A 72089-nucleotide genomic window follows, 5' to 3' on the forward strand; every position below is an offset into this window, starting at 1 on the left:
TGTCGAGTGCCGAACAGGTCACCTTGAGAGATGGGGCATCAAGAAAGCGTGTCGCTCATCTCCACAGGTGGTGCTCCTGGACCGCCATAGTGGACATTGCCTGCCTGAGAGCCCGCGCCGTGACCTTCATCACCCGCAGGGCGAAGTTACTGCATTAATCCCGGTTCAGGACTACCTCGTGCAGACGGAGGCGGCGTGTCCAGCAGCACTGTAAACCTTGGCCGTCAAGGACGAAGAGAACTTACAGGCCCTGGATGGGAGCCTAGGACGATTCCGCCAGGTGGGGGCGTTTTGCGGGCACTGGAGCACCGCAATCACCAGCTCCACCCAAGGAACCTCCTTGTACCCCATGGCAGCCCCACCATCGAGGGTAGTGAGAGCGGAAGAACCCAAGAAACGGGATCGGGCAGCAAAAAGGAGCCCACCACGACTTTGTGAGCTCCTCATGCACTTCGGGGAAGAAAGAAACTGGGGCGCCTGATCAACCACCTCAACAGCAGGAACACACTAGCAATGCCCTCATCCCACAACGTTAGTGCAAAGGACATGAATGATACCTCAAATTGTGCAACTTTTTGAAGAGAGGTTTGCTACCACTTTTCTAAGTAGTCAGATTGTCCAGCGGATGATAAAACGAGTGGGAAAATCCCATAGACTCATTGAAAATAGATTAGAAAAACACAAACACTTACGGGCTCTTTTGAATTGAGGAACAAAGGCAAAAAATGTACATGAAATTATATACTATATCCTGAAAATCGATTTTTGAGAGAGAGAGACCAGAGTATTTCTAGTAATAGATGGGTTTTGGAGAGAGTGAGTGACAGAGAGTGTATCCTGATTGGTCGCTCTTCATGCTAACTAGTTTTCTCTGTGGGCAGACTTTCAGGGAGGTAGCAAAAAGTTTAAAAATCATTTTAAGATTTTAAAATGTAAAATAATAAGATTAAGTGGCTCTGGATGAAAGAAATGTTATAAAGAAAGAAATAATGATGCTCGGAGTCAAGATTTTCTCTTTTCCAAAACTTTAATTAAATAGCCGTGTGAGTGCTCAACAGAAGTCTCAAATTAAATTCTTTCACACACTAAAGACAACTTATGCCCATGTTTCTGTCTGAAATGTAATCCCAGTTTAGAATAAAATCTATAAAATCAGCAAATTATGATTTTAACACCACAGACTTTGATATAGGCCACTGACAAATGAAACTGTCAGAAATTTTTACAATATTAAAGGTGCACTCAGTAATGTTTTCCTCATTAAAGAGTTTAACTCCTAAAGACATGAATTGTAATTTTGTAACATATATAGGATGACTCCAGTTACATCAGTAACCTTATAAAAGCTGTTTTATTCTACATGGAGAGGGTCCGCACATGGGGGCGGCCATGTTAGAATCACATGACCAGCCGAATACTACTCAAATACTCTCAGTAACCGTCCTGTTATTTGACATTTTCACACATTGATTAAAGTAATCATGGCTGACTCTGAATACTACATTTCTATAATGACATCTGAAAGTGAAAACTACTGATTTTAGAATATGCTGCATCCAAACCGCTAGGTGTCAGTGTAAATCCAAGATAACACAAAGACAAACGTTACCTAGTTAAAGAGCGCTCCTTTAAATTTGATAAGAAAGATTTAACTCACCATGTACTCCTCAGATCAACAATCCCATACAATGAACTTTACACACAGAAAGTAGTCAAAATAGAATTACCGTAATTTCCGGACTATAAGCCGCAACTTTTTTCCCACGCTTTGAACCTCGCGGCTTATATATGGATTTTTCCCGCTTTCAAATTTTATAAAAAAAAAAAAACATTCTGTGACATGCTCAGTTTTTTGGCGGCGTGAAGCTTTCATTAGACCAATGAAATTGCCGAACGGGTTAAGGTCAAAACAACTTTTTTTGTTTACTGTTTAGATTAAATCGAGCGCGCTCAAACTTCCCATCATTCTGATTACAGTAGTAATTTTGTCACCCTCACCATGGCAAAGGCATATGATGCTGCTTTCAAGTTGAAGGCGATTGATCTGGCTGTTGGAAAAGGAAATAGAGCTGCTGCACGGGAGCTTGGTCTTAATGAGTCGATGATAAGACGTTAGAAACAGCAGCGTGAGGAATTGACTCAGTGCAAAAAGACAACTAATCTGAGGCTATTCAACTCCGACACCGAAGGAGATGACTTCAGTGGTTTCAGTGCACAGGACGAGGAAGATAGTGACCTTTTACTTTCTTGGTAGGCTACTGTTTACTGCAAATGTTTTATTACAAGCCGTGTGTGGCAGCGGGGGCGTGGTCAAGCGCCCGTCCGGGAGAGAAAAGCTGTAAGGGCACTTACACCTGCGCTAAATTATGTCTAACACCGGTGTCTAATTTCAAGTACCCTGCTTCACGTGTCCTTCTTGGGAAAACTGTCACACGGGCACCAGTGTGACAGTTTTCAGCAGGGCATTTGACGTTCCAGGTAAGGCTTTTAATGGCCACAGCAAGTTTTACAATCAATTTTATAAAGTTTCTCAATTCTTCTATGCGCCAACACAAGACTGACGTGTGTCACTCTCTCAGCTCTGTGGCTGCTGCCTTTTTATGCCGCTCTCCCCATGCTTACTGAAATTAGACACCGGTGTTAGACATAATTTAGCTCAGGTGTAAGCGCCCTTACCGCTTTCTCTCCGGACGGGCGCTTGACCACGCCCCGCTGCCACACCGTGTTTCATTAAAGCCTATTTATTTTTGTTACAAGCCGTGTTTCGTTAAAGCCTGAGTAAAGTTAATTTGTTTCAATGTACCGGTAGGCACCTGCGGCTTATAGACAGGTGCGGCTTATTTATGTTCAAAATAATATTTTATTTAAAAATCAGTGGGTGCGGCTTATATTCAGGTGCGCTCAATAGTCCGGAAATTACGGTACCTCATTTCTTAAAGGGCCGATTTCCATTGTTGTAACTCCACAAACATTATAGGTGCTGTAAACGATTTTAGCCATTCATGAAAGTAATCCACGTGACTCCAGTTGATCAGTTAATGTGTTCTGTAGCAAATCGATAGGTTTGTGTAAAAAATAAATCGATAATTAAAACTTTATTAACGTAAAAAGAAAACTCTTTTTTGCCCTAAGTTTGCTCCTTCTTTTGCACCGAGTTGGCTCCTTCGTTAATTTCTGCATAACCCATTTATTTTGCAGGATCTCATCCAGCATTGCTCTGTTTGCTGGATCTCGAATCAGGCATCGGCTTATTAAGTCACACAGCATGCTGTACAAGTACAGAAGACAGCTTGTTAGTCATGTATGTTCTTTATAACCACACTAACATTGTCATGTATGAAAAATGGCTTCAAAGTTGCAATCTCACCTCTGGATAATCTGCTGTCAAACCTCAGCTCATCTTCCGTCTTTACAGTCATAAACGGATGGTGTCCGTTCACCATTTTGTACAACAGAATACAAAGAGTCCAGACTGTAGCTGGGCCCGCACAATCTTTGTGCTCCATGTAGAATTCGGTGGGGCGTACTCGTCCTGTTCATGTAAACAAGAGATTGTCCTCAGCCATCATATTAAGATATATTGCTCAGTTAACACAAACCCCAACATACCTCTGTATTCACCTTCATAGCCCCACAACTTCCCACAGCCAAAGTCTATCAATTTGAGCTACAGCATGTCAGTTTTGATAAGGATGTTCTCCATCTTCATGTTGCGATGGAAAATCCCCCGGTCTAAACAGTGTGTGACTGCGAGCACTGCTTGCACCATCACGTCTCGTGCCTGTGTTTCATCCAGCCATCCTCCGTTGCGGCACAGGTATTTCAGCAGCGTTATGCAGGGATGTGGATGCTCTAATATGAGGATAAGCTGTTTGGGCTCATCAAACCACTCATACATCTGGAGAATCTGGGGGCATTGAAGAGCTTTCTGAAGCAGTAAGTTGAGCCCCACTTCTGCAATCAGAGGCTTGGAACAGCCAGGCTAGAGAAAAGTGTTCAACAAAAGGTTAACTGACTAAAATCTTTTTTCACATATTATTTGTATTGAGATTTAGTGGCGTCAAATGTATGAGACCACTATGAAACTACAATATTTTGTATTTTTTACAATTTAATTAAAAAATCATTTAAAAATGATATTATCAGCATAAGAATGAGTGTAAAGTTGAATCGAAAAAAATCATGGGGCTCCGCCCATTTATTTACTCCAAGTAAAGAGTATCCATTACTCTGAAAACTTGGCCCTGATATAACCATCTCCACAGCATCTCAATCACAAATGCTCAATACAGTCACTGTAGCTTAAAAACACACACACACACACACACACGCACACACAAAAAACACAAAAGTACAGGAATATTAGTGAGAGAGGAAAATCCACAGTTTATTAAAAGAGATCCTCTAATTACTGAAACACCACTTTAGTATGTCCCATCCTATTATGCTTTATGAGCAGACTTGTTCTCATTTTTGCCAGTTAACATTACTGTATCATTTCAACTCAGATTCATCAGTGGACCTACTAGAAATATTTCATTAAATTGAATTCGATTCTAGAAGGAAAGTCAAAAAATCCTGCTAGTCTGTGCGCGTGCTCTGGAAACAGCCAGCAAGTCACCACGGTCACGTGAATGAAATGGCAAAAAAAAAAAAAAAAAAAAGAAATAGGAAAAAGCATGTAACATTATTGAATTTAAATGATATTTTGGCAATTCAGTGGCTATTAACCTTCATTAGTGAAAATGTCCTTACTATGCTGCTGAAGTGTACAGGCGACGTTGTCATGCCGTTCATGTTACTTTTCTCAGCACTGGGACAGATGGAACAATAACAGTAGTTTGTGGTTACTGAATGGGGCATTTTATGTAATAATTTTACAGGGATTGCAGGGGCATATTTGTATCTCAGGGACCAATCCTTATAGTAAAAAGATACAAGCACAGTATTTAATGTACAAATATTACAGATTTGAATGCTGAGCAACAAAGAATTCAGCTTACAGGATTCAAGCCGAGAGGCGCCCCCTTCAGGAAGACACATTTGTCTTTCAAATAAAACCATTTTTAGCCAAATCACCACTTTGATTTGATGAGTTTCATTGAGCTAAATTAGATATGCAACACATCAACAACTTTTATTACTTCAAAAAAAAAGTTTGCAAGGCATAAAAAAATGGGACCAGATGAAATATTTTTCCCACATAACTGTGCTTTATTTTCCCAAATTCTGTTTTCCATTAGCTTTTTTTTCTGAATTCCATGTGTAAAAAATTATTATATTTACACTGTATAAATTTAAATCGTACATTCACGTCAACAGCACACTTGTATAATTTGCTAAAATATAATTATTCCTGATATAAAATTATAATAATATTTATAAAAAATAATAATACTATTAAAATGTATATTTTTAATAGTATTATTTAAATTTTTACTGTGCACTAGTAATATATTTTTTTTGTCATAATTTCTTCAATTTCACGTGTCCATTTTAAACCAATCTTTTATTTGGATGAATCACTGTGTCCGTTTCTAAGTCTTCTGAATAAGCAGTTCGCTATGTGGTCGTTTGACTCATAGACATATAAATATATATATATATATATATATATATATATATATATATATATTAGTAAACTCTACAAATATATGTATTTATATGTCTATGGTTTGACTGTTATATCGTAAAGCCGCCTTTTTACTGCATCCGACAAACGACGGACGAGAGACCGGAAGTCATTCATTTCCAATGGAACGTCAAATGGGGGCTGCGGAAGGTTCCGACCGTCTAAAGATGTGACATTTTCGGTTCAGATTTGAAATTTTCCAAACGCCAGCTTCTGTCTTTTGGACAATTAATTATGTAGAAAACAGAAATTATTGTTTACACTGCAAGTATCACAAAAAGCTTTTGGAATTACAGTAAACGTTTGATTAAACGTGTATATATGCTTTCTGTAATGTAACGCAGATTACAGAAGTCATAATGTGATGTTTTTAGAAGGTAAACGCCTTCTCACATCACATTGAAGAGTGCAACACAAGATAACTGGATATTTCTTAAATTAAATCGCAGGCTGCTGTGGTTTAATAATCAGACTAGGACACATCACATGTAGGCCTACATGGCTCAGCTGGCCATATTACTGTTGAACCATGTTAATAAATGTTTAATTAAGCATTAATTGATTTAATAGTAAGTGTTCCTAAAACAATATACACACATTAAGCAAAAATGTGTATCCAATTAATTACATATTTAATATCTTTACTAACTATGAACGTATGCTTTCTTAATGTACTTATAAACACTTTACCACTGGTTTGCATCAAATAAAATACACCAGTTAGGTATGATTAACAAGATGTTAATATAAATATATAATAAATAATTTGCTTAAGTGAATAGAAACAAATAACATACTATTTATATGTAGCTTATTAATGTATTAATAATATATAAACAATAATTTATAAATGATCAATTAACTATTAACTAATGCTTTATAAATTCTTTATACCATGTAGTTATTATAAAGTGTTACCAATTTGGTTTTATACTGTGGACAACTAAAACCTCAACATCCTTCCAAAAATGCTGGGTATATCGGCAAGTCCAAAAGAAATAATCTTATTAGAGGAACTTTCACAAAAAGTGCACTTTACATTTATATCACTCCTAAATTTTTACGCTCCGGCGGTGAAATATTTGTGCTCAATGTACATTTCAGCTTGGTGAATTGTCCTGTTTATGTAAACAAGAGATTGTCAGATTTTAGCAAACATTTCATTGGCAAAAGTCATTGGTGAGCCAGTAGTCTATTTTTAGGTAACACCCGAGAAAATGTATTAAACAAAACACAACTCACACTATATATGAAGGGTTGTGGGGGTTGCTGGAGCCAAAGGCAGGGAAACACTCTGCATGGGTGGCCAGTCTATCATAGGGCTCATCAACAATTAGACTAACACACCCACACTCTTATTAACATCTAAACAAGCAACCTTTTTCCTGTATACATGTACCCAGTACATATTTTTGTAAAATTTGAATGTGTTGAACAATATGTCAAATGAAATAAATTTTGCTTCAATGTTGTATACACCGATCAGCCACAACATTAAAACCACCTGCCTAATATTGTGGAGGTCCCCCTCATGCCGTCAAAACAGCACCAACCCACATCTCAGAAAAGCATTCTGACACAATACTCTTCTCACCACAATTGTACAGAGAGGTTATCTGAGTTACCGTAGACTTTGTCAGTTCAAACCAGTCTGGCCAAGACAGGTTTGTCTGACAAGACATTTCCATCAGCAGAACTGTCGCTCACTGGATGTTTTTTGTGTTTGGCACCATTCTGAGTAAACTCTAGAGACTGTTGTGTGTGAAAATCCCAGGAGATCATCAGTTACAGAAATACTCAAACCAGCCCATCAGACACCAACAATCATCCATGTGATTATCTAATCAGCCAATCATGTAGCAGCAGTGAAGTGCATAAAATCATGCAGATACGGGTCAGGAGCTTCAGTTAATGTTCACATCAACCATCAGAATGAGGAAAAAATTTGATCCAGTGATTTGGAACGTGGCATGACTGTTGGTGCCAGACGGGATGGAAACGCCTTGTTGATGAGAGAGGTCAACAGAGAATGAACAGACAAATGAACAAAGTCTACAGATAACCGCTCTGTACAATTATGTTGAGAAGAATATCATTTCTGAATGTTATTCTGAGATGCGGGTTGGTGCTGTTTTGGCGGCACAAGGGGGACCTACACAGTAGGCAGGTGGTTTTAATGTTGTGGCTGATCAGTGTACATTAAAACTTCAATTACACACAACCCTGCTCAACTAAATAATCAATGTTACAAATGTCAACAAATCACACCTTTAAGCATTTTCTCATTTAATCATACAGGGTCAAGTTGGGTCAAGGGCATAAGTACTGTATCTGCAGAATGACCTGGATTCAATTCACATCTTGGAAAGAATGACTATGTGTCCTTTTTTTAATAAATCAGGAACAATTTTTTAACTGTAAGTGTATGTTTCAACAGGTGTGGGATCTCATTTGCTTCTATTTCAGTTAGTATATTCTGACTCGATTAAATTGACCTCAAAGCAGTGATGACCTCAGCATTTTCTATGGCAGCTTCACTTAACCATGCACCAACTACTACTGGTAATGTTATCTAAAAATACTTACTAGTCACATGAGTCATTTACTGTGGGCCGGGTGGTACCAGTTTTTGATAATTTTTTATAAAATGTGACTTCTTCTGTTTCATTCTGTTCTGTCAGAATAAGGGCAGAAGCACATGTCCTTCTTCACCATTTGTATATGAACTTGAAAAGTTTTCTTGTGCACTAAATTTTAAGCAGTCACTACAAATACATTAGTCACATTGAGGTGTTTAATAATCTTATAATGAAACCACTAACTTTGTCTCCTCTTCATCACACATCTTGAAAAGAGTTGTTATAGATATGATTTTAGTGAAAGAGTTTCAACTTCATAGACATTTCAGCCGAATGCTCATGAAGACACATATCAAACACAACACTCAAATATTAAAGCAGTAGTTTTTTTGGTATCATTTTATTCTTGAAATTATTTTATAAAACCATCGCTTTTAATTCATTTATATAATTATAGGATTATACTTTCACTGACATTTTGGCTAGCTCCTCCCCCCAACAGCCTCCCCCACGCCCAACACCTTAAATGAAGGTAAAACTTGTTTGCTGGAGAGAGTTGTGGCCTCTTCAGCTATGTAAATAATACTTTATGGACAGGGAGAATGTGAGGAGCAAGAAGACTGTCTATGGGGGATATGCCAGAGTTAATTCAATCACTAGTTCATCTCCAGTGAAATTACCATACACACGTACACACACACACACAGTCCCAAAACAATACGACTTTCTTATTATACAGAACACAAAAGAAGGAATTTCCAAGAACCACCAGTTGTGGATAGTTGTTGGGTTTCCATCCTCATAATTTACCATGCTATTTGTTAGATTTAGGTTAACGTTTTAGAATAGGGAGGTATGTTTTACTCATTTAAACCTCCATCTAACATTCACCTTACTTCTGATTAAAACATAATTTCACTCCCTTTTGGCGCCCCCCCCCACTGGACATTTCACTGGGAAACTGCAGCCAAACGTGTAATGAAGCACATCATTTTGTTTGCAAAACGTTTTTTGAAATAATGGCTGAAATAATGACTTTAACTTCTATTGGTTTTTCACCTAAATGTATCACATGCCTTTAAAATACTTTGAATATGAGTCCCATGGACTACATTCATGATACTTTTGTTTTTTGCATCTTTTTTGAAGCTTGAAATTCAAGTCACTATCTATTCGTAACATTTTGTAAATGTATATTTAATATTTTTAAATAAAACTCCACATTCGAATGCAAAAACTGTCGGTCTAATGCAATAAAACGGCGCTATTTTCCCATTGTGTTTACATGTAAACGTGCTAGATGGACGTCTGTATCCATTAGGTCACGCCCAGCTGTATTTTCAGCATCTCGTGCTGGAGTGCCTGGTTTTTAGATGGTGTGAAAGGTAAAAGAACGTCATATCATTCATAAAACTGTAATTCAAGAAAAACACTGTGATACCACCTCTATTTTGAAGCTTGAGTTGACCAGGACAGTTCTTTAAAATGTCTTCTTTTGTGTTCGCCAGTAGAAAGTCATACGGATTTGTAACAACATAAGGGTAAATAAACGATGAAAGAATTCACATTTTTGGAGTGAACTATTTCTTTAAAACAAGAATTGTTATGGGGGAGGTGTTAGGGAAAGTGGCTTAGTCACACATAAGTTAACGATCACCCAGGGTGAAATCACTTTCAAATGGCTCAGTTACTGCCTCCGTATGTAGTAGGGTATAATGCTATATTTACAGACTGGGGGTGTTTGGCACATAACATATTTGATTGGTTAATCATGCTGTCACTTGAGTGTGAAGTCCAATCACGATATGTTTAGCTGCTGTTTTGTAATGGAAACAACAGCAGAATGAAAGGATACAGAAGAGTTTCATTCAATGGAGTGATAAAGGCAATGATGGAAAGCTGTCGCATCCACGAACACTCTTGAAAACACATAGTGATGTTACTTCATCACAGCACACCATCTTCATTTCTTGTGCTAGTTTCGGTTTCCCTGACAGATTTTTTTGGCGCTTGGTTGATGCTGCGTACAGACATTAAGCATTGAGTCCTGCTGAGACATGAGTGCACCTTCAGGTTATTGGAGAGGTTACCTAAAGCAGCAGAGATAGCAGGTTGAAAAGTTTCTGAAATTAAAGATATGTAACACAGGAGATTGCACATGATACACTGACTTAATGTTGGTACAGGCATAGGAAAAAAAACCCCGAAATCTTAGCTACAATTAGTGTATTCTACACCAGTACATATGACTAGCAGTCACTAGTGTCAGTCGCATTTCTATGGAGCCTCTTAGAGGACAGGGAGGAAATTTATTTTTGGAATATTTTGCATTCCCTCACAATACCTTTACAAAGTTCACCAAAAATGGAAATTCCGTCATTGTGCATCCATGTTGTTATATCCTTATATGACATTCTTAACACAAAGGGAGAAAATGTGAAAAAATTCTGTTCTAAGTGATGTCATTCCATGGCAGTTTATGGTGACTACTAGGGGTGTAACGGTTCACTCATCTCATGATTTGGTTCATTTCACGATTCTTTAAACTAAGCCTGAATCAAGAAAATGTAAGATTGAAAGTTTTATTTGATTATTATTACCTTATAGACATATACAGTTTGTTTCCTTAAAAATTTAGCTAAAAGTACTGTTCTTAAAAGTGCTAAATGATTGATCAGAGATGTACTGGAAGTGCATGCTTATCCAGTTAAATAATAATAATTTACTGAGGAAATCAAATCAGACATGACATTTGACATTAGGATTATATTCCCCCATAGCATTATTATATATAATATTCAGCATCATATATTGTAGATTAATATGGCACTCTCATTAAACCTCTGTTAACTTGAAATTTCTCACTCACTGTCATAGCAGACCAGTCTCTCATCTCTCTCCCACTACTTCACTTTCAGCCGAACTCATCGTACAACACCTGTGGCTGCTAGTGTGCAATCTTATTTTAGAGCTTCTTGTGTTAATGAAGCGATTTCCATTTGTATGCCCACATTACGTTGGCATAGGATGTTGCGTAAATTAGATAGAACAGACGCTAAAATAATTTGAAAAAACATCCCATCTCCACGATGCGCAGTAACATTTTTGAACTGTGATGCATCATGGCACGATAAACCGTTACACCCATAGTGACTACAATTCAGAAGTCTATTAAAATAATTCCATGAGACTCATGATTGTTATGAAAGCATACGGCAAGGTTTGATGAGAAACAAACTGAAATCGAATGTAAAATTAACTGAAAATGTTCTACAGTGCGTGTTCACGATAGGCTACGAGAGCAACAGTTCACGCAGCCTCCTTGCGACATTGGGGCATTTTGTTTTTTATCTAAAACACATTTTGTTTTTTAAACAGGTCCGTCACAACAATAGCGACAAAATTACACAACACAGCTGCACCAAAACAAAAAACAAAACTCACTAAACATATCTAAAGAGTGTGTAGTTGAAGAATTTATTCATTTCTATGCCCAGCCTTATTTTTTTGAACGTTGTACCTGGAAATCAAACAGAAACAAAGAGGAGGCTACAGGCAGCCACAGTCATACTCTGTACTAACCTGATGCCAAACGACATGATAAAATGTATATTTTCTCTGGTCATTTTTGTCCTAACTAGCAGTGACTACCGTGGGAACATTCCATCGATCGCTTGTTTTCTATTTTCGGAATCGCGCAGATAACTCAGTCAACTGTGAACTTGCACTGGTCCAAAAACATAAAAAAAATAGAAATAACACTGGGCATAGAAATGCATAAATTCTTTCACTACAATCTCTTCAGACATGTTTGTAAGTTCTCTGGTTTGTATGCAGCTATGTTGTGTTTTCTGTAGTTAATATCGCTGATTGTCCTGTTGAAGCGAAACAAAATGAGTTTTTGCTTGAACGCCTCACCTTGCGAGCTGCAGCGTAACTAATGTTGCTCTCATGCAAGAAGCTCTAAAGCTCAGGTGCAGGAGCCCAACGGCCGGTGAAGAATTTAGCTTAATAATACATTCGATTTCGTTTTGTTCGTCAAACCTTATAATATTCCTTCTGAACAAGACATGAGTCACATACAATCATTTATTAGACTTCTGAATTATACTATTGTGTCCTTTTGAAGCTTAAAGAGGTAGTTAGCTTAAACTGCCATTCTATGACATCACTAAGCACAATTTCTTTTTTTCAATTTCTCCCTTTGGGTTAAGAAAAAGAAAAACATATGAGGTTATAACAACACGGGTGAGTATAAAGACTGAATTTGTATTTTTGGGTGAACTATTCCTTACGCATCCCTTATAAAAATGTACCATGGCTTTACTACAATAACTATAGCTCAACTATAGTATTTGTATTAAAACAATAATTGCAAAATGTACATGGTTTTACTACAGCACCCGAATGTTAACCATGATTTTTGTGGGGAATCCATAGTAATACAGGAAAAAAATATTGTAAAAATATCATCATTATTTTGCCCAGAAAACATGGTTAATTTTACTATAGCCACACCGTGGTTAATTTGTGGTATACAGTATGTGGTTTTTAAAACCATGGTTCTTAAAACAACCATTAAATATCAAGGTTAAAATATGGTAATTATAGTAAAAACATGATAATTGTTGTGGTTATAGTTTTCATACAAATACCATATTTCAATTATGTTTACTGTAGTAAAACCAAGGTTAATTTTCAAAAGGGATGAATAAACGTAAAACTAATAAAAATTATAAATATGTTGAGAAAAAAACCCCATAACTTTCTTTATTCCTTTTAAGTATAATTGAAATAAAAAAAAAAATGCAAAAAATAAAAAATCTCATTAATGTAATGTGAAAATACATTACAGTAAAACACAATTAAAAGTATCATGGCATTGTTTGTTGTACTGAATTTACATGTATTACACATGCTTATAAAAAAAATATAATAATAATAATTATGGTCCTGAAAACAGGTTTAATTTCCTTCACGCAAAATATAATTTCTTTTATTTTTTTATTATTTATTATGGGGTTAAACATAACCCAGAAATTACTTTGTGAGATTTGCCCAGTAGTAATACTTTAGTTAATGATTGCTCTGTGAACAAACAATCATAAATTTACTGTATAATGTATTAATAATAAAATTAACCCACGAAATAGAACACATTAATTTTGAAACTGTTTCTAAAGAAAGCCAGCGTAGTAGCATAATAAATGATGCTCATTTTCAATTAATTACACCCTTGTCTTAACAGATTGTGATAATGTAAAGAAAAATGGAACTCAGGATGAAAAACTTCTGTTGACACTCATACATGCATTAACTTTGCATTTAATGAGCACGGGCAGCTTCATGGCGGTTGCACAATATGTTAGTGGCCAGAAACGCCCCATCCTGGTTTTACTTTCAGCAGCATTTTGAACAGCACCCACAAGGCATTTCATGTCAGGACTCAATGTAGTGACAACTACAGACTCACAACTGAAACCCCATCCACCTAGGAAAACTAGTCCGCCTCTAGACAAACAGTCTTGCGTAGATGTATAGCGCCACAATTCAAAATATATACTATTTACTTCCAGTGTAATGTAATTTTTTTCTGTTGTTCAAGTTTTAAAAGTTGTTCGATTTAATTACAGGGAATAGTCTCTGATAAACATTCACAGTTCCAATGAAATACATGTTTTCAAACATTGATACTGGATAGATTTTTGCCCATTTTCTGCTTGCTTCATGATAAAGTAGATCTACCGAGGGACAGAAAATGCACTGCAAGATCACATGACCAAAACCAAACAATCGCCAACTGAGAAAGGAAGCAGAAAAAGGTAAACAAATAAAAACGGAGGGTGGAAATGCAGAGATAGAAGGTGTAGTGCACAACTGTAGCATTGTTCCTGATCTATCGATATACGAGGTGAGATATGGTGCTGGATTTGAAATTAAGTTGGTGATTGGGCACAAAGTTGTGGTTTTTGCGGGTGCACAAATCACTGGCGTAAAGGTTCATGCACGTGTCGCATGACACCTTGGAGCAGTTCACGCAAGTGTGAGAGGCCACTGGCTTGTTGCAAAAGCCGCACCGGGAGCCGCTCGCACCCAACCGTTCACCTGCGACATTGTTGCTGGAGCTGACCACCGGACTGGCACTGGGACCCACAGATTTACTGGGAAACAGCTTGGTGCTCATCACAGCTTTGTCCAGCAAAAGCGAGTGGGATTGGGCATGGGGAAGTGGGTGGGGATGAGGGTGAGTGTGGGAGTGGGCATTGGAGTAGACAGACAGCTTCTCCTTCATGTGCATGTAGACGTCCAGAGGGCGGGAAGTTTTCGAGTAATCCTGGAAGCCACAACAAGGCGCAGGTTCCACAGCGTGGCAGGATGGACACAGGATCATGTCGCACCTCTGGCAAGATGAAAGCGAAGGGCAGCCCATGCCACAGCCTTGGCACTTCATCACGTGCCCCTTCAGAACCCAACTGTCCCGGGCTTCTCGCGGCTCCCGGATAGGAGGCCTAGAGGGTGTCTGATGCCCACCAAAGCCCCGCTCAGTGTACAAGTCCACTTCATCCAGGGAGGGCAAGTGGTAGGAGTATGGCTCGGACGGGGGTGACTGGATAGGGAAGAAGTCGGCGACAGGGCTGTATGATGGTGGGGCCGCCACGGGGTAAAGCGAGAGGTTAGGTCGGATGATTTCATCCTTCATTTCCTCTTCTGTGTCGACAAACAATGGCTCTTTGCGCAGGCTGAGCGTTGTCTTTAGCACTGGCTTGCTGGCTTGGTGCCAGTGTCCTGCACTGTCAGTAACGTCCACCGACTTGTACGGCCGACTGCTCCGCCTGAGTTGGCCGCGTTCGATATCTACCGGCCGCACTGACAGGTGGGACAAGTCACCTGTAAGGCTATCCCGTCGGCGCAAGGCATCCGCACACCCAACAGCATCTTTCCTGGTGCTCCTTCTCACCTCAACGGCCTCCAGCTCCGAGGCTGAACCCCGAGACATAGAAACCACCTCTGCAAGTAAACGGCATTCAGCCTGGGTGAGGAGCAGTTCGAAGGCCAGCTGTTGAAGTTGGGTAGATCCACCTGGATGGTCCCTAACATGATACTGAAGTTCCTGGTCTCTTGAATAGCCCATGGAACGCAGCAGTGAATGCAGGTCTGTGTCACATATCACCGATTGCAACTGGTACACATACGGCCCTGTGAATGTCTGTAAAAGCAAAATAAAATTCAGTAAATTCTCAAAGCAAGAGAATTCTAACATGTTTAATTCACGCTGTCTCATATCATATCACACACGAAACCAAGAAAATGTATGATAGAAGATACGCTCACTGAGCTCTTTATTAGGAACACCTGTACACCTATTTATTTATGCGTTTATCCAATAATGTGGCAGCTGTGCAGTGCATAAAATCATGCAGATACGGGTCAGGAGCATAAGTTAATGTTCACATCAACCATCAGAATGGGGGAAAAATTTGATCTCAGTGATTTGGACAATAGCATGATTATTGGTGCCATATGGGCTGGTTTGAGTATTTCTGATCTCCTGGGATTTTCACGCACAACATTCTCTAGAATTTACTCTGCCAAATGGTGCCAAAAAACAAAAACAGAGTGAGCAACAGTTCTGTGGACGGAAATGCCTTGTTGATGAGAGTTCAACGGAAAATGGCCAGACCGGTTCAAGCTGAGAGAAAGGCTAAGGTAACGCAGATAACCACTCTGTACAATTGTAGTGAGCAGAATAGCATCTCAGAATGCACAACATGCCAAATCTTGAGGCAGATGGGCTACATCAGCAGAAGACCATGTCGGGCACTTTATTATGACCATAGTGCTTTATATACTGGCGGCCAAAAGTTTGGAATAATGTACAGATTTTGCCATTTCAGAAGGAAATTGGTACTTTAATTCACCAAAGTGGCATTCAACTGATCACAAAGTATAGTCAGGACATTACTGATGTAATAAACAGCACCATCACTATTTGAAAAAAGTCATTTTTGATCAAATCTCGTCAGGCCCTATTTTCAGCAGCCATCACTCCAACATCTTATCCTTAAGTAATCATGCTAATTTGGTACTAGAAAATCACTTGCCATTATATTAAACACAGCTGAAAGATATTTGATTTTGTCTCTGTGTTTGTTTTTGAGTTGCCACCAAGACTGATATGTCTTAAGGTCAATATTAGGTCAAAAATGGCAAAAACTGAAGACTTCATACAAAAGGTGTACACTACAGTCTTCAAAGGACAACTGGCTCTAACAAGGAAAGAAAGAGATGTGGAAGGTCAGATGTACAACTAAACAAGAGGATAAGTACATCAGAGTCTCTAGTTTGATAAATAGACGCCTCACATGTCCTCAGCTGACAGCTTCATTGAATTCTACCCGCTCAACACCAGTTTCATGTACAACAGTAAAGAGAAGACTTGGGTGCAGGCTTTATGGGAAGAATTGCAAAGAAACAGACATTGGACAACAGATAATCTGAAAAGAGTGTTATGGATCTTAACCCCATTGAGCATTTGTGGGATCAGCTAGACTGTAAGGTGCGTGAGAAGTGCCCCACAAGACAGCCACATCTATGGCAAGTGCTACAGGAAGAGTGGGTGAAATGTCACCTGAGTATTTGGACAAACTGACAACTAGAATGTCCAGGATCTGCAAAGCTGTCATTGCTGCACGTGGAAGATTTTTGGATTAGAAGTCTTTGAAGTAGTTTAAGAAGTTCTGAAAATTTCGTTCAAATTGTAATAGTAATTTTTCATGTTATTAATGTCCTGACTTTACATTGTAATCAGTTGAATGCCACTTTGGTGAATAAAAGTACCAATTTATTTCCATAAGAGCAAAATCTGTACATTATTCCAAACTTTTTGGCCAGTGTATATGCAAAATAAAAGTAAATAATGCTGTCAGACTCATCATTCATGTGTATAAATAATCTTTATTTTTTAGTGTATGGCCATCAATTTAAAGTGTAATAATGAATTTATATTACATTACATCCAACTTAAAATTGTAAAGCTTACTGAATCTGTATCCAAGCCTAGCATTATTTATTCATTTTCACAGAAACTAACAGCCACAGATGAGCTACTGTTGTTTCAGATATTTTTTCTATGGTTATCATTTTCTTGCCTTAATAGTCATCGATGTTACTGCATACATACGTTTTACAAGGAGGCTTGGATGATATGATTTACAGTACATTGGGGTAGTGGTGATCTTTGGTAGATTCTGTAAACACCTCAAACCAGTGGCTATGCCCACACTCATTTAACTACAAATGAAACATGATTGTCATATACAATTAGCCAATTAAAAATAGGGATGCACAGATACCACTTTTTCCTCTTCCGATCCGATATCTGAAATCTCAGTATCGGCCGATACCAGTGTTTTTTTCAAAATCAGTTTAGATATCTATACCTCACTGAGATATGCTAATTATATGTAAAGAAACACAAACCTTTAACTACACATTGTTTCAATATAAATGTGCAAACTATTAAATATTTTTTTTATTGTTAACTAGTCTACTAGTAATTCCACTCTAATGGTGCATTCAACACGAAACAAGCGTTTCACGCAGTGCGATTACATACAAAGTCAATGAAAAGATGCGTATAGGCACAAATTCGTGCTGGGCGGCGCAACTGACGGAATAGCGCAACTCAAACACGCAAAATCGTTTGACGTATTGTCACGAAAGCCTATCAACATTGAGACTGTCCAGATGTCACTGATGTACTGACATAGTAGCAGAAGAAATCTGGAAAAATGTATGAAATAATTTTTATAGCGGTGTGTGGGCTCCCAGAATTGTATGACACAACATCATACATGTAAAGAGACCGGACGAAAAAAGACATCGCTTGGAGGAAAGACAGCGAGGAAGTTGGACTACCTGGTAAGTTTTGAAAATATGTGCATCTACTTTATTTCAGCTATTGGTTGTTCTTTACTATGAACCAAGTCGTAGAAGCGCCTCCTCCTGTCCTTTTCTGGAAGAGAAGGGGGAATACTCGCAGGTTACCCAGTGTTCAGTAGAAAATAAGAAGTTTTTTTTTTGGGCAAAAAACATTCAACTTGTATCTGGACTTTAAAGGATTCAGATCTCTTTTATTGTCAATTTAGTTGTAAGATATCAGTTACATTTTCATTCATAGTTATTTTTTGGAAACAATTAAACTTCAATATTGTTATAATTTGTAAACAATTAATAATAATACATTATTATTACTTACTTTTAGAATTTTAAATACAACAGTAGCCTAATATATTTCAATTGTGCACCCTTAACTTTAAAACCATATGGCTTTATTTTAACATTCTGAACTCTACATGAAGTCCTGTATGTGTCTGTTTTAGGCAATTCACTTATTCAAATTCTGGTAAAATGCTCCTCCGGTGCCATTCTAAATGTATATTATAAGTGAACCGAACTATTGAGCATCTACATCTGAGATGTTCAAATGTTGCGCAACGTGTGAAGATTAAAAACAGAGCTATTGCACGTCTTCATGTGGCTTTGAATAAAATGCTGAAGTCATATGATCTGACAAGAACGAACATGACTAACACACAGTATCGGATTTGTATCGGGATATTCGGACCAATGCCCGATCCATCTAAGAACGTCGGTAGATCTAATTAAAAAGAAGCCAGAAATACATACTCTTAATTTGAAAAATCTGAGCTCCCATGCGCTCTTACAACCAGATAATAGATAAACAAATGCTGCACTATTACAATCATTTATATTTATGCATTTGGCAGACACTTTTATCCAAAGTGACTTACAGTGCACTTTTTACAGGGACAATCCCCCCGGAACAACCTGGAGTTAAGTGCCTTGCTCAAGGACACAATGGTGGTGGCTGTGGGGATCGAACCAGCAACCTTCTGATAACAGTTCTTTATCCCACTACGCCACCAACACTCTTGTATTTACAATGTATTACAATAAACACTACAAAGTGAAGATTTTTAATTAAAAAAAATGAGCAGTAATTCATCAACAGTACATCATCGCATGTTCTAAATGTCCGGTATTCAGTTGAGATGGACATCATGGCACGTGCAGTGTTTGTTGTTGTGTGCGGCGAGCTCATCTCAACAAAAAGTGTGAAAAGTGGTGTAAACACACTGGCGTGCGCTCTAGACTTATACAAACGCAAGATGATATCTGACAAATCCGACAAATGACGAATAGATCATGTATTTTTTGTCGAATTTGTGACCATTTTAGTCACTGTTTAGTGATGTTTTTTGCACTATACAGACTCAATACTAACTTTAACTACCAACACATCAATTCAGCTTGTTTCAACTGATATACACTCACTGACCACTTTATTAGGTACACCTATTATTAAAGTGATTGTTTAATCAGTCAATCATGTGGCTGCAGTGCAATGCATAAAACCATCAAATACAGGTCAGAAGCTTCAGAACCATCAGAATGGAGAAAAAAATTTGATCTCAGGGATTTTGACCATGATTGTCGGTGCCAGACAGGCTAGTTTGAGTATTTCTGTAACTGCTGATCTCCTTGGATTTTCACACAAAACAGTCTCTAGAGTTTAAAGAAAGATGATGCTGCAGTGGGTCTACCATTTGTGTACCTCAGCAGGAATTAAGATTCATCAGAACAGGCTATGTTTTTCCAGTCTTTAACTGCTCAGTATTGGTGAACCTGTGCCCACTGCAGCCTCAGTTTCTGTTCTTGGCTGACAGAAGTGGAACCTGACGTGGGCTTCTTCTGTTGTAGCCCATTCGCCTCAAGGTTTGACGTCTTGTGCATTCTGAGATGCTATTCTGCTCACTACAATTGTACAGATTGGTTATCTGAGTTACTGTAGCCTTTCTGTCAGCTCAAACTAGTTCTTAGTTTACCTCTCACATCAACAAGGCATTTCCATCCACAAAACTGCCACTCACTGGATGTTTTTTGTTATTGGCACCATTCTGGATAATACCTAGAGACTGTTGTGTGTGAAAATCCCAGGAGATCAGCAGTTACAGAAACACTCAAACCAGCCCGTCTGGCACCAACAACCATGCTATGGTCCAAATCACTGAGGTAACATTTTGCTTTCCCCATTCTGATGGTTGACGTGAACATTAACTGAAGCTCCTGACCATTTTCTGCTGATTTTTATGCACTGCTGCCATGCGATTGGCTGAGCAGATAATTGCATGAATAGGTAGGTGTACAGGTGTCTCTAATAAAGAGGTCGAAGAGAGTATTTCCATCCTGTATAGTCTTCCCTAACATGAAAATTCTGCCATTATTCAGATGTCGACTAACCTTTATGCAACGGAACTCTTTTTTCCATGGAAAGAGCAGCAAGTTGGTACAGATGGTTTCCATTGTTGCAAAGGCCGTCTCCAAAGTCTGCAGGTTTGTGCCCCTCTGTGTCCGTAGCGAGTTCTCAGCTATGTCATAGAACCGCACCAAGCGAAAGCGTTGCCCTGGATCCGGCTGGTATGAGCCCAGCAGTGCTGTTGCTGTAGAAATCAGTGCCTCCTCAGTTGTAGCTCCTTGCTTGTCTACTCCTCCTTCACCATCTCCTTCCTGAAGCCGTTTCTCCAGAGATGCCACATACCTGCGGAACAGGTCTTCTCGCAGTTTGGCATCCATTGGTGGCAGTGGGCTGTGTAGCTTGTAATCTCATCCCACAATTCAGAAGCTTCTTTAGACAGCAGCCCTTGCCATCCCAAGACCTTTCTCCCACTGGACACCAGAAGACCAGGGAGAATGGTGAAGTCTGGTGAGGGAAAATCAGCAAGCAGTCAACCTCCAAAGGAGTGTGGCAGAACAGGGAGTGAATAATGAAAGTGAAGGTGTGATTGGGCTAATTCGGGTGGATCCCTTGCTAAGGGCTCTTTTCTGCAGTAGCAAGAACCTTTGGGTGCCTCATTAGCCAAAACGGCTCATGAGGAGAAACATGACATAAGAGGTGGGCTGGATGGACGAAGTGATCTCACTGCCAGGCTTTCCCACCTTGCAGTGGGTTCAAGGTCAAGGTTTGTACGTTAAGACCTCCATGCTCACTGCTGCCAGCTGCTGCAACGACAGAAGAACAATAGATCTTTGAATAACAGCAGAGGGCCTCATAACACATTCAGGGTGCAATGTAATGAGCAGTGGTGTCTGAGGGATCTTCTATGAAAATATTGCAATGTTTTATAGAGTTTAACAATTGAGTGCAGTGGGATATGAATGTTCTAAGATGATCTGTTCATTTTGAATCATAAAAGGTATATATATATATATATTTACATTAAAATTATTTTCATATTTCTTTACGTACAGATATCCAAGTATGGGTGCATAGAAGCCCTTGTGACTGAGGAATGATACTGTATGGGGGTTCAGGGGTATCTCCAGAGAGAAACTTTTAAAAATATAAAAGTCTGAATGTACCATTTTCCTATTTTCATTAAAGTGAGAAAGACTAGGCTGGCTACCTCTGGTAAAATCGCCTACATCCTCAGTTGAACAGATCATGCGATTCTACACCTGTAGTATAATGGTTATTGAATCATACATTCAACCATGAACAAAAATATGCAAGGTAAAATGAAATATGACTACGCCTGCACTAAACATGGATGAATATGGTCTGTGCCGACCAGAATGTGTCTTTTGTGTGGTAAGTTATTGGCAACCAACAGTATAAAACCACACATATTGAAGAGACATTTGGAAACTAATCCACAAACTATACCTAAAAAATCCTGTTTAGTTTTTCAGATGGTTTTCATAGTATTATTAATAAAAATGAGGACAGCAGTTCTCAAATACTTCAATCCAGATAAATGTACTCTGATTGTGAGAGAGCTCAGTATAAAGCTGCATGTGTACTGTATGTGCATATATATATAGAGTTTGGGAACTACAGTGAATCTGAACAGTACAAAGCCTGACTAAATCACATTTAGACTGACAATTGTGTTACACTGTTTTAACAGAAACTTTGAATACAAATAGCATTAAACACAACAATCTGAAAGGACAGTCATTTGAAGATTCATCCTTCACACAGAAATATCATATATATAAAAATGACAATACATGCTGTCATCTCGAGCTGCTGCAAGAATAATAACACAAGACACGGTTTACAACTACATATTAAGAGACATCTTCAATGAGAGCTTGATTTGACATCATCATCTCAACATATCCCACTCACAACAGCTAACTGAACAGAGGAAGTATGACAAATTACATCTACACCCATCATGGTTCACAGAGAAGGTGGTAAAGTGTTAATAACTGAAATTATGTGTCTACATTTCACTGCTACAGTGACATAAACAGTGACGTGTGTTAGCCACGACGCTAATCTGATAGTCTGACTATATCTGTCAAAGCACCCGTCAGTCCGATAGGATCTCTCAAACAGGTTCCGTTAAAGAGACAGTCAATAATTTTCTCTGAATCTTCAAACATCATTTATGACAGCCATCGGAAGCAGTTAGCAAAGCACTGCTAACATTAGCGCAGCTGCAGGGCCCTTTAAACCCACACGCGACACAGATCAACCTTTCTCTCATTACTGCTCTACCTGTGTCGATTAAAATAAGACTTTCATCGAAACACGCCCGCTCAGTGTCTTGTAGTGCTGGGCAGCATCATTAACGAGCCGCCCTCTTCACCAGCAGCATCCAACGCCTCTTACCATCATGTTCCGCTGGAAATCCCCACTGCCGCACTGCGCATGCGCTACACGACCTCTCTTCCTGCGCGCTCCCGCGGCCAGACCTGGCGCTGTGATGCCCGATTCATTACAGAGAGTCGACTCGGTTAAATGATTCATTCGATTGAGTCAACGCTCAAATGTATTCAGAATGGAACACTAGCTTATTTGCACTACAATCAATGGCATAAATTTGGCTTGAATATTTGGTGGTTACAGTGTAAAGGGGGCATGTTTTTATTATTGGGGGAAGGGGTCTACACCCCTGACTACACTGTAATTAAATATAGTACTGGCAGGGGGTTACCTCCCCCCACACTAATAGTACAATAAAGAGCATTATGGCACGATTAACGTTACAAACCGTGCTACATTATTGCTTCATGGCCTCATTACGTATAATGGGAGTGCCATAATTTAACAGAGCACAACAGTCTGGTTCTGGAAGTAAAAATTATAAAAAAATTAAAAAACGGAATAGATATTTAATGATAACTTATACACTTTTAATTACAGGCCTACCATGAGCTCTGAGATTGTTTATCTATGCAAACGTCTGGTCATCAGGCCGCATTATTCCTTCCTCATTTAGAACTACATGATCCTGAAGGAAAACGATCGGCCAATCAGAGAATCGTGGCAAAAAATAAATAAATCAAACGCACCGTGCAGCAACCGCCCACACCAAAGACGCACTTATATATTTTGTATCTGGATATTTTTCAATAAAATTAAAACAGAATGTTAATTTGCAATGCGTCATGGGATTGTAGTAAACACAGCTCTTGGACCTTTGTCATTTTGTCCGATTTTCAAACCCCCACCCACCCAGAACACAGTTAGTAACGTTGCGATACGCCTTAGAACCGGTTGGTTTGGTTCATTGCCTCTTTAATGAAGGATTTTATGAAATTCCTATGGAGAAATGAATGGGGGAAATACTTCCGGATCCAAAATGGCTGGAAAATGGGCAGGCTATTTCACTCTATTTTGTGTTAAAATACGGATTTCTTTGTTTATTTTATTTATTTAAATATTTATGTTATGAGTTTGATGCCACTCGAGAACCTGTTTTTTTTTTCTTTTTCTTTTTTATTCTTCTTCCATAACAGTTTTCTTTCCCTACCAGCTAAAGAATTATCATCATCATCATCATCATCATCATCATCATCATCATACTCGCTTTAGATTTTTCGTCTTCAGTCGATTGATTCACAAGCGCTTTTCGAATCGGTTCGATCAAAACATTAAAAAGAACCGGTTTAACAGAACAATTCTTTCGTTATTCGGACATCACTAGCCCGAACGCAACCAAAACACCACTTTAAAAGACAACACAGACTTGAAACTGAGATATACCTGCACTCATTCTTTTACTCTGGATGTCCTCTTAGCATAATATCCTCCATGTGCAGTCAGGTAGGGCTCTATTAATGTAATCACTCGTGTGTGTTGTGTATGGTGAATATTGTTGTATCAGCTGAGTTATCGCTCCTCCCATCCGCTTCAGTGTTACAGTGAATCTCACCGGAGTGCAAGAACACGGAACACAGATCAGCGGACATGGCCATGCTCAAAACAACCCAGCAAACAGATTCAAACGATGCTGGAGATGGTCAGTTTGTGTGTCCCGTGTGTCTGGAGATATTTATCTGTCCGATGACCACACAGTGCGGACATACGTGAGTATCTTTCAGATCTAGTGCTTTCCAACAGTAACTCCTCCATTGACATGCTGATTAGTTTGTATCTCTATTGTAATCCAGTTGCCCAGTAAAACAGATATAATGCTTGCATGTCATGTCATTAAATATTAGTATGTTTGTGTCGAACGATGTTTCAGAAGTGTAGTTGTGATTTGAGTTTCGTAGCTGACATAAATAGGTTACTTTCAGTTTTGCTTCTCGTGAAGAAAACTTTGCAGTGTGGACTTCTGGGAGATGTAGTGCTTAGTCACTTGTTATGGCTGTGCTTGAACAAGCTTTAGATCCACTGTGCTGGATGGCTTGTCATATATGTGTGGTTGACACGCAACTTTTTTTAGTGTACTTTGTAAATCAACATTTTTGATTTTTGTTTTTATGGATATGTAATGGAAAGTGTACATCTTAGGTCCTAAACTGGTCAACAATTATTTTAATTTCAAATTGTTTACTAGTGGGTCGGTCCATCTCAAGTGGTCCAATAATTGTAAATTTGGTTGGTTGACCATTTTTCATATTTTTTTAGTGATTACCTCTATGTATTGGTGAATTTGTGTCATCACTCATGACAAATTTGGATTATACCAAATATATTATTATATTTACTCATTGGAACAAAAAACTGATCTCTAGAGCACATTACAATGTGCATGCATATATATAAACATTTTGCACATTCTTGTTCCTTAGAACTTAAGTCCTAATGTCCTAATAAGTCCTCAAGACGGCTCAAAGTTCCACATTTTGGGTCAATTTATAATGGGATGGGTTTGAGCCTCTGTCTTAACTTTTTAAGGGGGTACCTAGGTAAGTATAGTGTGCATGAAGAATATTTCAGGTTTGAGACTTCTCTCTTCTTCTTTTTTTTATACGTGGGCGAGAATGTGAACTTTTGAAAATTCCCCTCACTTTCAGGTTGAATATCTCTGGTGGGAGACCAGATAGGAACCTGAAATTTTCCTCTATAGTAGCATTCTGCTGTAAAAACAATTTAGTTTGACATTCCCCATACAAAAATTAAGAATTCACTGCAAAATTGCTGCATACTTGTGGCAAATTGTCCATTGTTGCCAAAGGTTTGCCGGAGGTTCACCACTACCGGTGAAGAGCTGCAAACTTCTGGCAAACATTTGTGGCAAATCACAAGCTCATTTGCATGTGAGAATAACGAGGGGCAAATTTCGGCTAAATTCTAAAACATTTTAAAGGTCCACTGGTTACAGAGCTAGGGCTAGTAGAAATTTGTTGAAAAGCCTACTTTATTCATGCATTTTGAGAATTGAGCAGATGTAATATAAGCATAACAAATTATAAAAATGAACAGTACTTTACAGTAATTTATTTTTATGATTGACATACTATAGCTTATGCTTGTCAGTGAGGTCTAAAATGTAATACAAGTGTTAAAAGTATCACACCTTTAAGTTGTAATCTCAGGGGTGGGGCAGTGTTTCCAGTATCACATTCCAGCAATGACGCTCCACCACTACTGAATCTACAGGGCTATTGAATACACAGAATAAATGAATGTTTTTGTGAGAAAAGTCGTGATCTAGATGTCTAAAATGAATGCAATGCGAAGTAAAAACTCCTCTTGTATTAAGTTGTCCTCGTGGGATGCAGGCAAAAACAGCGTGACTAGTGAAGTGTGATTAGTGAGAAAATGAATCTTTTTGAACTGGTTCTTTTAAATACTATTTTGAAAGACAAACTCATGAGTAACTGTACGTTTCCACTAGCGTGTTGTGAGCGAGCATTTTCAATTCATTCCTATGGAAGCCGAGGGCCACGCTTGTGAAGTGGATTGTGGGATTGACAGCGCCCTAGCGGTGTGAGCGTATTTAAAAAAAATTAAAATGAGTGGTTTTCTATCACACCAGTGGAAATATTAGGCTATGTTCAGATTGTCAGTCCAAATTAGATTTTTTTGTGTAACCAATCGGAACGCAATGACGTTGTGTCATTCCTGCAAAAAAAACATCATGGAGGGAAATGGAATAGAGGCTTCAGCGCTGGATAATGCGTTATGACACAGCGGCAGAGACCGGGGAGGCTGGCATTTGCTGCTTTATTTTGTGCTGCCGTCTGGTATCATAGTTCAGGGTGGTCCAGACAGACTAGCAGTGACTGGTGGATTAGTGTGGTTGACATCTTTAATGAAACAATGTGTTGAACTTCAGAATGCACGTGGAAGATTCCATTAATTATATTCTAAGATAGACCATCTCTCCGCCACCACACAGCTTATTTCTGCTGTTTCCTGCACCATTATGTGACATATAACAATTATTTACATAGCATGAAAAAGTGACATATGGCAAAAACCTACTTGAGATCTGATCAGAGTGATCAGACTGAAACAGACTTCCAGAAATGTGATTAGAATAGAATTTCAAACAACATATGAACGTAGCTTGAAACTTATTTGTAAATAGTATTTCATGTGGTTTTTTGCCATTCAGACTTGTTAACGTTGCACACAGAGATACATTATTGCTTCATGACCTTGTCCCACATAATGCATGTGCTGTAATTCAACAGAGCACAACAGTCTGGTTTTGAGAGTAGAAATCCCAGTAATATTTTCCATAGTGGAACTCATAAACCTTTAAAAAGAGGCCTACCATGAGCTCTTGAGGTTGTTTATCTAGGCCTATGTATGCTTCTGGTCATCTGGCCTCATTATTTTCTTCTTTTTACAAACAGTGCGATTAAACTTTGCAAGAGGTCGCACTGGTACGACCTTAAGTTGGCCGACTCGCTGATTAATCACTGTGTTTTTTTTGTTTGTCGTGTATTTGAAATATCTAACCGCAAACTTTCTAAAAACAAAACGAAACAGATCTACTTCTGTCAGTCACAGCACAGAGATTACACGTGGACCGGTCTCAAGCTCTCAGCCGCACAGATCATCATAGACTGCGTTCCAAATAGCATAACTCACTCTATGAAGGGCACTTTCAAGGGTGAACAATCATGATAGTCATGCTGTAAGATCGCTTCAAACAGAATTTCCAATAAAAATCACTTTAAACGGGAGTTCCAAATGACCCTTATTTTTGAGCCCTGCACCTTTTAGCCTTTCAAAGCTCTCACAGTGGATGGTAAAGACTTTGAAGGAAACAGGGCGTAAAGATAATCACTTAGAATAATGTTGTCAGAAGTACCGGTACTTCGTTACCAAGTCGATACTAAAATAAAAAAGATGTAACGATACCAGTGTTTCTGCAGTACCGAGCACCGAATCAATCTGGTACCAGTGCGCAGTGTGACTGACACACGACAGGTTTAAAATGGTAATTTTGAGCGTGTGCTGTTACTCCTTTCACTGAAATAGACAACTGATCAAATTCAAATTGTGACATGTCGTAGAGTGATTTATTAAACCGCTAAAGGCTGCAATCTAAGTTGGGAAGAGATGCGTACTTTGAGTGAATGTATAAATCCTACTGCTCATATATAATGAGAATAATTCACGACATGTTGTATCAGATGACAGAGCAGAGCACTAATCTACTGTGAACCACATAGAACATGTTAACTATATATTTATATAATTAAATCTCAGCATTTGCACTTCAATCTCAACTCAACTTTATTTATATCGCATTTAAAACAGCAGAGTTGACCAAAGTTAATGCCACTGTCATATTGGTTCTTTTTACATGACGTCCTGACTGTCAATGGAAGCTTTCATAAAACTCAGAATTTACAACCCGTAATTACGAGTTCTATGAAGGCGTGAATCTCGTTATTCCGACCAGACTTGAGGGCACCATCAGTATCATTACTAACAAGTTGTTCATATGACAAAGTGAAGTTTAAGAAATATTTGCAACAATAACTGCTGTACTGATTTTGTTATATAAATGGCTCAACGGAGGCACCCCCGCTGCAGAAACAGAAATCTGTAGTGAACACTGGGGTGGGGACAGGCCAAAAACTATTAACCAGATAGCCTACAGATAGTACATCTCCTAGATGTCTGTTTTAGATCTTTTAATCTGGAAAGCATCACAATCAAATTAACATCTGCTAAACATCTTAAAAAGATCAGATTGAAGGACATTCTAAATAATAAACATCTCAAAGACATCTGCTGAATGTTTCATTGACATCAGAGAGGAAAAGTCTTTGATGTATTGCAGATGAACAACAACCTAAAAAACAATGTCTTCCAGATGTAAACAAACACACACATCAAATAGATGTCTGGGAGATGTATGTGTGCTATCGGGGAAAATAAAAAAAAATGGTGTTGGCTTCAGCTTTTCACTGTAAAATTAATTGTTACAAGTGCATATGTGCGTTTTGTAAAATGACCCATTCAAAATAAGAACCAGTGCTCTTAATCTTTGAAAACCTGTTATGGTAACATTATTTAAATGTCTCCCTTTCATCTGGTCAGATTCTGCCAAAGTTGCCTTCAGGAATGCTTGAGGCCTCAGAAACCAGTGTGTGCAGTCTGCAGGTCTGATCTGCATCAGTGGACTAAAGCAGCTCAGTTGGAGGACTTGATTGACAAATCATTTGGACCATGCAAAGGCTGTGGAAATGAGGTGAGTATGTAAATGATGTTATAATACTGTGCACTAATGTTTATAGATAGTCTAAACTGAAAAACATTTGTCTTTCACAACCCCTTGGTAGGTTCCTTTGTCCCAGATGAGACATCACACAGGGACCTGCTCTAAATATCAAGACTATATCAAGGAGGGTATGAAGTCCATTTCCCAGAAGCAGCCTTCCATTGTCAGGTGATATAACTGTATATTCACATACATTTGCCCCAGAAAGCATCACACTAATTAATATCTAAATGTATTTGCGATATTTAAATGCCTTTTCTAATGCTAGACTATTCTGAGTCATTTTTGTAATGACTTAAATCTGACTAATCCCAAAATGCTTTTAGTAAATGTATGGAGTTAACTATGGACATGTTCCAACATTTCACAATGTGTCCTTCGACTTACATTTTGCAACAGTATATTGATCTTTTTATCATTTAAACCTAAAAAACGTCCTTGTGAAATGTTTTGTTTCTTTCAAATATATGCCACTATTATTGATATTTTGGTCTTTAATGCCATGACAATCAGCCTTTTTTAGTTTGGCGTAAATGTCCAAATAGTGTTTCGGGGCACTGTCTATTGTACTGTGTATATATAATTCCATTTTGAAAAAAATAACCATAAACAAACCTTTTAATTGCAATACAGATAAGTTAGCAGGGATCATGTTACTCATTTTCAATTGGTTCTTGTTCCTTCTTTTCTTTAGTTCAGTGCCGAACCGCTTCACATTCACCTGTCCCTACTGTAACCAGAGGAACTTTGACCAGGACGGTCTAGTGGAGCACTGCACCTCAAAACACAGCCACGACCCACATCCAGTGGTGAGACCTTCTTTAGGTTCATCTGTAATCTGGACTGAACAATGACTGTATATCACTGGGATAGTTAAAGGGATAGGTCACCCACCGATATTTTTCCACTTGCCTTATTTTGTCATCAGATCCATGTTTTACTTTGGAATTACGCTTTAAAAATGTACAAAGATGTACAAACTTTTTTCTTTGACTGTTCTACCAATAAATAATTTCCATTTAACATGGATGGGATCTGTTCATCACATGACATTTAAAAAAGAGCCATAATGAAAGACAAATAGAAGATACAACGAAAGAAAAAACTGAATATGATAACATGATGATTTATATGAATTTTTTTTATTTTGTACTTCTAAAACATTTTTGCACTTCTGTTTTTGCTGTACAAAACAACAGAACTCACATTTTATATGCATGTACTGTATATTATAAAACATTACAGCAGCATTCAACAACAAAACTTCAGTTTCAGGCTGCAGATGATGTTTGGATCACTCAACATGTTTGGCAGACATGGGACAATGATAATCAGTACATAGATTCACAATATATAATGTATCTTTTTATTTGAACATGGTTGGCAGTGATTGGATGATGCTGGACATTACTTTTGAATCAGAATTATTTAATAATTTTTACAGAAAATCAGTCTGTAATGTCTGTAACGTCTCAAAAACATGAATAGCCAACACTCCTGGTTAAAATATAAACAATTTGCTTAAGAAAAATCTGACTTTCTATAGCTTGGTATTTGCATGTAATGGAAAATGCACACAGAAGTCATGCTCTGGTCTCATGAGGGCATAATAGATCATGGATACTGCCGTTCAGAGCACTACAGGGTGCCGCTTGCTCACACAGTGCTGACTGAAGCGCTGAATCCAGACTATATTTTCAAACCATGTTAAGGTTTAGTAATCGTGCAAGGCCATATCTTAATCTTAATTCAATCAATCATGCAGCATTAATGGATATCATACCCATGTCTCAGAAGTCCAAGTGTACTGTCTTAAAAGCATTTTGAATGGTATCGCTCATCATGTAACCTATACGTAAGTGCCGTTTTCACAACTGTCATGTACGTTTATGGCAGTATTTATGGCCGATACACTGGTGCATCCCTAGTAATAGTAAGATTGCTATAGTAGTGTGGCATAATAATGGCACCTTGTAGAGTTGAAAGGACATTGTAATCTCAGTGTAATGTCACTTCTCCACTCCTGCAGGTGTGTCCGATCTGTGCGTCAATGCCCTGGGGTGACCCGAATTACAGGAGTGCCGACTTCTTTCAGCACCTCAAAATAAGACATGCTTTTTCTTATGATACTTTTGTGGTAAGTTGGTTAAAACATTTCCATGTTCTGGTTTTACAGTGTTAAAAGAAGATAAAAAAAAAAAAAAACATTAGCCACTTTCACACATGAAACCGGTTAAATTGCAGTAGAAATTCCCAGACAAATGACTTAATTACTTTAAAAAAAAAATCTTACTCTTTATTTTCTCAGGATTATGCCACCGATGAGCAAGCCATGATCCAGGAAGCAGTGCAGCGCTCTCTCATGGATAACTGATGTGAGGGACACATGAATCTCAGGCTAAACTAAAAGCAATAGTTCACCCAAAAAATGAAAATTCTCTCATCATTTACTCACCCTCATGACATCCCAGATGTGTATGACTTTCTTTCCTCTGCTGAACACAAATTAAGATTGTAAGAAGAATTTCTCAGCACTGTAGGTCCTGACAATTCCAGTGAATGGTGACTAAAACTTTGAAGCTCCAAAAAGCATATAAAGGCAACATAAAAGTAATCCACATGGCTCCAGTGGTTTAATATATGCCTTCTGATGTCTTCATGTTGGTTTTGGGGGACAACAGACCAAAATGTTACTCACTTTTCGCAGTCTCTAGGCATGATAATGATTTCGAGCTTAATTACACTTCCTAGTGTTTGACGCATGTGCAGAGCACTAGATGGCGCCAGGAAGTATAATAAGTCATGATCGGAATATTTATAGTGAAAAAGGAGATTTAGTTTGGTCTGTTCTCACCCATAACCAATTTGATCACCTTACAAGACATGGATTAAACCACTTAAGTCTGATGGATTACTTTTATGCTGCCTTTATATGCTTTTTGGAACTTCAAAGTTCTGGTCACCATTAACTATTGTATGGAACTGCAGAGCTGGAATATTCTTCTAAAAATCTTTGGCTGTGTTCAGCAGAATAAAGAACGTCATACACATCTGGGATGGCTTGAGGGTGAGTATATGATGAGAATTTTCATTTTTAGGGGAACTATTCCTTTAAAAGGATAGTTCACCATAAAGTGAAACCCTGAAGAGAGAACCATGACAAGTCTGTCATTATTTACTCACCCTCATGTCATTTTATACCCATATGCTTTTTCTGTTTAACACAAAAGTTGAATTTTTTTTAAATGATTATTGTTATATGGTAAGGATTGCCTAAATATTGTTAAAAAAATTATAATTTCTGCTCACAAAAATAGTGTACATGTTTGGAACAGCATGAGTGTGAGTAAATTGTGGCGGTAAATATTACTTAAACACAACCAAAAACCAATGTTTATGATTTCAAATAATACACAAAACCAAAAACAAGTGGATTCAGGGCTATTAATGCTACATTATTAATATTCATTTATTCATCATACATATATTATGTGTATAATGGACATGATGCCCATTTGTTGTTAATTCCCAAATTCCTCTTGGTGGAATATTGCTGATTATGAATCAGCCAATCTGTGAAATATCAGTTTAATTAAAACACTCTAGCCATCTATCTCACATTCATATATCACATATTCCCATGCACATTCTGAGCAAAAAGATGTCTGTCAATCTATAATAGATTTAAGTTATAAAACAGAGTTTTTTTTTAAAGCGTTTATATAGTGTAGTTTAGCAGCTGATCAGATTTTGTGCCACTGGAAAACAATTGATTTTCTTAAAATGGACCATATTACATATATTAAATGTCAACTATATTAAAACACTGTAATAAGGTGAGTCTAGTCAGAAGTTTAGGGTTGCAAGTTCCTTCAGGTCGGTCAGTTTGTTCCTGATGTTGTGACAACTCATTTAGAGCTAGTTAGAATGAGCTCTTTTATCTGTTGGTTGTTTTGGTCGTATATTGTTCTTTTGAGAAGCAATTCTGTTTACCCCTTTTTGGTTGTGTCTGTCACTTATTAGTTTGTGTTCATACCAGTAGGGGGCAGAATTGTATCATTAGTCCACCATAGTGTTTATCTTTCTCTGTGCTCTATCAGTTTAGATATACAGTAGAAGCTGGCAAGTACATGCTTTGCTAGGTCAGAACTTAACCGGACATACAGATACAGATAGAATGCTTCATTTAAGGGGTAGCTCACCCCCAAAATGAAAATGATGTCATTATTTATTCACTCCATTTCGTTCCAAACCCATTTGACCCATTTGTTTGTGGTGTGTAACACAAAAGGAGATTCTAGGCTGAATAAAGTCCTCAGTCACCATTCACTTTCACTGTATTGAAGAAAATGCACTGAATGGTGATAAAGGGTGTCAGTCCATAACATTCTGCCTATAACGTCTTTTTGTTTTCCACGGAAGAAAGTCATATGGCTTTGGAACAAAATGAGGTGAGTAAATTGACAGAATTGTGGGTGTAATGTCCCTTTAATGTAGCATGTAATGGATCATTTAGGGTGTTTGCACTCTAATGCTCTATTTCTTTTGAGTCATGGTTGTATAATGCATATATATATAGAAGACATACTTAACAGCATCTTAACACTTTTTATCATAAATAATGCCTGCAGTTGGCAGTAGTTTGATAAGCTGCTCTGTTTTGAACAAAGTTATTATTTTGGATTTAGAAATCAAAACTTGTGTTATATGCAGTTTGATGCAGGCCTGCAGATAAACTGCTGGGCGTGCTTATGTTATAAAGACCATATACAGTGTCTGTTTAATTTGTGTGTGTGTATTTTTTCTTTCTTTTTTGTGTGCTTAATGGCGTTGATTTATTGGCCTATAAAGGTTGCTTGTGCAAGTTGCTTGTGTAGGTTGATAAACACTTGTCAAATAAAAGCCTTTTAAATGTGTTGCATATCAAAATGGTGCATCTTTTCTCACTACAACTGCTATTAAGGTGAATGAGGTTGTATAAGGCATTTCCCCCCACCATGTCTTTCTTTTTAAAGGGATAGTTCACCCAAAAATGTAATTTCTCTCATCACTTACTCACCCTCATGCCATCCCAGATGTGTATGACTTTCTCTCTTTTGCTGAACACAAACTAAGATTTTTAGAAGAATATTTCAGTTCTGTAGGTCCTCACGATGCAAGTGAATGGTGACCAAAAGCACATAAAGGCAGCATAAAATGAATCAATCAGACTCCAGTGGTCATATCACTTCTGAACACATGGATTTAACCACTGGAGACTTATTGATTACTTTTATGCTGCCTTTATGTGCTTTTGGGAGCTTCCAATTCTGGTCACCATTCATTTGCATTATGTGGACTTACAGAGCTACAGATAAATATTCTTCTTAAAAATCTTTGTATTCAGCAAAAGAAAGAAAGTCATACACATCTGTGATGGCATGAGGGTGAGTACATGATGAGTGAATTTGTATTTTTGAGTGAACTATCCCTTTAAATGCATGCACATTCATTGTAATTTGGTTCCAGTGTGAATCTCTTTCTCTCTCACTCTCCTCCGCTCTAACTCCATTACTGTTGTTCATTCCCTCTCCCCCAGCAACTGTCAGCTCTCATGTCTGAAAGTGTTAAATCCTGATAAATTAAAGCTCTTTAATTATTTAAACACTGGACCCTGAAATCATTTTGAGTGATTTATACAGGTGTGTTAGACATGTTGGGCCAGAAACAACTCCCACCTTTCTGATGGATGACTAAATAGAGGGGGGAGCAAACACTACACGCTGTAAACGTTACAGTATTAGAGAGCTCCGGCCGCTTGACCAGACACCTTATTCACATTGTTATAAAGATGCCCGGTTCATCACTATTAAAAATAAACATTCCAAAAATAGTTTTACAGCCTTATGATGCCATAGGAGAACCTTTTTGAGCTATGTATGATGCCATAGGAGATTTGTTTTTTTATTCCCATATTATTTTCATAGGTGAACCCATATGATGTCATAGAAAGATTCTTTTTAATTTACATATGATCCTATAGGTGAAACGTCTTAAAAGTACCATGTCAATTTTATACAGCAAAATTGGTTCTTTATATTAAGAGGTTTGCTAAATCTAAGGTGTTGTAAAGAATTATTAAGAGTCTAGAAGCTCTTAATATACATTTATATTGCTTTTTGTTTTTTTTTTACGTCCTTGTTTGGGATTTGTGCAGGTAATGTGTTAATTGCACTTTTTTTTGGTGAGTGACAAGGGAATTTATGATGAAACTCTGCATGGCAATCAGCGGCATGCACGTTTATTTACGTAGTCCACAGGGACAGAAGATGCCTCAACATAACATTTGTTGTCTTTCCTTCCCACACACTGTTTTAGTAATTAGTTTCCAGATCTCCGTCAGGTCTCCTGCATCACTACGCTGTACATTTTCTAACCTGCTTGATGTCATTTTGTTTTTTAAAGATTTCATCTTTTCCAATGTTTTTCTTTTTCTTCTTTTGCTTCTGGCAGCTGTAGAAGTTGTCCAAGTTTGATCTAATGAGTTACTTTAGGGCTTCCAGGCAGGAAGGAAGTTATCCTGCAAAACACATTTGCTCTCTCGTATTCTCTCTTTGATTTCCTCCTTTTTTGGTGGCAGTTGTTTTAAAAGAGAAGTGAACATACTGTATGAAAATTTCATAACGTTGAATAAGAGAATGTGAAATGATGTTCAGTCTCAGGGTTCTGTAGAGGCGGCAATTAGTGCATTCTCATTAAACATCTGAACAAAACATTGTCCTCATTCTCTCCCAAGGCACAACATTTCTCCTGGAGGTTTGTGCCTTGGGAGAGAATGAGGACAATGTTTTGTTCATATGTTTAATGAGAATGCACTCTCATGCTAAATGTATAACCTTCCCTTCAGTCGCCAACGTAATATCTGAAAATCTTTACCTGTTGGAATCTGTCAGAAATTGAAAATGTACTCTCCAAACGCGAGTGAAATGGTGTCTTAATCAGATGAGGTTTTTATGGTGAATATTAGATTGACGTTTTAATGAGTAAAACGTAGCTTGCCAACCTAAAACCTTAACCTAACTGTGGCAGGTGAGCAAGAGACAGACAGTGGATGTGGCGTTGGGCCTTGTAGAAGCTTATATTTAAAATAATAACAACAGAAAAGGGGGAATAAGCGTGTCCATAGGGGCCATAGCAGCAGCCACGTGCTCCCAATCTTGGTCCGAGGTGCGAGGGGCAGCGGCTTCTTCTAAGCGACCCGGCTTCCCTGGGCTGTGGCATATGAAGGGAATGGAAGACTGGCATCCTGGCCCGTCAGCCACGAAACATGCTCCAATCTGCATCTAATTCACACCGGGGGCTCCGGATTGCTGGTCCGACAATGCATCTAATTTGCACTGGACCATTTCAGTCAACTGAAGAGAGGTGAGCTCTTTATTTAAAGGCAGCGGTGATGAAGCTCCAGTAACTTTAGGTGTTCCTCGTCACACGCTGGCAAATGGGGAATATAGTCACTGCACCCCTCCTCTCTTGCCTTCCCACTCCCGTCAGGGAAGGGTGGGGCGTCGCTGACATCAAGGGAGGAGGCCGTTGTGTCAAATCCCCCAAACCAATCCCAAATGTCGCTCCGGTCACATCACTTCTTGTTCCCCTTCTGGACCTTCTCTCCAGATGCCTCCACTGAAGCCACTCCCACGGGACTGCTACATCCTTCACTAGGATCCATACGGTAGGAGTAGGCGTGTTGAGGTTACCTTTCCGGGCCAGCTCTCCATCTCGCTTGCACCAGGGTAGGGACAGAGAAACACTGGTAAAAGATGAAACCCTAAACAAACAACAGGTCTTAGAGTGCATTGGGATTTGGGCATTCCAAATTGGGAAGAAAAAATAAATCAAATAATATTAAAATGATGCTTCATTAACTGTGCCCCTCCATCTCTCCTGCTCATTCTCATCAGGAGCCCAAAGACAGGGTGTCCTGTTAACCTCTGTCTTTGCTAATACTTTTCTAATGCAATTGAAACATTGTAATGCAGAACTTTTCATACTACTACCTCCATTTCATAATCACTTGTGAAATTTTCTGCTAAATGAATAAATATAAAATGTAAATGTGTCACACTACCCAGTAGTGTTCTAAATGCAAATGAGAGGTGAACAAACACCTAAACCTAACCCATAGTGTCCTAAAAGTAAATGCAACATGAAAAGTAAATTTTCTGAAGCAACCATGCCATTTAATGTCACTTCTTTCGTCTCACGTGTCAGCTTGCGTGCTTGACTGGTCTCGACCCTCAGCCTTTCAAGTCCAAAGTCTACACAACAGTCAGGTGAGCTATCGTGCAAGATAATCACATTGGATGTGATTGGAAGGGTGTAAATGTGGTTGGGTCTGTAATACAAGTGTTAAAATCTTTCAAATGATGCATTACAGTAAAAGTGTTTTGATATAATAACACAGCAGTGTGTGACTAAAAGAGCAAAAAACTGCCTCTACTGTGTTCCATCACAGTACTTTAAGTTATTGCAGTTTCAAGTTTTGGAGTTGTTGGGGGTGTTTTTATCATGCTCAGTGTTTTCAGAGCTGATAAGTTTAGTCATCCAAAACCACTTCATATTATCAAAACATTCGATAACACTCACCTCTGTGAATGATTTAATAGGTTGTACTGTTGTTTAAATAGTTTTGGATTGTTCAACTGACGTACATTGAAAAAGCATATAACATTTTTTGTAAAAATCATTATATTTTATCCAAAGCGATTTACAGTCGATTTAATGTTTACCTTTTATCAGTTTGTGTGTTCCCTGGGAATTGAACCCATGATCTTGACATTGCTAGCACCATACTTTACCAGATGAACTACAGAAACTTACATTGAAAGAGGGACCTGAGCCAAATAGGCGCCAGAATTCATTCTCCCTAACAAATGAGGTTTTTAAGGATGATGTTCTATCGAGTTTTAAATCAACAAAACCGACCTCCCTACGCTAAACCTAACCGATAGTGTCAGTGTAACACAGTTGAAGGATGGGCAAGGAGGAGGCGAGAACCGGCTAGTCAACATAAATCATATTTAATAAAACTCAAAGCACGAACATAAACACACATGACGGACATGCCCGTATTTCTCTCTCTCTCTCGAACAATCGTCACCGGCCGCCTTTATCCCTCGCACGCCTCATCAGGCTGATTGGGGACCGGGCGCGCGATATTCCGACCGGCCCCGCCCCCCTCCGCTCCACACTCAGAAAACCAATTGATAAAGTCATTTTTATTTGTATAATGCTTTTCACAACACAGTAGTCCTCAGTTGGTTTTAATGGATAACGCTATTGAAAATCATGCATTACAATTTTTTTAAGGAAACCCGTAAAGCAACTAAATCATTTTTGGTGCTTCTATGACTGTTTTGGCTAAGATGTCGACTTGCATGCTCTTCAGGGGCCGGTTGCATAAAACTGTTTTAGACTAGTCTTACTAGTTAGTCGTCTAAAATGTTGGTCTTAATTTTTTCAGTCAGTTGCATAAAAACTTAGATCAGTCTAATTAAAGACCAAAATGTAAGACAGCACACCTCAGGCTAACTTTTGTTTACATTCCATTTTGCCATTGAAAATAACTGTCAGCTGAGCCAGTGGGGGCTGAAAGGGGCTTGAGTTGAGACTTGGTTTAAGACTTTGACCTCAAAAATGGTAACAAAATGTTGTGTTTTTAATTATTTGGGTTAAATCACTAAATGTGTTCATTAAAATACATTTTGAAGCATTGTAGTCCTCTAATAAGCAAATATTCTCAGCGAATAAAAAATGTATCGAGCGTCCACTGTCGGCCATTTTTTTACAGTTGAGCTAACGTGCAATTTCATCTCACTTAAGCTTGTAAATGTAGTTGGTTATGTAATGTAAATTTTAAAATGTATGGCTTACAAGTTTTACAATATAGTAATAGTGTTTAGAGGTGTGAGGAACAGTGTGAAAAGTAAATGTTTATGAACTGATAATCTGATAATTTTGCTCATGATTTGTTTGAAAGTGAATAAAAGTTCATGTTTTTGTTGCACCTCTAGTGTTTATTTTACCTGGAAACTGCTGCGATATGTACAGCGAGCAACATAAAATGATTTAGCAAAACTGTAGGTATAGTATTGTGATTCTCTGAGACCAGATTTTTCCACAGTGATTTGTTCTACAATCTACCACCACTATGAAAGGGTGCACATATTTCACAAACATTTTGGCTCATTGATTCTAGTCTCTTTCACATCAACATGCTGATGGGTTACCTCCTAATATGTCTTCAGATTAACATGATGTTCACTCTCGGCTGTGTAGTGTTTAGCATCTTATATTTGTGCCTGGAATGTTTGATGTCTTTCTGCTTCGTGTTTTGCTGATCCAGGTATATCTGTGCATTTTGATCGTAGCATGGGGAGTTCGCTCACCGCCAAAATTCCTTAACGTCAGGAGAAACAGGAAGCCCCAAACAAGAATGCCGCCACATGCCCTGGTGCTATGTATGTGGTGCGGCAGGTTAATCCTTTCAAATGTTTGAACAGAAATGGCCGATGGGCATCCCCCAACTTCAAGACCCGATCCGCATCGACACTTCCACCGCTAAACTCCTGCCGTCTGACCTGCAGTTCTTCCTGTGAGTGGGAAACGGTCTTGACTTTGATTTTAGAATGCCTGAAACCAACCTGGCACTGAATCAGCTCCTTCAACACACCAGGCTTCAGGTTTACACTCATTAACTTCCTCTACCCCATACCAGCCTTGAAATGTGTAAGAGAAAATGAGGAAGGAAATAAAAGAGAGAGATGCTGTGTCTTGGTACCATTCCAAAACCATGGTACCTTTCCTCACCGACTATGGCAGTGACCTCCAAACATGAATAAACTGTATGACCAAAAGAAAGAAAAAAACACAAATGAGATTTATCAATTGTTTCTTCAAGGCAGCTTTGACATTAGATATTTTTCCTGAGAAAAAGACTCACGTGTCTCCTGGAGTTTCAGAGGAGATCACAACAATGTCTAGAACTGTGCTCAGATTTGAGAAGATAATTAACCCTGCAATCACATTAAAAGTCACATTATCCAAGACCAAATTATTAGTCTCTTTTTATTTCTCCTAAGGACTTGTAGGAGAAACACCTGAGACAAAGTTGCCATTCAACTTTGTCACAAATGCTGTCAATTGAGCTTAACTTGAACTAAACCCAGAATATAAAAGTCCCCAAAACTGAAGAAACACACAGAAATGGTTTGTCGTGATGTTTACATATGACCTGATGTTTTCATCAGGGAAATGGTGATTGCTGTGGGAACTGTAACAGGGTTCTATCAAACCTTGTTCTCTTTGTATCACCAGTCAGTTACCATGAGGGAATGTGATCCTCTTTATGCCTGAGGGCTGTGGAATTTGGCATACAAATGATATGCTTGCTTGATTATAATTGTAGCTTTTGTCTACTTTGCCATACTTAATGGTACTGTAAATGTCATGATGGTTGCTGTGGCAAAGCAATCGGGGCATGGATGGTTAAGAGGAGATTCCACTGCCAGGAAACAGAAGAGAAGAGAGGGGATGATGGTCAAATGGACAGTAAATGTCCTCAGTAACCTCATACAGATATTAGGTCACCACACTGTGGCTGTGGAAAACATGTCGTATGGACTGATGCTTACTGATGACACTCCATGTATCTTCCTTAACTCATCTTTTCCAGTTTGTCTTTAACTGTGATGTTGCAAGTGATTCACCAGTGTTGCATTTTAACAAGCAATTTGTTTAATGGTTGCTCTATGATTGAGAGGTTGTCTATCCAGTAAAGCCTAGTGTACACTACAGGACTCAAGCTCATCTCCTTTGATGTTTTGAGTCTGCAACTGGTCTGCGAGGAGAAGTCTCATGACGAACGGTCTTGTTGTGTGCGCGCTCCAGCGACAGGCTGAGACGGAAACAGAACACAAGAAAAAATTCAAAAAATACATTGAAACATCTCTGTGGCAGGGTGGCGGGCGGGGTGTGTAGAATCACGACCCGGCCCCGCCCTTCGCCCTGCCACAATCTCCTTATACCACCCTATATATAACTGTTTCATTTTGCAAATAGCAGAATGGGCGTAGGCCGTTCTTTCATGTTTGTTGAAAGAGGACAGCAAGATCTGAGTAGCAGGAGACAAAAAAAATTACTAGCAAAAAAAAAATCATCCACTTCTCCCTACCCGTTGTCTTTATTATTTTCAGCTATTTAAATTTTTTCTTTGTAAATTAGCGCAAATACACTTACAAACGGGAGCGAGACCTTCTTTTGTGTTTGTTGAAAGATGAGAGCAAGGTATTGGGAAGCAGGAGTAAAAAATCATACTAAAATAAAAAAAAAACATAATTTTTTCCTTTCCAAATGGCGCCAATAAAGCGCGAAAATGGGCAGGAGCCACTTTTTCATATTTTTTTTTTTTACATGTTATCAAGTATAAACTGCACGAGTTTGTTAATGAATTTCGTTATCTTAAGATGCATTTTTGGTGATGCTTTTGAAACGGGACGATGCTAAGGGCAGCTGAAATGGACGGTTCAGGTTTTTCTCTGGTTCTGTGGGGATTTAAAGGGAAATAAGCGTACAATTGGAAGATTTACAAAAGCGAATGCATGTACAATATGGACACAGATATGAGCAGCATGCACACTAGAAGCTCAATTACAGGTACTGCACTAAATAACTCAGAATTCTGCTCTAAACCTCATTTTTGTGAATAATGAAGTGAATTATGAAGTGTGTGCTGGAATTTAGCACTTTCTTGTCTTACTTTTTTGCGCTTTATTAACATTCAGTAAATCACAGATGTAATGATTGATGTATGTCCTCATGGAATCAGAGACTCTCCTCGAAATCTAAACAAAAGTGGTCAAAAGAGACGACCAGGTGTAACGGTGACGTCCCGCTTGTACACGTGTGATCGGATCACCCAAAACACTTCTTAATACCAGGTGTACATATGGTCTCAGTCAGAGATGAATGGTTGTGTAGTTGATACGCTACAGTCATGAAGTGCACCAGCACGATGAAAAACCAGACTGTGAGTCGCAGGGTACTGACTACAAGTCGTGTAGTGTACACTTGGATAAATGTAGCAAAATCAATGTGTTTTTAACTGGAAATGTTTAAGTGTGGATGTTGCCTTGAGAGTTTCATTCCTAAATGCAGAATTTTTAAATGAAGAACTTTTTATACACTTTAAGTCAATGGGATCAGGACTCATTTACAAATGCATTAGAACTCATTGATATGTGTTTATAACAACTTGAATAAAAGAGTGACTTTCATGCACTATTGAGCCATTTTACCTCTCATAAATGCCTAATTCATCAATTTGTCAACATTAGAAACCTAAAGTTCAGTATGATTTAATCAGGCTTTTTTTTATGATACTCCATATGCTTTGAATGAGCATGAAGAGCTGAAAAGTGTTTTTGCAGAGGACTTTAGGGAACTAGGACTACAGAAATCCATTCTTTTGACATCAATGTGACAAGGAAAGTGACAACAGTCAAGACATCACAGTAATGAATATAAACACAAAGCAAACTTCCTCAAAATGACATAATCCCTTTTTTTATTTCACTATAATAGTCTGTTTCTATTGCACTGTGGCATCAATTATTAATTAGGACATTTTGTGTTTTTGTGTATTCATATTAGTATGAATAAGTGCAAATATTAAGAAAGTTTAAATACTCACTATTTAACAAGTATAACATGAAAGTCACCCTTTATTCATGTTGTTATAACTGCATATCAATGATTTATAATATATTTGTAAATCACTTATTAGTCATTAATAAACCCCTTTATAAATCCCCCAAAAAAACATTAAAATAAAGTGTTTGCCTTAATTTGGGATTAAGACCATTTTAGATATATATCAGGGGAAAACTAATGAAATGAAAATGAAAATTCTTGTTCCAAACCTGCATGATTTTCTTTCTGTTGTTTTCATTATTGCTTCTGGAAATCCAGGACTGGGTAGCTCAGCAAGTAAAGACGCTGACTACTACACCTGGAGTTGTGAGTTTGAATCCAGGGTGTGCTGAGTGACTCCAGCCAGGTCTCCTAAGCAACCAAATTGGCCCGTTTGCTAGGGAGGGTAGAGTCACATGGGGTATCCTTGTTGTGGTCGCTATAATGTGGTTCTCGCTCTCGGTGGGGTGCGTGGTGAGTTGTGCGTGGATGCCGCGGAGAATAGCGTGAAGCCTCAAAATGCGCTACATCTCCATGGTAACATGCTCAACGAGCCACGTGATAAAATGTGCGGATTGACGTTCTCAGAAGCAGAGGCAACTGACATTCGTCCTCCGCCACCCGGATTGAGGCAAGTCACTACACCACCACAAGGACCTAGAGCCCATTGTGAATTGGGCATTCCAAATTGGGGAGAAAATCACCAAAACAATCCCCCAAGAATAAAAAATTTAAATGCAGACCTTCCAGAATGTTAGTATGGGTGTTTGGGGGTGGTCGCGGCGCTGTTTTGTGGTCCGTTTTGCATAACGTGGCGGCTCATTTTAGCTTATCGCGGCCCATTTCGCGACCGACCCACCGGCCTGCTCGCTTCTCCCAATGGCCTGTCCGCCTCTGATCAGCACCAAAGTGCTTCGGCCCGCCGGGAAAATGCCAGTCTAGCCCTGCCCGTGTACCTTGCACTAGCATGTTACTTTAGGATATGTTACATAAAATATAATACATTTGCAAAATGTTGTGTAGCTGTTTGTAAATTGCTAACTGTATGTAATTGCCTGCACTTTCAGGTATTAATGACCTGGCATCTCGGGATCACAATATACTGTATGCTGAGTGCATGCTGCCGTATTTGTAAGTTTGAAAGTGAAACACTCTCACTATGGAATACCAGGTTCAGAAGGGGATTAAAACTGATTTTTGTTCACCTCCATCCAGTAGAAAAGTAAGAGCGAGTGTATGAAAACATCTTGGCAGGGCGAGGCCCAGGGCTATTATTCCCACATTAATTTTTCTATTTGAATTCAAGCCACTGGGAAAGACTCTGGGAGGGGCTGATGGGATGCGGGGAATTAAAAGCTTTCTGTGATGGGGGCTGCTGAGGCTTCAATGCCCAACAGAGGAGATAATTTCATTTCCAAAACCACCATCTATGTGTTTCACAGCTGCCTCTGACTAAAACCTGGTCTAGGGAGAAACTCTCTCCCCCAAGCCTTCCAGCTCCTCCAATCCTCCTCCCAGCCATATCCAACCTCCGCATCGCCTCTGGACGTGTTCCTCTTAATTAGGAACCATCTAAATTTTACAACGTCTCCTTTATAAATGTATTTGTGATTTTATTAGATTTTTTTCACAAGCAGAGTTTAGGTGTTCTGATTAGGGATGGGATTTGTTCTTAGTCCGATGCCACTTAATGATTTCATTAGTCTATTATGATTATTTTAGTACTTGATTATAATTGGTCCTCACTACTTAACAAATTAATAAACAAAATAATAATAAAAAAAATATTATTATTAAAGTACCTCAAATTATAACTACAAAACACTTAACTGAATGTGTATGCTATAGTAATAACACTGTTTAATGCTGCCTTCACATGCTTTCTGACTTATGTAAACAAAATTTGGGAACCCAATGCTGGGTAAATATAGGACAGAACACATGCTGGGTTATTTTTGACTATTATTTTGACTGGTAAAAATGACTGTATATTGAAGTTTACTCATTTTAGATAATAATTACAACAACAATAATACTAATAAGTATAATTATAATAATAATAATAATAATAATAATAATAACAACACTGGGGTAATTTTATTGATTATAATTAATAATAAAGGGTTCACACAAAATTCCAAATACATAAATAGACAAAAGCCATTAAATACATACATTCATGCCTATACACAAATGCTTGCATTTATAAATTAACAACTATTAAGTCCCCTACAGCATAAATGTATTGTTAAATTTGAGCATTTAATTCTTATTGATAACAACAACAAATACATACATACATGGATATACACAAATACTTATTAATTTCACATAAATTAAACATTTTGGGGGATGGTTCATCCCATAATGAAAATTCTCTCATCATTTACTCAACCTCATGCCATCCTAGATGTGTATGACTTTCCTTCTGCAGAACACAAACGAAGACTTTATGAAGAATATCTCTGTTCTATAGGTCTTCAAAATACAAGTGAATGGGTACCACAATTTTGAAGCTCCAAAAAGCACCATATAAAAATCAGTTTTATATGATAAGTATAGATAATTAAAATGTTTTGAACTTTATAAAGACGCTCCCTGCTTGCAGTCGACACATCACGTAGCTGTCGCATGACGTAAGCATGATGACACTTTAACGCGAGAAGTCGGAAGCGTGCACTTTGTATACAACAGAGGAACGAACGCCATGCGAGAGTAAGGTAATTTCAAACACTATCCCAGCGCTGGCTGGAAGTAACGATTTAAATGAAAAACTTTTTAATTATCGATTTGTTCAGAAGACATGGATTGATCGACTGGAGTTGTGTGGATTACTTTTATGCTGCCTAAATATGACATTTGGACCATCAAACAGTCAGCAGTCTAATGGCACCCATTCACTTGCATTGTATGGACAAACAGAGCTGAAATGTGCTTATAAAAATACCTGAAGTTGTCCAGGAGTATCTTAAAGGGGCTCTAACACACAAACCATTTATGCACAGATGCTGCACCATGTTGTTTCCAGATTAAATGAAGGAATAAGAATAACAAAATCATTCACAGCATGTATTCCTGACCAAATAATGTTACAGGTGTAGTGTTAACCACCAGTAAAATGTCAATAAATGTCACAATTAATTATGCTTTTTAGAATACTGAGGAGAATTTGGCACTTCTATAAGTAAGGAGAAGTTGACGACAGACTGTTGAATGTTTGAAAATGAAAAGACATCCCAAAGTTGCTGTCATGACACGAAACAGAGTGGGGAGGACACTGAACTGGCACCTAATGAGGGCTGCTTGGCCCGTTATGCAAGAATAGCTGCCGGTGACAGTCGACAATAATGCAAAAATTAGATAAGGAAAGAGAGACGCAATGCGACGTGACGCAGCCACATCACAATAAGTGCCCCAGGCAATGGAATTGGCCTATTAGTATTTCACTTACATTCAAGTGTTTTGTTGTCAGGGAGAAAACATTAAGGATGCCAGTTTCATTCTTGTATATTTCTTGGGGAACTCTTATTTTGACAGACATAGAATGCATTCTCTCCTCCACCATGTTGAATGTTTACGTCTTCTCCCACCTCGGAAACTTGTATCAGGTAGGCGCCCTGAGCGTGTGTCAGATGTGAGGCAGTAATGCTGAAGCTGTTAGTTTAACTCTATTTCTCAGCTATAGTGTACTAATAATCTGAGTGATCGTGGATCACTGAGAGACAATTCCAATCGACTTCAAAGCTGAATTCATGCACTGACTGACAAAGTCCATCAACGTCAGCTCAACTCGTTCATAACACATACAAGACAGTCTTTTGTCGCCACCTGCAGTCTCAAATCTTTAATATCACAGGGATGAATGAAAATACGCACATCTAGATGCTCATATACATCTGCACTGCTCCTACACGTTAGTTTAAAACACCACAAACACAAGCGGAGTAATACAAACAGTAAAGTAGGATCATTCCAATAGCACGTTAAGGCAGCACAAGCCTTAAGAACTCTTCTCTGACTGTTTGGAGTTGGACATAATGAAAAAATGTACTTGCGACTCAGTGAATAAATCAAAAAACTTTTTGACTGATTCAGAGGGTGTGTGATTATACTGATTCAAACCGATAACTCATAAGTTCAAGTTGAACAATGTATTAAAAAGAATCTATGTTTTACTTATTTTTTAATGAAAAAGAGTCCTTTGTTTGTGAATTGAACTACACCGGTAGCACTGTATGTTTGTTGTTGGTTGCAATCAGCGAGGTTAACTTAATAAAAAGATGCATTGTCTATTTATTGCCTTTGCATTATTCCACATAGAAATTTTGTAGTCTTTCACATGACATTAAAAGCAGACAGCATGCTCTTAATTCAGATAAAAATCATTTATTTGTGTTGGAGAATATGATCCGGTTCTCCCAATATAGTCTAATGACACCTCATACGAGATGGTGAAATTGCAAGATATTGTAAGACTTGGCTAGTACAAAAATTTACCCATTTTAGACAAACCAATCAACAAACAGAATTTAAAATTGATGTAATACAGGCATATGATTTTAGCTAGCCTCATATCAAACACTTTTTATATAAGAAAGGAAACATCTGTGAACAAATTCAGTTACTCGTTCTACACTTATTTATGCTATACTGTTGACTGATGTATGTCACTAACCTGTAAAACGCTTCCCTCATCTCATTCCGAACCATATTGTTTTCTATCTTCCGTAATACACAAAAGTGATTTTGCTATTAAAGTCAAAGAATAGAATTAGATAATTGGGTAAGGGTTGGTTCATTTATTTTTCCTAATGGGAGTAAAAGTCGTATGTTTTTGTACGAGCCAACTCGTATGACTTCTTACAATTTCCTATTATTATTATTACTTGAGATTACTGCTTGAGACCGGGTCGGTTCTCCATACCCAACCCCAGTCCAGATAAATCTGCTCTGACATATTCTTGCACATGTGACGTGTAAAAGGACAGTGTGGAAATAGAGAGAAAATCAATCACCAGCTCCATAAAACAGGTTTGTTTAGTGTAATGTAGTTCTGGCTGTCATAAACAAGGTTAGTGCAGACACATCGCAACCAATGATTGATGACAGCTGGCGACAGAAACTTATGCTCCCTTAGGCGCATCAGTTGCATGGGATATCTCTCTTTTCCTGCATGAAAAAGAAGTTCATCACCGACAAGAGCCCCAAAAGGAAGTTGCTAACAATGCCTTGAGAACACACAGCACACAATAAGTAACCCATCTAAACACACACAAATACTCTCTCATCATTGCTATTTAGACCTCCCATTTCCATTTGATTTCAATCACTGGTGTGTCTCCTGCCTCTGTTTTTATTCTTTAGGGGAAAAAAGTGGCAAGTTAGCTCATCTGTCAATCACAGCACATAAGTTGTCTGTTACACGCCATACACCTCCACAAGCACACGGCTCAATTATTAACAGGCAGGTACTAAGGCAAACTGCTGACGGGACGCCCCCTCTTGACAGCTCATTTGAAAGACAATGAGCCCCCTCTCCCCACTTAACTTGTCAAAGCAGTGAAAGCACCTTGAATCTGCCTGCCGTGACGTCAATTACCAAGCCATTAGAGAGAAGGATATCACCATTCAGGAAAGAGATTTATGAAATCACCAGTCCAAAGTTTACTTTGTTCACAGCAACTTCTATAAACATGTACAATATTACTGTTTAATATGGGGGAGTATGCTTGTGGTGGGACAAATTGTCAGTATTCTAATCAAAATTATATGAGATATATATATATATATCACAATACTATATATGAGATTTAGCCCATGATTAAAAATGCATTTCTTATACAGTAAATGTACAATCTAGGCACTTTAATTATTTTAAATATGTAACTTAAAGTTGCTTTACTCTATACAGTGAAACCTTATATTTAGCAAGATAATGCACAAAGATAATTTTACTAAAAGATTTTGTAAAAAATATGGGTTTTGGAAGTAAAAATTATTAATCACTTTATAGGTTATGGTGAAAACAGTTAAACATTCTGAGCACCATCAATTCTGATTATTAATATAAATATATATATTTATTTAATTGTTTTAAAAAATGTTTTTACTGTAGTTGTGATTATGGAAAATGAAGCTAATTGTTATGTCCATTTAGGCTTTTTTATTTACATTGTAAAATTATTTTCATGACAGTTACGCACATTTTACCCTATAATTCTCATTACTGCGATGCGGAAAAAGGTGGTCATTACGACATTCTCATTACCGCAACGTGAGAAAATGAAGTATTTAAAACATCAAAGTAGTACTCCATTGGTACTGCCTTTTTGCGGATTTTAAAATCATTGTACAACAGAATCGTTTTTTTTTTTGTAATGCTGGAAAAAAAATGACTGATTAATTAGAATCATCAATGACAACAATGGGAATAGTATGAAAAATGTCTGGAGGCAAAGAGAATTGGGGGGTAAAATGATCTTAAGTGTCCTGAAAATGTCACGATGCAAAAAAATGTAATGGTCCAAAATGTAGGCTTGATTTGTTTAATCCAGGGGTTCTTAGTAGGCGTTCAAAAGATGCCAGGGGGCGTTGAGAGCAAATTAGTAGAGAGAGAGGGGGGGGGGGGGGGGTGTTAAGTTACAAATGGGGGGCGTATATCAGTAATAATAATCAAATCTATCGTCAAGTTCTTTTTTTATTTAAAACATTTATCTAGACTTGGAGTATATCAGTTGGTTCTCAATTATACGGGTTGGTATGCATTTGTAGGCTACCATGGTTCATCTGATTCTGAAGTCTAGCGATGCATTTGAAGTGTCTGGTTTAGCAGCGTCAAATACACAGGCGAAGTCAGAACATCCGCTAAAGCACCTGTATGACTCTGTAGCTGGATACGGCTCAATGGACAAAGCAGCGCGAGCACAGTGCAGGTGCTTTTTTATTCACAGACCAGTCTGGAGCTCTTAAACGTGCACCTCTGATCATTGCAGCTCTGCGAGAACCAGTGAGAAGCAGAAACCATTTGAATTCTGCACAGAATTCTACATCATCACCCTTGAATTTCCTATAGTAACACTTACTCTACTTTAAGCAGAAATAGAGTGATAATAAATATTATCATATCACTACTTCAGCTCTATTAAATTTGTCATAGGCTACATTAGGGGAGTGAGGGAATATAATACATTTTTGTTACAACATTTAAAAGTTTGTATTTTGTATTTAGAGTAGGCCTACTGTTTATAATTACAAAAATGCCATAGTTCGAAGAAGATCCATGCTTCCAGGGGTTTACTATGGTCTTGTTACAAATACCACTGTTAAAACTATAAAAGTAAATAAATAAATACATTTACATTTTCATAATGGCAAATGCAAAACACACATTTTTTTTTTTGCAGATTAAATAGAAATGCGGAAAACCTAAAAAAAATAAAATAAATACAGGCTAAATTAGTTTGTAAGAAAATATTACTTATTTAGTTTGCAAGAGATGACGGAATTTGAATCAATAAGAACCCGATGAAAGGAGTTCCATCTCAGTCACACTGTTTGATTAATTTAGTCACATAAATTAACTTTTTACTTTTTATAGCTGTTATAGATAACCTTACTGTTGTTGATACCAGTAAATTTACATCAAAATCAATGCAGTAATGTAGAATGAGCATTTCAGTGGGACAAATTATGTAATATAATTTCATCAAAAAAGGGTTGAGAATCACTTGTTTAATGCAAAATATAATTTCATATTTTATTTTATATTGGGTTTAAATGTGACCAGGACATTCTCTTGACAGGTATTGTGAAAATCACACATATATTATGGTGTTTATCAGTATATTTAAAAGGACAAAGAAGATTTAAATAGTTTAGGTAGGTTGGTACTTTAACAATGTACCATTTAATCAACATCATTTGAACATTGTCTGAAACATTGTCTCTACATCTTTTACAGTAACGTTCCAGGAACCTTTGTCATTTAAGTTTTTCGAGATCCTGAGTGACATCTGTGACGTCCTGACAGAATCATGACAACGTCAACTGTGTCGTGTGATCAAAGGTTGCTAACATAAGACTGCGAGTGTCATTTACTCTTGTGAACTGATCATAACTGTTTTATATGAGAGGTTTAGGTGTTCCCTCAAATGTACCAAACTGAATGGAATTACAAATCAAAGCAGAAATGCATTAGAAAGTTCTTGAATATCACAGTTATATGTTAGTCAGATCAAAAAGAAATCTATGTCATTCTACGACTGCGGCATGTTCATCAGTGAAACATTCTTTACAAAACTTTCCTTCTAGTGTGTATCTGCTAAGAAAGGTTTTAAGATTGAAGATACAAATAGGTGGTATGATCAATAGTGTCCCTTAAGGACATAAATCGCAACCCGTCACGTCATAATAACAAATCACCTCAGAGCTTTTCAACTGAACGTCTCCATTCTGCTCTCTCTGAGCTTGTCTGTCTACTCTGGTTCTTCTTTCACTTCTTTTGAGAAGAGACGACGCATGCAGATCTGTCAATCCTCTTTTCTTAAGTCCTGCCACACACCTTCCTCCCCTTGCCTCCTCCTCTAGGATCTGCTCAATAATTAACCAGGCAGGTAGTGAGCTGTTGAAATGAAGCAAAGGTGGCCTAGGGTAGACGGCTTTGAAGAGAGCGAGGCATGAGTGTTGGTTTTTGATTGAGGTAGGTTTGATGGTTTGACAGAGCCGTCATTGGATAGATCAACGTTAGCGACATTATGCTTTATCGGTGGGCACCACATTAGCAGATTAAGAGTATCTGATGGCATTGGCAATGAGCAGTTTTCGCAATGCGTCTGTGTGGTGCTCTTTGATGGCAGTTCTGTCATTCTATCAGGAGAGACAAGGGCTGCTTCTGAAATCCTGTACTTTCATAATGTGTGCTAAATTTGATGAAGAACTTCTCGACTGGTGATGAACAAGGGCAAACTATATCTACTTTGTTCTCCTTTGACTAGTGTGTTCTTTGACCTATGATCCCAAGCTCAGATTAGTGTAGCGACACTGGCCTCAAATGATATACAGTTGAAGTCAGAAGTTTACATACTCTTAGGTTGAAATCATTAAAACTAATTTTTTAATCACTCCACAGATTTCATATTAGCAGACTATAGTTTTGGCAAGTCGTTTGGGACCTCTACTTTGTGCATGACATAAGTAATTTTTCCAACAATTGTTTGCAGACAGATTGTTTCAATTTTAATTGACTATCACAATTCCAGTGGGTCAGAAGTTTACTTACACTAAGTTAACTGTGCCTTTAAGTAGCTTGGAAAATTCCAGAAAATGATGTCAAGTCTGTAGGCAGTTAGCCAATTAGCTTCTAATAGGAGGTGTACTGAATTGGAGGTGTACCTGTGGATGTATTTTAAGGCCTACTTTCAAACTCAGTGCCTCTTTGCTTGACATCAAGGGAAAATCTAAATAAATCAGCCAAGACCTCAGAAAAAAATGGTGGATTCATCCTGATTCTTCCTTGGGAGCAATTTCCAAATGCCTGAAGATACCACGTTCATCTGTACACAAGTATAAACACCATGGGACCACGCAGCCATCATACCGCTCAGGAAGGTGACGCATTCTGTCTAGAGATTAACGTAGTTTGGTGCGAAAAGTGCAAACCAATCCCAGAACAACAGCAAAGGAACTTGTGAAGATGCTGGAGGAAACAGGTAGAAAAGTATCTATATCCACAGTAAAACGAGTCCTATATTGACATAATCAGAAAGGCTGCTCAGCACGGAAGGCTTCAAAACTGCCATAAAAAAGCCAGACTACAGTTTGCATTTTAGTTAAACAATTTAAAGGCAATGCTACCACATACTAACAAATTGAATGTAAACTTCTGACCCACTGGGAATTTGTTGAAATAAATAAATCATTCTCTCTACTATTATTCTGACATTTCATATTCTTAAAATAAAGTAGTGATCCTAACTGACCTAAGGCAGGGAATATTTTCTACGATGAAATGTCAGGAATTGTTAAAAACTGAGTTTAAATGTATTTGGCTAAGGTGTATGCAAACTTCTGACTTCAACTGTACATGATGGATATGGCTTTTATTGGCATATTGGTTGAGTTCATCAACAGCCTTCTAACTAGAATTAGAAGTCTTTTTTGCTGTGAGCTCTCAAAAACAGTCTATTCGGTCTCTAATTGTTGACAAATGACAACGGTGTTGTTCAAGTAACTTTAACCACGAAGAACAACTTTCTTGCTACCTTTAGCACTTACACTTGAAAATAGCTATCTGGTTCATAGTTCTCCACCATTTGTTCCAACTTTTTGAATCTGATAGCTCCTTAGCTTCAGTGTTGGGGAGTATTTAACTAAAAGTACAGACACTACTAACTTAACTACAATTTTAGTAGCATGACAGAAGTTCAGCTATTTTCTCAAGAGTGTAGCTTTTCCAGTACTGAGTTACATTTTCCAAAGAGCAGTGGTGTAGTGTCAAAAAACACTACATTTCTCAGATTGTATTGCAAACAGAGCAAAAGAGCCAAGGGAATACACACACTTACATAAACCATCCTCTCTCTCTCTCTCTCTCTCTCTCTCTCTCTCTCTCTCTCTCTCTCTCTCTCTCTCTCTCTCATGTAGGGCTGTGAATTGGTTCTTTCAGAAAGTTCATGTAAATGATGTTGGTAAAATCAACAAGTCTCTTATACAGTATTTAGCTTTGGACATTCACTACTTTTTAGTGAGTCTATTCTTATAGATGGTTTGTGTAAGTGACTAGTTCACATAAATGATTCACTGATTCACGTGACTTTAAAAAGTGAAATATTTAGTGTATTGACCTATTTCATATGACGTTACAGTAAATTCATATACCTCCAGGTTGCTGCGGTGTGGGATGCGGCAAAAGACTGCAAAATGTCTGTTTCTATTTATAAATCAAGAAAAGTTGATCCTGCTGTTTAATTGCCACAGCGATAATGTTATTTTTCTTTCATTTAAGTAACATCTTTCATGTGATATGGCTTAATTTTGATAAGTCAACCAGCGATGAAGCGGGAGAGCAGGTATAAAACACTTGTTGGTTTTTGCTAATTTATTCAGACGTCAGTTATCTGTACACGTGTCAATTATTCTGAGACAATTAAATATGAAATGCACATAGGATGATGATAAATTCATAACACCTAGGCTACATAAAGGTATGTCATAATTGTAACACATTGTAATAAATAAAAAGCACTAAAATGTGAATATATACTATAGTGTATATTTAATGTGTATATACAGTACTAATGTTAGTCAATAAACAACACATCATTAGATTATGAAGCACAGACTTATTCACACATCAAGACTACAGTGTATATCAGTCCTAAACACTAATATGCCTCGGTTGCTTTCTGTGTATTTGTCATGAGATAAAAGCAGCTCTTAGATTCATACAAACAGGATCTTCACAGACGTTTTGTAATATTTTGACCAAATCAGACCAGAAAACCACACAAAATTAGGGAGAACGCCCTCAGTGAACAGACGGGGTATGCACTCTTGAGCCGTGCCGGGGCAAGATATGCTGTGTCACCTCAGTCTGTTTCTTCACCGCTGAGAAATGCTAGGCAAAGTCCTCGACGGTGTCGACGAATAGGCCGATCTGGGAGATGCGGGCGTTCAGGAAGTGCGCCTTGTCAGCTTCCCTCATCTCGACTAGATTCAGCCATAGGTGGCATTCCTGACCACCAGAGTGGACATTGTCTGCCCGAGTGCCCGCACCGTGACCTTTGTCACCCGGAGGGCGAGGTCGGTCTCCAAGTGCAGTTCCTGCAGCACATCAGTGGACTCTGGGTGGACTCAAGATGGCACCGAGTATGGCTGCTGCGTTAAGAGCTCCGACACAACACAGCAGTTTATTGTTTGTTTTGTTTACAGTTTTTAGTTTTTTTGTCTTGGATGTTGTCTGCCTTATTGTATACGACAGACAAACGCTTTTGGACATTGGTACTGCAATTACACACCGAAAACCGGACTTCAAATTCCTCAATGTTTACAAACACACCAGCGGAGCCCTTTGTCTGGGCTGCCTGGCAGAGGAAATGCAGAAGGAAAAGGGGAGAAAGAGCCGGCGTTCTCATCAGAGTAAGACTTCGTACAAATCGAGCCCCGCTATCCAGTATACTACTGGCAAATGTTCAGTCTCTGGACAACAAGCTCTGCGAGCTGAGAGTGCAGATCTCTTTCCAATGAGAGACGAGGGTCTGCTGCCTTATCTGCCTTACGGAAATCTGGATGTCTGTGGAGATTCCAGACTCGGTCTTCAAACCCGCAGGTTTCTCGGTGCACCAAGCAGACAGAGCGAAAGACCCCTCAGGTAAAAGTAGAGGTGGTGGTGTATGTTTTATGATCAACAAATCATGGTGTGATCAGAGGAACTTACATTTTATCAAATTTTTTTGCTCTCCTGATCTGGAATTTCTCATGCTTTTGTGTCGATCATTCTGGCTACCGAGGGAATTCACAGCGGTCATTATCACTGCTGTGTACATCCCCCCACAGGCCGACACAGACCGGGCACTCAAGGAACTGTATGGGAGTATAAGTAAGAAGGAAACCGTGCACCCCGAGGCCGCGTTCATTGTCACCGGGGACTTAACAAAGCCAATTTTAAAACAATCGCACCAAAATACCACCAACACATCAGCTTCAACACATGAGGGGAACGGGTTTTGGATCATTGCTATTCTCCTTTCCGCGATGGCTACAAATACCTCCCCCGCCCACCATTTGGCAAATCAGACCACTCTTCCGTTCTGCTTCTGCTTGCTTACAGGCAGAAACTGAAACAGGTAGCACCCACCCTCAGAACGATCCAGTGCAGGTCGGACCAATCAGAGTCTATGCTACAAGACTGTTTTGATCATGCTGATAGCGTAACGTGTTTCATCAGGAAGTGTGTAGAGGACGTTGTTCCGACCAAATCAATACGGATCTACCGCAACCAGAAACCATGGTTTAACGGTGAAAGGTTTCAACACCACCGACTCTAGAAGTATTTGGCAGGGAATTAACATCATCACGGACTACAAAGGGAATAAAAAATCCGCTGTGAACACCGCTGCCTCTCTCCTGGATGAGCTTAATACAATTTATGCTCATTTTGAGGAAAATAACACCGCCCTTGCAGAGAGAGCTCTCGCGGCCGACGCTACAGAGGTTAGTTCACTCTCTGTCTCTGTTGCGGATGTAACCAGATCCTTTCCGACAGGTGAACATCCATAAAGCCGCGGGTCCAGACGGCATTCCCACGTCATCAGCGTGCGCCAACCAACTGGCTGGTGTTTTTACAGACTTTTTCAACCTGTCCCTCTCCCTGTCTTTAGTCCCCACATGCTTCAAAACGTCCACCAATGTGCCTGTAAAAAAGCAATAAAAAATAACTTGTTTAAATGACTGGCATCCTGTTGCTCTGACCCCCATCATCAGCAAATGCTTTGAGAGGCTAATCAGAGATTCCATCTGCTCTGTACTGCCCACCTCTTTGGACCCATTGCAGTTTGCTTACCACAACAACCGCTCCACTGATAATGCCATTGCATCTATAATACACACTGCTCTCTCCCATCTGGAAAAAAGGAACACATATGTGAGAATGCTGTTTGTAGACTACAGCTCAGCATTCAACACCATAGTGCCCTCCAAGCTTGATGTTAAACTCTGGGCTCTGGGCTTAAACAGCTCACTGTGCAGCTGGATCCTGTACTTCCTGTCAGGCAGACGTCAGGTGGTTAGAATGGGCAGCAACATCTCCTCATCACTGACCCTCAACACTGGAGCCCCTCAGGGCTGTGTTCTTAGCCCACTCCTGTATTCCCTATACACACATGCTCCAATGCCATCATTAAGTTTGCTGACAATACGACGGTGGTAGGTCTGATCACTGACAATGATGAAACAGCCTACAGAGAGGACGTGCACACTCTGACATGCTGGTGTCAGGAGCACAACCTCTCCCTCAACGTCAGTTAGACCAAGGAGCTTGTAGTGGACATCAGGAGGAAAGACGAACACAGTCCCATCACCATTAATAGAGCACCGGTGGAGAGAGTCAGCAGCTTCAAGTTCCTCAGTGTCCACATCACTGAGGAACTCACATGGTCCGTCCACACTGAGGCAGTTGTGAAGAAGGCTCACCAGCGCCTCTTCTTCCTGAGATGGCTGAGGAAGTTTGGAATGAACCACCACATCCTCACACGGTTCTACACCAGCACTGTAGAGAGCATTCTGACTGGCTGCATCACCGCCTGGTACGGCAATAGCACCGCTCACAGTGCCGGGCAACTCTGCCAGGTGGCTGCGTTTTGTGGGCACAAGTGCAATGCAACCGCCTCATCCACCTGAGGAATCGTGGCATATCCCACTCCAGCCCGAAATTTGCGGTGGCCCACATCAGTCGAGTCCTCGGCGTCTGACATCACGAAGGCACTCCATCTCGTGAGCTCCAAAAACATTAGACTGTCACTGAGTCGAGTTGCCTCTCTCATCCCAGAACTGGACCAGAACGAATGAGCATGCTGGGGAATGAGCGGTCCGCGGGAGATTACCTGGCGGAACTGAACCCATTGGAACCCCAAAATCGCATCGTAATTAAAGAAAAAATAAACAGGCCTACCTAACTTGATTTGCGCTCGCACTCTCTTTCCCAGACACGTGCAAATGGACAAGTTAGGGGCCATTCACCCTGAACAATTCTCCCATACAAAAAAATCTAGAGTTCTGGCAAACTAGCCACAAACTTTCTGCAAATTTGACACTCATTATTTTCACATGTAATGAGCTTGTGATATGTCACAAATGTTTAGCAGAAGTTTGCAGCTTTCACCAGTAGCGGTGGTCCTGCAGCAAACGCTTGGCAACAATGGACAATTTTCCACAAGTTTGAGCCAAATTTGCCATGATCTCTTGATTTTCGTAAGGGCTGTTTTTCCATTGTTTTCCTACTGTTGTACTGTGTCTCGCTGATTCTTCAGCGTCACTCGCAGGCACTCTGTCAAGTTAAAAATAACTTAAAGTTTTTAAAAACGAGATACCTACATTCTGTTTCATTTGTTGCACTGTGTCTAGCTTGCTTTTAGTGAAGGTGCCACAAATATTCTACATTCTAAAAGAGTTCTGTCTGCAAAGATGACTTCAAGTGACTGTTATACTGTAATAATACATTATTCCAGATTGTTGTGCACCAAACAAAGTTCCGGCGCTTGATACACAGAAAGACCATTTTTTTTTTCAACTGCTCTGGTGTGCTGAGGCACTGCCATGACTTGTTAGAACTGTGTATGTTTACTGTTACTATACAGTTAGACACAGTATGTTGCCTACGATGCTTACATGAAGTACAGCCCGTTGCAACAATACTAGCTTGGAAAATTAAATATTAAGAGTGATTGATTTCAGGTTAGGTTCGGGCTTAAAATCTGATGTTACTGTTTGGGTCAGAAAGGGCCGGGTCACACGGTCTCTGGTACTGGTCGGGTTCAGATTTCATTTTAAGGCCCATGCAGACCTCTGCCATGTAGCAGCATTTTTGGATGCAAGGAAGCTCTTTCAATGTAGTTGGAACACCAAGCTAAACATTAACACCAGCTCTACACCTCCCGTGCAGAGGGCACCCATACCCAGGTGGAGGAACAATAACGGGGAGCACTCCTCAGTGCCTTGCATTTATTTGTACCATCAGCAGATTCTTTCCTTACTTTGACATCTTTATAGCCCTGTTTTTGAGTCCTCCCTTGTATGAGTCTTTCTCTTCTGCCTTTTCCAAACATGACTTGCATGTGCACATTTTTGAAATTCCTTGTCATGAGTTTCTCAGGGAGCGTTATAGAAATAGAGAAAGCATGCAATGCTTTAAAGTTTTCCTGTAATGGCCGAGCAGGCTGAGGGGAAGCGTGCTCCCGGTGGAACGCAAAGACAGGAAGGAGTTCTGGCAGAACACAAGCTGTGGGTCAGAGGACAGCAGGGAAAGAGTCAGGACATCATGTGAGTACAAACCATGCAACAGTCACAGGGACAACCATTAAACACCAATTACACATTACACATGGCTTATTTATTCATTCATTAATGTGTACTGTAATGTATTAGCATCATACTTTAAAGGAGCAAAAAACACAAGATTGCCCTTTGAACTGTGATATGCCCCTACAAAATATGGCAGTACCATGCCATATAATGGTATCAGATGGCAATACCATTGTCCTGATATATATGGAACAGAATGAGGATATTTAATTGTTACTATAAAAATATCATAGTATCAAGTCATTTTATATTACCAGTAATAAATACAACAAATCAACATATAGTTCAGTGGAAAGAGAGTGTTTAACTCTCTTTCCTTGCAATGAACATACTTGCAAGGAAAATGAGTTTGTACTTGCGTTGTATATTTCTCAGGGCTTTCTCCTCAACACCATCAACTTTAGCTTTCTTTCTGGGAGTTGTAAAACAATATTATCTGAAAATCTGCTTTGGGGGAAATTTTGCAGTACAAATACAATTGAATTGAATTTAAAATGTTTCTCTTCATGTTTATGCAGTATATCTAATAGTTCTCTTATATTGTGAAGTAAAAAGACACTTACTACAGAGTACATTTTCTAAATAACATTTTATCATTTGTTTCTCTGTAGTACGATAAGAATATAATAGCCAGTTATACAATTTTACAAACAACATACATATCACTCTTAAATTTTTTCTGCCTTTATATTTTAGGAAGTTTTGAACTTCAATTTTTCCTTTTTTTCAGGGCAAAACAAATAAATAAATAAACTCTTAATTTTGAACACTTTTTTAACAGGAAAGTTTTTCACAATTTTACTTTCTGCATCTTTCTATGTAAATCTTTTCTCTCTGCACAGCTTTATGCTGTCACTCTCACTCACTGCTACTGAATTATTAACTCCAGCTCCAGCAAGGGACTGAATACTTTGTGCTGAGTGGACAGAGAGAAGATCCGGCTCAAAGCTGCCTCTGTTTGGGAAGTCCAGCCATTAGAGAAGGATTACCTGGACTGTCCCCCATCAATGAACCCCCCCCCCCCACCCATCAATGAACCCCCCCCACCACACACACACACACACACACACACACACTAATTACACCTCTCTTTCACTTTGGTAAATATACTCAATCGGTATGTATATATATATTATATACATATGTATGCAATTTACACCTATATACAGTTGAAGTGAGAAGTTTACATACACCTTAGCCAAATACATTTAAAAATCAGTTTTTCACAATTCCTGACATTAAATCATAGAAAACATTCCCTGTCTCAGGTCAGTTAGGATCACTACTTTATTTTAAGAAAGTGAAATGTCAGAATAATAGAAGAGAGAATTGTTTATTTCAGTTTTTATTTCTTTTATCACATTCCCAGTGGGTCAGAAGTTTACATACAGTTTGTTAGTATTAGGTAGCATTGCTTTTAAATTGTTTATCTTGGGCCAAAACATTTTGGGTAGCCTTTCACAAGCTTCTCACAACAATTTGCTTGAATTTTGTACCATTCCTCCAGACAGAACTGCTGTAACTGAGTCAGGTTTGTAGGCCTCCTTGCTCGCACACGCTTTTTCAGTTCTGCCCACAAATTTGGGATTTTGAATTGGATTGAGGTCAGAGCTTTGTGATGGCCCCTCCAATACCTTGACTTTGTTGTCCTTTAGCCATATTGCCACAACTTTGGAGGTATGCTTGGGGTCATTGTCCATTTGGAAACCCATTTGCGATCGAGCTTTAACTTCCTGGCTGATGTCTTGAGATGTTGCTTCAGTATATCCACATAATTTTCCTTCCTCAGGATGCCATCTATTTTGTGAAGTGCATCAGTCCGTCCTGCAGAATAACACCCCCACAGCATTATGCTGCTACCCTCATGCTTCACAGTTGGGATGGTGTACTGTAGTCTGGTTTTATTTTATGGCAGTTTTTGAGCAATGGCTTCTTCCTTGCTGAGCAGCTTTTCAGGTTATGTTTATATAGGACTTGTTTTACTGTGGATATAGATACTTGTTTTCCTGTTTCCTCCAGCATCTTCACAAGGTCATTTGCTGTTGTTCTGGGATTGATTTGCACTTTTCACACAAAACTATGTTCATCTCTAGGAGACAGAATCTCCTTTCTGAGTGGTATTATGGCTGCATGGTCCCATGGTGTTTATACTTGTGTACTATTGTTTGTACAGATGAATGTTTTACCTTCAGGCATTTGGAAATTACTTGTGGAGGCACACAATTTTTTGATAATGTCAAGCAAAGAGGCACTTAGTTTAAAGGTAGCCTTAAAATACATCCACAGTTAGACCTCCAATTCAGTACACCTCCTATCACAAGCTAATTGTCTAATTGTCTAAAGGATTTACATTATTTTCCCCAAGCTGGTTAAAGGCACAGTTAACGTGTATGTAAACTTCTGACCCACTGGAACTGTGATGTAGTCAATTAAAAAAGTGAAACAACAATTTTTCTTTTAAATTACTCGTGTCGTGCACAAAGTACATGTCCTAAATGACTTACCAATATATATATATATATCAAAGTGCCATGATATTACCATTGGATACTGTACTGCTAAAGTCTATCTATCTATCTATCTATCTATCTATCTATCTATCTATCTATCTATCTATCTATCTATCTATCTATCTATCTATCTATCTATCTATCTATCTATCTATCTATCTATCTGTCTGTCTGTCTGTCTGTCTATCTATCTATTTATCTGTCTGTCTGTCTGTCTGTCACCACTCTAATATCATGCTATTCTTAGTGGTACCATGTAAATATTCTCATTCTGTTTATATATATATATATACAGTATATTAGAGCAGTCAGAATTAACATGTTATTGCATGCAATACATTTTTCTTAATCGTGATTTACATATTTACCATTAAACACTGTTTTGAAGGCAGAACCTTTGTCCACCTGGGGTCATTTCACTGAAACACACTGAATCATCCATGCGATTATCTAATCAGTCAATCGTATGGCAGCAGTGCAGTGCATAAAATCATACAGATATGGGTCAGAAGCTTCAGTTAATGTTCACATCAACCATCAGAATGTGGAAAATGTGATTTACATTTACATTTACATTTATGCATTTGGCAGACGCTTTTATCCAAAGCGACTTACAGTGCACTTATTACAGGGACAATCCCCCTGGAACAACCTGGAGTTAAGTGCCTTGCTCAAGGACACAATGGTGGTGGCTGTGGGGATCGAACCGGCAACCCTTCTGATTAACAGTTATGTGCTTTAGCGCACTACGCCACCACCACTCCTATGTGATCCCACAGATGGGCTGGTTTGAGTATTTCTGTAACTGCTGATCTTCTGGGATTTTTACACACAACAGTCTCTAGAGTTTACTCCAAATGGTGCCTAAAACATGTTGTTGATGAAAGAGGTCAACAGAGAATGGACAGACTGGTTCAAACTAAAAAAACTCTACAGTAACTCACATAAACACTCAATTGTGGTGATTAGAATATCATCTCAGAATGTTCAGTATATCTTGCTTTAACAGGTCATCACGCTGTTGACTGTTCATGTAAAAACATGAGTGCATATTATCATGCAGCAGTCATTTTTTATATTGTTTCCTATTATGGTTAATGATGCATGTACCCTGATATGGAGAGATCATAACCCTGATGCAGTCATATATCCGGTGGAACATAAATTTCTTGGTAATTTTTGTCCAAACAATTCAGTGGAGGGAAGCACTTCTCCTTCAGGAAGATCCAAGTGATTATGAGGACGTCATGGGTGTGAGGTTTTATTCCTCCAAACAAATGTCAGGAAATAGGAATTTTAAACTCATCCTGTGCACTCTGTGTGGCTGTTTGCTCTCAGAACAGATCTGCAGTACAATCGGTCACCAGAGGAGACAACAGTTATAACTAAGATCAAAATGTATAATTAACAGTTATAAATGCAGTCAGTATGGTTATAATGCATCTATCCTAGACCATGATATTCAGCATGATATTGATGATGACATGATCATTGTAACCATGGTTGATTCTCATTACTGTAATAGATAAATTTAATAACTGTGAAAATCCTCCAATTTGGAAGCAATGATTGTTTTACCCTGTTTGGAATGGTAGAAAATTTTTCCCACTTGACTTAAAAGTAGATATAATAATAAAAGGAATTAAAAATGAAAAACTAAACATAATTATTCTCATAATGGCTACACTGTACCATAATTTTTTTTTAATAAAAATGTAATCATTGATGCATTTTTACACTTTGTACTCATACAAATAAAATTTGCATAAATTAAAGAAAATACAACAATTACTAACACTGTGTATAAATACTATATTTTATTTAAATAATATATCAGGTTCCCCAAAGTAGTTCTTGACAGGCTTAGTGAGATTCACCTACCTATACTTACTAAAAGTGTAAGGTTATGTCAATATGTGAGGTGGTCTTCATTTTACATATGCTCCAGTGGAATGACACTCAATGAGGATTGAGAGAAAAATCCCCACATTTTTACAGTGCACTAATGGAAGTGCCAGTGTCCCTCTCGCCGGACTGCCGCCCCTCACTGGTCTGACAGGGTCCCCATGGAGGCACCCTTAACCCCCCCCCCATTCAATCAATGATTAACCCCAGCAGTAATCAGTGATTCTGCTGACTGTGATACATTACTGAAGTCTTGCAGCTGCCATGTATAGGAAGCGTCTACTCTTTGCATCGAGTGACGAAGCACATCCTATTCTGTCAAACACACACTCACTGCCCCCTCCCACCTCTGTGTACCTGAATGCCAACACACACTCACTAATAGGCGGTCTTCCCTCCATTCTCGACCAGCTAAGGCCCTGGACTGTGTGGGTGTTGTAAGGAGTCTTGTTTAGAACGAAGTGGCAATACAGAAACAACAATACATCCAGGAAAAAATGGGAATGGTACATTCTCACAACCCATTTTTTGAGTATTAACAGAGGAATGGACCTTATTCACAGTAGAGCCATCTTTCATTTTTGATGAGAATGACAACAAGGCTGTGGGGGACAAAGTGCATATACATGCACTTTAAAAGTTCGATTTCAGTCGGACTAAATAAATAAATAATGATAACTTTTTAAAATGTCACGCAAATGCTTTAGTCCGACTGGAAGAGTCCAGTTTTTGAGAAATTTAAGTAAAAGGCCTAGATAATGCGATTGTAGCTTGGCTCCATCCAGCACACATGTTATTTGGACCACAATTGGCCTCAGCGTTATGCACATGCTCCGAAAAACAGAGATGCTGAGCAATGTGTATTTAACCCGAAAGTTGAACGCAACACAAAACAGAGAAGAAGTAGAGCAACAACAACACAAATGTCCCTGCATTTCAAGTGGGATAAATCAGCCTCTGAAGGGCACTTCGAAAGGAGAACAATCATGATAGTCATGCGAGATCGCTTCAAACTGAATTTCAAATTAAAATGACTTAAAGGTTAGTTCCAAACACATTTTTGTTTTTCAGCCCCACATATCTCAGTCCTCCAAAGCTCTCACAGTGGATGATAAATTCTTAAAAGTGAATAGGGCATAGGAATGATCACTTCTCAATGGAATGCACACTGTATCAAGGAGAATGCTAGAAATGTTCATTTTTGGAAAGTTCAGCAGTCAGTAAGCCATTCACACCTGTGACACATCCTTTTATCTGTCAGCCATAGTAACACCCATATCACCCAACAGCCATCTTTGCAGTAGCATCAAATTACTTTTTTGAAAAGAATTATAAAAGCGTTTTCGTGAACATACGTGGAATATTTTTACAAATTCCATCACATGTGCATACATGTGTGGCCTATCATTAGCATTTACGTGCCATGAATGCGGAACATAAACATTACAAATTACACATAATCTACTCCATATATCCTATTTTTAATTATAATCGAGTGGTTATAACAGCTTCTTTTACTTATCTCATCTGGATTTCATTTAGAGAATCAGGCAGAAAGCATGATTTTAAAAATGACTGGTCCAGTGACAGACGCAGAACTGTTCAAGTATAAAGACAACAAACCTATAAAAATACCAGCAATCACTAAGAAAATATAGACAAACCATATATTTTCTTAATCATCTATGTATTCATGACATCTCTCTTCAGTCTAAACAATATTATTACACTTCACACAGAATTTATAAGGATAAGCTAATGTCCTTATAAATTAAATGTGCTAAATTAGCATGTATTTTTATACAACTCAGGAGCAAATTGCATCATCTTCTGCCTTCGGATACCACCATAAGCACAACGGATAATGTACATCTGATCTGCACCAAAATAAATCCGTAAAGAATGTAAGAAATGCATGCAGCTGTAAAGTTTTCTATGTTGTTGTGCCTGTTGTGTGTGTCTTGCTGTTGAGAAGCTATTAAGCTGACGTATTTCACATGTTACTGTTGGTGCGTTCAAGTCATGTCGAAATGATCATATTCACAATTTGAATGCACATAAACACAACCACAAAGTTGTAATTAAGAGTGGGAAACTTTCAGAGTTGGGGGTGTGTCGATTTAAGAATAATGGTGGTAGCAAATTGTTATTGTTATTCACTTTTACTTAAGGATTTCGACTGTGCAGTTCAGTTTGTATGCATTTTTTTGTAATGTTAATGAAGAATAACAATAAAATTAGCCAGAAAATAAGCCTCATTTAGCTGGTTAATGCCTCAACAAAATGACATTTCCCATCATTATATGTGGTCGCACAAGAATAATAAAGTAGATAGGTAAAGCATTTATAACACACCCAATGTGTGGCTTTGCGCTTCATTTTTTTGCATTGATGTTAAAAAGCTTCCTGCCTTCGCTAGTAGAAAAGAATATAAAATTGCAAAACTGTTCCGTTCTTTCAGAGTAAAATCACTTGAACACACATCACATCATATTTACGATTTCCGACCTCGTAAGTAGGAACTTCCAAGAAGGACTTTAACACACCATGTGGCGCAAAAGGTCAACCGGAAAACGTCTATGTAAACTTTCTCTGTTGAAATTACGTAGCCTATAACATCATCTGAATGCCACTGTGACAAACATTACGATCTGCACTTTAGGTTTCATTTAAGTTTGAGTTTTTTATTACTGGTTAAAAATCTCAGCGTTTTCATTTACTAAAACGCACTGGGTGGTACTATGGTTCAGTTATGGTAGCAGATAATAAAATAAGATAAAATAATTCATAATTTCCAAGATTTTGCAACTTATAAAAGCAGTTCAAATATACAAGTTAAATGACTGAAAATCTCTGACTTCTCCATCTTGAAATATAATAATAACATAAAATAAAAATTAAATATGGTTTGAAACTTTTTATGTAGTATTTCAAATCAATTAAAGAACAGCATGATATTACCATCATTACATTTAAAATATACCATGTACAGTGACAGATTATATTGATTTGGAGATACAAATAAAATAATGGAAGATACAATAATAATAATAATAATAATAATAATAATAATTGATTGTCTCAAGATGGCGCCGAGTATGGCTGCTGCGTTGCGAGCTCCGTTACAACACTGCGGTTTAGTGTTTGTTTTGTTTACAGTTCTTTGTTTTTTTGTCTTGGATGTTGTCTGCCTTATTGTTTACGACAGACAAACGCTTTTGGACATTGGTTCTACAATTACACATCGAAAACCGGACTTCAAATTCCTTAATGCCGACCCGCTGTTTACAAACACGCCGGTGGAGCCCTTTGTCTGGGCTGCCCGGCCGCGGAAACGCAGAAGGAAAAGAGGAAAACGAGCCGGCGTTCTCATCAGAGTAAGACGTCGTGCAAATCGACCCCCGCTACCCAGTATACTACTGGCAAATGTTCAGTCTCTGGACAACAAGCTCTGCGAGCTGAAAGCGCGGATCTCTTTCCAACGAGAGACGAGAGATTGCTGTGTTATCTGCCTCACAGAAACCTGGCTGGCTGCGGAGATTCCAGACTCGGCCATCGAAATCACGGGCTTCTCCGTGCACCGAGCGGACAGAGCGAAAGACCTCTCCAGTAAAAGCAGAGGTGGTGGTGTATGTTTTATGATCAACAAATCATGGTGTGATCAGAGGAACGTACATTTAATCAAGTCTTTCTGCTCTCCTGATCTGGAATTTCTCATGCTTCTGTGTCGACCATTCTGGCTGCCGAGGGAATTCACAGCGGTCATCATCACAGCTGTGTACATCCCCCCACAAGCCGACACAGACCGGGCACTCAGGGAACTGTATGGGAGTATAAGTGAGCAGGAAACCGCGCACCCTGAGGCTGCGTTCATTGTCACCGGGACTTAACAAAGCCAATTTTAAAACAATCGCTCCAAAATACCACCAACACATAATGTTCAACACACGAGGGGACCGGGTTTTAGATCATTGTTACTCTCCTTTCCGGGAAGGTTACAAATCACTCCCCCGCCCCCCATTTGGCAAATCGGACCATTCTTCCTTTCTACTTCTACCTGCTTACAGGCAGAAACTAAAACGGGAAGCACCCACCCTCAGAACGATCCAGTGCTGGTCGGACCAATCAGATTCTGCGCTACAAGACTGTTTTGATCACGCGGACTGGGAGATGTTCCGGTCCGCCTCTGATGACGACATCGAGGTTTACGCTGACAGTGTAACGTGTTTCATCAGGAAGTGCGTAGAGGACGTTGTTCCGACCAAAACTATACGGATATACCCCAACCAGAAACCATGGGTTAACGGCGAGGTTCGTGCGGCACTCACTGCGCGGACCTCCGCTTTTAATTCTTCTAACACGGAGGAGCGTAAACAAGCCAGTTATGCCCTCCGTAACACTATCAGTACAGCCAAACGCCAGTACAGGCACAAGCTTGAAGGTCAGTTCAACACCACTGACTCTAGAAGTATGTGGCAGGGAATTAACACAATCACGGACTACAAACGGAATAAAGTTTCCGCCATGAACACTGCTGCATCTCTCCCGGACGAACTTAATACATTTTGTGCTCGTTTTGAGGACAATAACTCCGCCCTCGCGGAGAGAGTATTCGCGGCTGACGCTACAGAGGTTGGTTCAATCTCCGTCTCTGTTGTGGATGTAACCCGATCCTTCCGACGGGTGAACATCCGTAAAGCCGCGGGTCCAGACGGCATTCCGGGCCGCGTCATCAGAGCGTGCACGAATCAACTGGCTGGTGTTTTTACGGACATTTTCAATCTGTCCCTCTCCCTGTCTGTAGTCCCCACATGCTTCAAAACATCAACCATTGTGCCTGCACCGAAGCAAGCCACAATCACTTGCTTAAATGACTGGCGTCCTGTTGCTCTGACCCCCATCATCAGCAAATGCTTCTGTTCTGCCCCCCTCTTTGGACCCATTGCAGTTTGCCTACCGCAACAACCGCTCCACTGATGATGCCATTGCATCTACACTACACACTGCTCTCTCCCATCTGGAAAAAAGGAACACATATGTGAGAATGCTGTTTGTAGACTACAGCTCAGCATTCAACACCATAGTGCCCTCCAAGCTTGATGAGAAACTCCGGGCTCTGGGCTTAAACAGCTCACTGTGCAGCTGGATCCTGGATTTCCTGTCAGGCAGACGTCAGGTGGTTAGAATGGGCAGCAACACCTCCTCATCACTGACCCTCAACACTGGAGCCCCGCAGGGCTGTGTTCTCAGCCCACTCCTGTATTCCCTGTACACACATGACTGTGTGGCATCACATAGCTCCAATACCATCATTAAGTTTTCTGACGATACGACGGTGGTAGGTCTGATCACTGACAATGATGAAAGAGCCTACAGAGAGGAGGTGCACACTCTGACACAACCTGGTGTCAAGAGCACAACCTCTCCCTCAACGTCAGTAAAACCAAGGAGCTTGTGGTGGATTTCAGGAAGAAAGATGGAGAACACAGCCCCATCACCATCAATGGAGCACCGGTGGAGAGAGTCAGCAGCTTCAAGTTCCTCGGTGTCCACATTACTGAGGAACTCACATGGTCCGTCCACACTGAGGCCGTTGTGAAGAAGGCTCACCAGCGCCTCTTCTTCCTGAGACGGCTGAGGAAGTTTGGAATGAACCACCACATCCTCACACGGTTCTACACCAGCACTGTAGAGAGCATCCTGACTGGCTGCATCACCGCCTGGTACGGTAATAGCACCGCCCTCAACCGCAAAGCCCTGCAAAGGGTGGTGCGAACTGCCAGGAACATCATCGGAGGTGAGCTTCCCTCCCTCCAGGACATATACACTAGGCGGTGTGTGAAAAAAGCTCGGAGGATCATCAGAGACTCCAGCCACCCGAGTCATGGTCTGTTCTCACTGCTACCATCAGGCAGGCGGTATCGCAGCATCAGGACCCACACCAGCCGACTACATGATAGCTTTTTCCCCCAAGCAATCAGACTGTTGAACACTTGATCTATCAGGATCAATAATTAGCACTGCACTTTATTAATCTATAATCTCACACTGGACTGTCAACATATTCTCCTCAATATACTACTTCATATATATATATATATATATATATATATATATATATATATATATATATATATATATATATATATATCATATACTCATTACTTATTGTATTGTATATTGTGTATTCTATATTGTGTGTATTGTATATAATTATCGTGTTGTGTTAGTATGTGTACATTTGATATGTAAATTGCGTTGTGTATGTTGTTTATTGTAATTGGTATATGTCTCGTCACTGTCATGACTGCTATGTTGCTCGGAACTGCACACAAGAATTTCACCTACTGTTGCACTTGTGTACATGGTAGTGTGACAATAAAGTGATTTGATTTTTTTTAAAATTTTTTTTTAATAGGAGACATTAAATTGGAAGTGTCTTGTTTCATTACCTGAATGAAAATACTGGAATGACTAGTTTTTATTTGATATTTATTATTATTTTTTATTATTTTTACATTTAATAAATGTATTTTTTATTTATGATAAAAATGATAATTTATAATATATAGAAGTTATAAATATAATATGTAAATTATAATAATTTTATTTTTTATAATATGTTATGTTTATTTGTATTTAGTTTATTTTTTATTTTTTATGAATTATTATTTTTAAGACAAAAGCTAAGAATAATGTAAAATACAATAAAACAAATCAAATTATTTTAAAAATAACTAAAGCCTTTCACATATATAAGTTGTACAAGTTGGAAACTCTGAATTTAATGAAAGGTCCGACTTCTCCATCTTGATGTCACTTAAAACGTCTCGGGTTACATGTGTAACCCTTGTTCCCTGAAAAAAGCGGAACGAGATGTTGCGCCGCTAAGCGCTACGGGGAACAGCTCTAGCTGTGAGCCAAGCTGAATAATGTGTGAAACACGTCAATGAACATTGACCGGAATTTATAGCCTCGGCTGATGTAATCATTAGATGCACCTGCGGCCAGGCTGTAAATGGATACGTCACCAGGTGTCGTCAGATACTTCTTTTTGAAGAGCAGTCCTGGGACGTCCCAGTGCGGCAAAGCAGTGCAACATCTCGTTCCGCTTTTTTCAGGGAACAAGGGTTACACATGTAACCCGAGACGTTCCCTTTACAAAAAGATGTTGCGCTGCTAAGCGCTACGGGGAACGCAATACCCACGCCGCCGCACTTGGGGCTGTCCGGACCCCAACGGTTGTGCAGTGTACTCACAAAAACGCGAGAGGTCTCAGACATGAGCTTGAGATGTCGACTCAAGGGCATAAGAGCCCGGAGTAGCAAAGCATCTAACCCATAAAGTTCGATGAATGTGTGCGAAGAGAACCCTATCGCAACACAAACTTGTCATAAAAACTGATGAATGTGAGCGGAGAGGACCAGCCTGCCGCATCACAAACTTGTTCAGGCATGAGCTGAGATGTCGACTCAAGGGCATAAGAGCCCGGAGTAGCAAAGCATCTAACCCATAAAGTTCGATGAATGTGTGCGAAGAGAACCCTATCGCAACACAAACTTGTCATAAAAACTGATGAATGTGAGCGGAGAGGACCAGCCTGCCGCATCACAAACTTGTTCAGGCATGAGCTTGAGATGTCGACTCAAGGGCATAAGAGCCCGGAGTAGCAAAGCATCTAACCCATAAAGTTCGATGAATGTGTGCAAAGAGAACCCTATCGCAACACAAACTTGTCATAAAAACTGATGAATGTGAGCGGAGAGGACCAGCTTGCCGCGTCACAAACTTGTTCAGGCATGAGCTGAGATGTCGACTCAAGGGCATAAGAGCCCGGAGCAGCAAAGCATCTAACCCATAAAGTTCGATGAATGTGTGCGGAGAGGACCAACCTGCCGCACCACAAACTTGCTGCAGAGGGGGACCTCTAGCCAAGGCTTTAGAGGAGGAGAGCCCTCTGGTAGAGTGTGCCCTAAAACCTACTGGTGAAGCTTGATCGCGCGCCTCGTAGGCCCGGGCAGTAATGTCCCTCACCCAAAGTGACATAGTCTGTCAGGACGTGACCGCCACCCGGTCATGGCTTCCAAGTGAAGAATTGCTGCCCTGATTTTACGCCACTAGCAAATGCGGTGGACATAAGTCTGACGGGTACAGACTGGACAAAGTCTGAGAAGTCTTAGCTGCTCCAGTGTTACAAACGGCAGGGAGCAGTAGGCTTAGAGAATAACCGGCCAAGGGTCGCGAAAGGCACCTTGGGCAGGTAGTCAGGGTGAGGGTGCAAATAATGCTTTTGGTCCTACCTGGGGCAACTCAAAACAGGCCGGCAACAGAGACAGAGCCTGTATGTACCCAAGTCTCCTCAGAGACGTAATTGCCATAAGAAAAACCATCTTGAGAGTCAGAAGTCTACCAAACGCTGACTCTAGAGGTTTTAAAAGGGGGGGATCTTACCTTATGAAGAGGTCCTAGCAAGGATACCTCTTAGAGGGCACCCCGCCCACCAGGGCGTGGCAAACCGAAGTGGAAGCCACATAGAACCTGGCAGTGGCGAGGCAAGTGCCCGCTGACAGTTCTTTCCACCGAAAATCCAGCACGGAGCAAACTGGCAGTTAGCTGGTTCTGTAATTTGAACTTATTAGAAGGAAACGCA

The 72089-nt window shown here is 39.0% G+C and overlaps 2 protein-coding genes across 6 annotated transcripts; one reads left to right on the forward strand and one right to left on the reverse strand.

Moving 5' to 3' along the window:
* Positions 1–13093: 13093 nt before the first annotated feature.
* Positions 13094–24369, reverse strand: LOC127618750 (spermatogenesis-associated protein 2-like). 5 transcript variants are annotated; one of them, XM_052091377.1, is made up of 3 exons: positions 24293–24369; positions 20536–21294; positions 13094–15418 (listed from the first exon to the last, which is right to left on the reverse strand). In XM_052091377.1, exons 2-3 carry the CDS (start codon positions 20866–20868, stop codon positions 14108–14110), a joined length of 1644 nt encoding a protein of 547 aa, XP_051947337.1. In that variant the 5' UTR covers positions 20869–21294; positions 24293–24369; the 3' UTR covers positions 13094–14107. The 5 variants fall into 5 exon arrangements, with proteins under 5 accessions (XP_051947337.1, XP_051947339.1, XP_051947336.1 ...); XM_052091379.1 differs by having other exon boundaries at positions 20536–21291; positions 24293–24356; XM_052091376.1 differs by lacking the exon at positions 24293–24369 and adding an exon at positions 22916–22959.
* On the forward strand, positions 24225–31808 carry LOC127618752 (E3 ubiquitin-protein ligase RNF114-like). The gene is made up of 7 exons (XM_052091380.1): positions 24225–24352; positions 24444–24615; positions 29045–29195; positions 29287–29393; positions 29920–30034; positions 31255–31362; positions 31534–31808. The coding sequence occupies exons 2-7, from the start codon at positions 24497–24499 to the stop codon at positions 31597–31599; spliced, it is 666 nt and encodes a 221-aa protein (XP_051947340.1). The 5' UTR covers positions 24225–24352; positions 24444–24496; the 3' UTR covers positions 31600–31808.
* Positions 31809–72089: the final 40281 nt, after the last annotated feature.

Source organism: Xyrauchen texanus, chromosome 25 (genome assembly GCF_025860055.1).
Source record: "Xyrauchen texanus isolate HMW12.3.18 chromosome 25, RBS_HiC_50CHRs, whole genome shotgun sequence".
Lineage (NCBI taxonomy): Eukaryota > Metazoa > Chordata > Actinopteri > Cypriniformes > Catostomidae > Xyrauchen > Xyrauchen texanus.

What these genes read in the sequence shown, in the direction of transcription:
- LOC127618750 (XM_052091377.1), bottom strand. Translation starts at nt 20,868, where the DNA reads ATGGATGCCAAACTGCGAGAAGACCTGTTCCGCAGGTATGTGGCATCT. An exon ending in AAGAGTTCCGTTGCATAAAG is followed by an intron (nt 15,419 to 20,535) that starts GTTAGTCGACAT and finishes TTGCTTTTACAG; the next exon opens with ACATTCACAGGGCCGTATGT.
- LOC127618752 (XM_052091380.1), top strand. Translation starts at nt 24,497, where the DNA reads ATGGCCATGCTCAAAACAACCCAGCAAACAGATTCAAACGATGCTGGA. An exon ending in AAGCAGCCTTCCATTGTCAG is followed by an intron (nt 29,394 to 29,919) that starts GTGATATAACTG and finishes TCTTTTCTTTAG; the next exon opens with TTCAGTGCCGAACCGCTTCA. An exon ending in TTTCTTATGATACTTTTGTG is followed by an intron (nt 31,363 to 31,533) that starts GTAAGTTGGTTA and finishes TTATTTTCTCAG; the next exon opens with GATTATGCCACCGATGAGCA.